The sequence below is a fragment of the Theobroma cacao genome, chromosome 10, assembly GCF_053813885.1.
Source record: "Theobroma cacao isolate CCN51 chromosome 10, ASM5381388v1, whole genome shotgun sequence".
NCBI classification, from domain to species: Eukaryota; Viridiplantae; Streptophyta; class Magnoliopsida; order Malvales; family Malvaceae; genus Theobroma; species Theobroma cacao.
In genome coordinates, this window is record NC_142648.1 from 27,507,236 (window position 1) to 27,573,982 (window position 66,747).

The 66,747-nt window shown below is 31.5% G+C and overlaps 9 protein-coding genes and 1 pseudogene across 12 annotated transcripts; 5 read left to right on the top strand and 5 right to left on the bottom strand.

The window, feature by feature from the left end:
- The first annotated feature begins 9,697 nt into the window (after positions 1–9,697).
- Positions 9,698–10,927, top strand: LOC108663667 (F-box protein CPR1-like). The gene has a single exon (XM_018128913.2). The coding sequence runs from the start codon at positions 9,698–9,700 to the stop codon at positions 10,925–10,927; it is 1,230 nt and encodes a 409-aa protein (XP_017984402.2).
- A 4,298-nt stretch (positions 10,928–15,225) lies between these two features.
- LOC148760564 (F-box/kelch-repeat protein At3g06240-like) lies at positions 15,226–16,041 on the top strand. Its single transcript, XM_088810536.1, has one exon. It carries the CDS (start codon positions 15,226–15,228, stop codon positions 16,039–16,041), a length of 816 nt encoding a protein of 271 aa, XP_088666662.1.
- A 3,702-nt stretch (positions 16,042–19,743) lies between these two features.
- LOC18587349 (ribonuclease 1-like) lies at positions 19,744–25,164 on the bottom strand. 3 transcript variants are annotated; one of them, XM_088810693.1, is made up of 7 exons: positions 24,434–25,164; positions 24,212–24,267; positions 23,462–23,543; positions 22,970–23,093; positions 20,813–22,366; positions 20,352–20,544; positions 19,744–20,253 (listed from the first exon to the last, which is right to left on the bottom strand). In XM_088810693.1, exons 5-7 carry the CDS (start codon positions 21,074–21,076, stop codon positions 19,928–19,930), a joined length of 783 nt encoding a protein of 260 aa, XP_088666819.1. In that variant the 5' UTR covers positions 21,077–22,366; positions 22,970–23,093; positions 23,462–23,543; positions 24,212–24,267; positions 24,434–25,164; the 3' UTR covers positions 19,744–19,927. The 3 variants fall into 3 exon arrangements, with proteins under 3 accessions (XP_088666819.1, XP_088666817.1, XP_088666820.1); XM_088810691.1 differs by having other exon boundaries at positions 24,212–24,276; XM_088810694.1 differs by lacking the exon at positions 24,212–24,267.
- Positions 25,165–26,094: 930 nt separating this feature from the next.
- On the bottom strand, positions 26,095–29,582 carry LOC148760565 (F-box/kelch-repeat protein At3g23880-like). Its single transcript, XM_088810690.1, has 3 exons — positions 29,228–29,582; positions 27,274–28,428; positions 26,095–26,445 (listed from the first exon to the last, which is right to left on the bottom strand). Exons 2-3 carry the CDS (start codon positions 28,407–28,409, stop codon positions 26,379–26,381), a joined length of 1,203 nt encoding a protein of 400 aa, XP_088666816.1. The 5' UTR covers positions 28,410–28,428; positions 29,228–29,582; the 3' UTR covers positions 26,095–26,378.
- A 1,031-nt stretch (positions 29,583–30,613) lies between these two features.
- LOC148760566 (annexin D4-like) lies at positions 30,614–33,215 on the bottom strand. The gene is made up of 6 exons (XM_088802566.1): positions 33,096–33,215; positions 32,487–32,659; positions 31,599–31,817; positions 31,276–31,500; positions 31,120–31,191; positions 30,614–30,989 (listed from the first exon to the last, which is right to left on the bottom strand). The coding sequence occupies exons 1-6, from the start codon at positions 33,139–33,141 to the stop codon at positions 30,789–30,791; spliced, it is 936 nt and encodes a 311-aa protein (XP_088658692.1). The 5' UTR covers positions 33,142–33,215; the 3' UTR covers positions 30,614–30,788.
- A 4,034-nt stretch (positions 33,216–37,249) lies between these two features.
- Positions 37,250–38,439, bottom strand: LOC148760567 (loganic acid O-methyltransferase pseudogene; annotated as a pseudogene). Its single transcript, XR_016028797.1, has 3 exons — positions 38,347–38,439; positions 37,559–38,212; positions 37,250–37,324 (listed from the first exon to the last, which is right to left on the bottom strand). The product of XR_016028797.1 is annotated as a loganic acid O-methyltransferase pseudogene (transcript).
- Positions 38,440–41,733: 3,294 nt separating this feature from the next.
- Positions 41,734–42,930, top strand: LOC18587341 (F-box/kelch-repeat protein At3g06240-like). Its single transcript, XM_018128909.2, has one exon. It carries the CDS (start codon positions 41,734–41,736, stop codon positions 42,928–42,930), a length of 1,197 nt encoding a protein of 398 aa, XP_017984398.2.
- Positions 42,931–46,043: 3,113 nt separating this feature from the next.
- Positions 46,044–46,984, bottom strand: LOC18587346 (receptor-like protein 34). The gene is made up of 2 exons (XM_088810537.1): positions 46,507–46,984; positions 46,044–46,417 (listed from the first exon to the last, which is right to left on the bottom strand). The coding sequence occupies exons 1-2, from the start codon at positions 46,982–46,984 to the stop codon at positions 46,044–46,046; spliced, it is 852 nt and encodes a 283-aa protein (XP_088666663.1).
- A 1,500-nt stretch (positions 46,985–48,484) lies between these two features.
- Positions 48,485–52,558, top strand: LOC148760568 (F-box/kelch-repeat protein At3g06240-like). The gene is made up of 4 exons (XM_088810538.1): positions 48,485–48,994; positions 49,612–49,719; positions 50,033–50,067; positions 52,246–52,558. Exons 1-4 carry the CDS (start codon positions 48,485–48,487, stop codon positions 52,556–52,558), a joined length of 966 nt encoding a protein of 321 aa, XP_088666664.1.
- Positions 52,559–54,199: 1,641 nt separating this feature from the next.
- On the top strand, positions 54,200–55,315 carry LOC108663666 (F-box/kelch-repeat protein At3g23880-like). The gene has a single exon (XM_018128912.2). It carries the CDS (start codon positions 54,200–54,202, stop codon positions 55,313–55,315), a length of 1,116 nt encoding a protein of 371 aa, XP_017984401.2.
- Positions 55,316–66,747: the final 11,432 nt, after the last annotated feature.

The following is a 66,747-nucleotide window of genomic DNA, read 5'->3' on the forward strand; positions in this document are numbered from 1 at the left end:
ACCAACCTTTCTAATACAAAATTAATTTCATAAAAAACCCAACAAAAATTCATCAAAATATTTCGATGAAAAATTATTGTATTTTTTTAATATATATAAAAATATAGACTGTTAGGTTATGAAATGCCCCATATTTTGATATGGTGATAAATAAAATTGGTCGAATGCGAATTAAGGCATAATAAGGAACTTTGAGAACCAAAGAGACAAGATAAAATTTTTAGAATAAAATAATATTTTATTAATAAAATAATATTGAAATATTAATATTTAGCCGGATGTCGAAATCAAACATGAAGAAGGATCATATGGTTGATCCAAGTAGGGGAAAAGATGTCAAGCCTGACTCTATAAAATACTTGTCATAACATACATGTGATGGATAGCATGTTTGCATGCTAGGAGAGTCCCGAAAAAAATTTACAAAAATCGGTATTGTACCTAGAGGTGCAACAAAGTTGATTTAAGCCTCGAACTAGATCAAATAGAGAATTTAAGATGAAATTAAGAATATTAAAGTCCCAGAATGGTTTAATATGGTGATTTAGAGTTCGAGGATCAATTTGGAGTCAAATCGAAATTTTCACTATCTAGGGGTAAAATGGTCATTTGCCACCTGAAGACAAAATGAGAATTTTTAGAAAAGATTTTTTGCCCCATTTGACTTATTGGAGTATGATTCGAGGATTAAGAAGTGAAAAAAATTTATTCTTGGTATTTTTCAGAGCATAAGGGCAAATTTGTAATTTTACAGCCCCATGGGCAAAACAGTAATTTTCCACCACCAGGACATTTGTCCAGCACATGGTCTTCCCTTATTCTCATTTTGACCATTGACTAATTGTGTGGTGGAGATAAAAAGGATTAAAATTTTTAAAGTTTTAAAAACGGACCAATGACATGATGCCACATGTCATGCCTTTATTAATTTATTATTTTCCTTTTTAAAAGGCACAAAAATCAGCCCATCTGTAAAGCCCGACCTTATAAAATACTTGTCATGACATACATATGATGATAGCATGATTGCATGCTGGGAGAGTCCCGAAAAATTTACAAAAGTAGGTATTGTACCTAGAGGTACAACAAAGCTGATTTAAGCCTTGAACTAGATCAAATAGAGAATTTGAGATGAAATTAAGGATATTAAAGTACCAGAATGGTTTAATATGGTGATTTGGAGTTTGAGGATCAATTTGGAGTCAAACCGGAATTTTCACTATCTAGGGGTAAAATGGTCATTTGCCACCTGGGGACAAAACGAAAATTTTTAGAAAAGATTTTTCGATCCCATTTGACTTATTAGAGTATGATTTGAGTATTGGAGTATGATTTGAGGTTAAGAAGTGAAAAAAAAATTGTAATTCCGGTATTTTTCAGAGCATAGGGGAAAAATGGTAATTTTACCACCCTAGTGGTAAAATTGTAATTTTACACCACCATGACATTTGTCAAGCTCCAGAATTCTACCTATTGTTATTTTATGCTATGGATAAATATTAGAGCATTTTTGGTGGTGAGAAAAGTCTTAAAAATTAAGTTAAAACAAGTGGACCAATAAAAAGGTGACATGTGTCAAAAATTTAATATTTTTATATTGCCATTTAAAAACCAGCCCACACTCTTCCACTCAGCATTTCAAGGCCGACCAGCACCTGTAGAAAAGAGAAGAAAAGAAAAGAAAAACCCTAGGGAGGAAAAACTAAGGAAAAATTGTTGAATTTTCAAGATATTGGTGACTAAAGGTAAGATTTTTAATATTAAGCTTGAAATTCATCTTGCCCATGCATTCTTTTCCATTTTCCATGAATTAAATTCAAGTTTTCATGAGGGGCAATATGCTGGCCAAATTTAGAGAGAGATAGTTGGTGATGAATTTAGTTGAATTTCAAAGTAATTTAGTGTTTTTAGATGTTTAGTTACAGTAGTATGAAAATTAAGCAAGAAATCCACATGCCCATTATAGAACCTACATTGGCTGAATTTTATGGGTGAGGATTGATGATGAATTTGGTTGTTTTTCATGCCATTTAGATGTATTTGGTGCTTAGGAATACCGAAAATCGAAAACGGGTACCGAAAAATTTTACTCGCGTTAGTTAGTAATTTGCACCATAATGAAGGATATTTTGGTAATTGCACTTAGAATAGATTTTTATTGAAGTGTGTGGAATTTTGGGGAGTACTGAAAGTGCAATAAATTAATTGGAATCGAATTGGACGTTTAGACCGATTAAATAGTGTATAGTGCGCGATAGGCCGAACACCTCCCATTTCATTGCATGCATTCATATAGAACATAGAATAGTTTTGTGACAATTTAGCATAAGTATATTTAATTTCCTGTTACACATTATGTATAGGTGGTGAGCCATCGGATAAGGGCAAAGGTATTGCACCCGAGGATCAAGAATAAGAGTGTTGTAAATTCCCGTCAAAGTGAGTAACCATTGTTCATCTTATCCATCTAAAGTATTTTTACAATCGTTTTTATGATTTTAAGAATATCGAACCTAAATGAATTTTATGTTCTATGACTAGTAATCGATTTAAGGAATAAGGTTTATGAATTATTTTACAATTCAATAATGTTTTTGAAAATGAGAGTATGTGGAGACCAACCTTTGATGTTGCCTATATATTTAAGTTTACGTACCAATGTTTGGAATTGATGATTTATGAACTGATACGTGATGACATATGTGGCTGGGTTTTTGAGTTGTGAAATATATAAACTGTTGTTTTCCTTTGACAGGTTGGGTAGTATTATGTTAGCCACGTTATGCTGTCAAAAATTTATTGATTGGTGGGTTATTTAATTGGCCACTGTAGTAGGCGGGTTTCCGTGGACCAGCCTATTAGAGGGGCACGGTAAACTCCGTTATATTTACCTTAGTATGAGAGGCACGGAGGATATCTCCTAAGGTATGATAGAGTTCACTTCACGTTGAACCACCACTTGAGGATGAACTCTGCCAACGCCAAGGGATGACTAAATTATGTTTTTATGAGTAATTGTTAACTTAATAACCTTGACGGACCCGGTTGAATGCCTCGGCCAAGGTATCACCGAGTATGATTTTTGGCACGAGCCAAGTTTTTGAGAAAATTATAAGTCGAGATGTGTATTATAATGAAATGTGTTGTTTTATATATATGATTTGAAACAAGTACAAAATGTTGTGGATTATGGTATGATGAAAAGTTAATTGTCTCCATTTACTCGGCTTTAGATATTAATGACGGACTTTGTTTACTCACTGAGTTTATGAAAACTCACCCTTTCCTTTTTTTAACCATTTTAAGTTCAGGATAATCTGTAGGCAGTCAATTTCATCAAGGATCTCTTTTGGACTTACTTCCTTGGAAATCGTAGGTCTACATTCTAGCACACTTTTGGTTATCTCGGGGTCCATATGCCACTATAGGATAATTTTGAATACCTGGTTTACTGTATTACTATGTGTATGAATTTATTTTGTTCTCACGCTATAAAATTATTTATGCATAGTTCTATAAAAATTATTTTATAAGAAAATGGAATATATTATCGTATATTTTTATTTAGACTAATTAGCCAACTTTTCACTCCAAATGGATGATTTAGATTACAAAAATTTATTTTTAATCGAAAATGGATATCTTTCTACCATACGTTGTATTTTTATCAGGTTTCGAAATTTTCAGGTAAAAATGACCAAAATATCCCTGTGTGGTCAAAATTTTATTTTGATTGTTTTCGATCTAAAATAATTTATATTCTCTCAAAACTTGATATTTAGTAACTATTGCTCACAAGGGAAGTGGAAAACTGATGCAAGAGCCTTGCGAGATTTCGGTTGACATACCGGGTAATGAATATTTATCGAGACTTCGCGGTGGTTGTCACGGGCTCGAAGGGAGTGCCGGATCGTGACACCATCTTCCACCCCATGGCCGGCCAAACCAGCAAGAAGAGAGGGAAAACAAAAAACAAAACCCTAGAGAGAGAAAATCAAAGAAAAAGTGTGAATTAAATTGAAATTAAGTGAAAAAGGTGAGATTTTTTCTATTAAGCTTGAGTTTTCTTATTTTCAAGCATTTCTCCTTATTTTCCATGATTAAATTGCATGTTTTCATGGTGATTTAATGGCTGGTCCTATGGGTCTAGAGAGAGAAAATTGTTGGATTGATTTGATTTTGATATATGTTAGTGTTTAGTGTTAGTTTAGCATGTTAGTAAACAAAATATGTAGAAAAACATTAATTTTTCCCATTACCTAGCCTTAGCTGAATTTTCAAGTCAATGGTGAGGAAGAATGTGATGTTATTTTAAGTTATTTGATTATGAAATCATGGTTTTTGATATGGAAATTAATGAATTATGGAAAGAAAATCAAGTAGGAAAAATTGTGACAATGATGCACCATTTTGGCGATATTTTCCCAAGAAGGAATATGAATGTGGCTTTGCTGATTTTTGGGTTATTTGGTTGGACATTGGTGATTTGAAGCATTAGAAAGAGAAATGGGATCAATTGGAGCTAAATTGGATGCGTATTTCAATTTATCGGGTAAACGATCGAAATAGGTCAATACGGTGTTTAGGTAAAATTTAGACCTTTTGCATTTCATACCATGCATTAGTGATCTAAATTAGTTATTTCAATTTAAGGGCAACGTAGTAAATTTCTTGATTTTATACTGTGTCAAGGTGGTGTGCCCTTCGACAAAGGCAAGGAAATTACGCCTAGGGATCATTAAGCTGAGTATACTCGAAATCTGAACTTTTGAAACCTGTGAGTAAACCTATTATCGTCTGAATTATCTAGAGTAGTTTTTATTCAATTTTGTGATTTGTGAAAATTATTTTAAATGAAGAATTTCTTGTTTTATGAGAAAAATATGAATTTATAAAATAAATGGAATTATAAAATAAATTGAAATATTTATAAATTGATTTGAAAACAGAATGTTGGATTTGAAAATTTGAGTAATTGGAGACCATGTGATTTATTGTAAATTATGATTTGAATTAAATGGCTTGTGATAAATTGGCATGATTGGTTGAATTTATACTTGTGTTAAAAAATATGAACTGTCTGTTTTGCCTTGATAAATTGGTTAGTAATGTAATTGCCATGCTATGCCATTGAAATTTGATCAATTGATGGATTAAAGATTAGCTACTACAGTGGCGGGGTTCCGTGGACCAACCTATTAGAGGGGCATGGTAAACTCCTTTATATTCTCACCTCGATCGTAGAGGCGCATAGGGTATCTCTTGAGGTGGGCTTTTTGAGTGCACTTCACGTTAACCACCACGTGAAGTGAGACTCAGTCAACGCCAAGGAACGACTATTTTTTTAAAATAAAAACAAGTTTTATGATTATATAAAATTTTTCACAGCCTTGGCGGACTCGGTTGGATACCCCTGGTCCAGGTGTCTCCGAGTACAGGATTTGGCATGAGCCAAGTTTTGAGAAATTCATAAGCCATATTGATTATTTGGTTGAAATGAATATTCGTGTTGTGAGAAATTTGCTGAAATGAATTATTTTTAATTATCTCCCTTTACTCGTCTTTAGATTATTTAGATGGTGTTTGTTTACTCACTAAGATTTTATAATCTCACCCTTTTTTTTTATCCCATCATTTCAGGCCGGGTTAGCCTGTAGATAGCAGACATCGTCGAGAACTATAGTTGGCCATACTACTTCAAAAACTGTAGGTTTATTGTCTTTACTACTTTTATTCATTTGTGGGCTCATGTTGCACTGTAAATTAAATTTCATACTTTGGTTTTCCGTATTATAGTTTGTATAAGTATATTTAACTTTTACGCTACTAAAAATCATTTTCAGAATACTTTATAAATATTAATTTGTAAGAAAATAGAATATTTAATCGAATATTTTTATTTTATGGTTATAATTCCATTTTAAATCACGTTTTAGACATTCAAATTTAATTTCAATTTCGAAATATGCATTTCTCGCTTAAGTACTACATTTTGGTCGAATTTGAAATTTTTGACGAAAAATGACCAAAATGCCCCTGTAAAGTGAAATTTATTTTTTCACTGTTTTAAATCGGAAAAAGACTTAAAAGCCTCTAAAATATGACATTTGGCAACGATTAACCATAAGGGAGATACGAAACTAATATGAAAGCCTTGCGAGGTCTCGATATGGTATTCGGGGGATGAGTACTTATCGAGATATCGCGGCGGTTGTCACGGACTCAAGGATGGTTCCGGGTCGTGATAGGTTAAACTTACATTGTCGGTGTAAAAATTGACAAATGAGAAAAGATTTATGCTGACCAATTATTCAAAGTCATATTGGAAGGAAACAAACACATTTTCTACTAGCTAGTTTGTTGCTTTCAATTATGGAATATAGTTTTGGATATGGACGTTCACTGACCTATAGACCTTAGTTTTTTTTGCTTTCTTTTGGGACTTTGGTATTGATGCTATTCCCATCTTTAAACATCTATAACTATGACGTTTTCAGCTGGACGGACAGATATTTCTTTCTATCAAACAAAACTTCTCTAGGGGGAAACTAGTTTTTATCCCATATAAGCTAATACTCTATTTCTATATTTTTTTTTTGGTGAGGGGGGTTGTGGTGGATGAGTTTATCCTGTTCTTCTTTCCCACTACAGTGAGTCAACAAAGTATACCTTTTCCCCACTATAAAACGTAGTACCAGGCATAGCTTTATCTGCCACAAATCATCTCTTAATTTCCCTCTCTTTTTAACATAAACATAGTATCCCTTTCGGTATTCTATTTTGTTTTCTTTTTTTTAATCTTTTTTTGTATAATTTGCTGATTTTAACTCTGATTAAAAAATGAATTAGTTAAAATTAATTAAAATTAGTATGACGTATGATTTCTTTTAAACCGAAATTTTTTTTGAAAGGTTAAGAAAATTTGGTTCGTATTGTTGACCATCAAATTGAATGAGATTTACTAATTAATGATAATATGTATATATGTATATATATATATATATATATATATTATATACACTAACAAGAGCTATAAGGGGGGATTGGGAATTCTAGTTTTGACACCAACCTTTCTAATACAAAATTAATTTCGTAAAAAACCCAACAAAAATTCATCAAAATATTTCAATGAAAAATTATTGTATTTTTTTAATATATATAAAAATATAGACTGTTAGGTCAAACTTACATTGTCGGTGTAAAAATTGACAAATGAGAAAAGATTTATGCTGACCAATTATTCAAAGTCATATTGGAAGGAAACAAACACATTTTCTACTGGCTAGTTTGTTGCTTTCAATTATGGAATATAGTTTTGGATATGGACGTTCACTAACCTATAGACCTTAGTTTTTTTGCTTTCTTTTGGGACTTTGGTATTGATGCCATTCCCATCTTTAAACATCATATAACTATGACGTTTTCAGCTGGACGGAGAGATATTTCTTTCTATCAAACAAAACTTCTCTAGGGGGAAACTAGTTTTTATCCCATATAAGCTAATACTCTATTTCTATATTTTTTTTTTGGTGAGGGAGGGTGTGGTGGATGAGTTTATCCTGTTCTTCTTTCCCACTACAGTGAGTCAACAAAGTATACCTTTTCCCCACTATAAAACGAGGTACCAGGCATAGCTTTATCTGCCACAAATCATCTCTTAATTTCCCTCTCTTTTTAACATAAACATAGTATCCCTTTCGGTATTCTATTTTGTTTTTTTCTTTCTTTTTTCTGCTTTTGTTTGCTAGAGGGGCTGTAGTAACCTATAATTATATGAAATCTGCGTAAGAGCGTTTAACTCAATGATAGGTGCATATATTACCTACCATTAAGTTAGCTGTTCAGATGCTTATCGATCAATTCTTAAAGATTAATTAACATAATAAGTGTGAAATGGAGTAGCCAATTCATGCTTTATTACAGGTTTATTACTAGAAAAAATTTCTGGTACAAAAACATCAGAAAGAAAAGCAACTGATTAGGTTACCTGAAATAGAATGTGAAGTTCAATTGATGGAGCCATGTAGAAGGCTGCTGGGAGCGAGTTATATAAAGACACCCCTAGATATCTTAGAGATTGAATGTCAAGTATGAATGAAAGATTTATAGTTAAAGTAGCATATTTCTCTTCTTATGAAATTTATTGAAATTAATAAACAAAATTGTTTTTCTATTTAGTACTAACTTTGTTTGACACAAACACTATGTATTGTTTTTTATTGTAATTTTCTTTAACACAAACACTATGTATCGTTTTTTATTGTAATTTTCTTTAACACAAACACTTATTATTATTTTTAGTATTAAATGGAATATTTAAGTATAAATACAATACCTTTCTTTTAATTGGCTTAATTTTACTATCATACCTTTAATTCGGAAGTGAATTTGGCCTAATTGTCGAAAATATTTCAAAATAAATATTCACAATTTTAAAAATATTTATTTTAAAAGATTTTTAAATTTTTATCTATACAGATTAATTGAGTGTTCTGTTAAAGCATATAAATAGTCTATGCTGACACTACATCAAATGTACACTTATTTATTCTATTGTTGGTTCAAATTTATCAATAATTTTTCCATTGACCTAATTTTGTTACTATAATTTTAATTTTGAAACAAGTTTGATTGAATTGTTGAGAAATAGTTAATAAAATATTTAGTTGAAAGTTGTTTTATAATTTCAAAAAATAATTGAAGATAACTCGATAGAAGAAAAAACTCCAATTCCACGAATCCTCTAGCAATAATATTCCCTTCAAAACCATTAAAAAAATCAATCATTTTCAAATTTTGTGTCAGCTTTTGCCTTTTCAATAAACCACGCCATTTTTTCCAATTAAAAGATTAATAATAAATTTGAACTACCGACATATACCTTATTTTCTAATACTATTTCCTTTATCTATAAATATATATATAATTTTAATTAGTTGCTTCCTCGAAGAAGTAACATTTTAAAGAAAATGAGATAGAATTTGAAGTTTCCTAGTGGTATAAATCTAATTTAAATAAAGTGATAACAAAAAATAGTTAACTTAATATATAATTTTGCACATTCAAACCACCAAAGCAGATTGCTATTCCCAAAAATGCCAGCAAATTAAATTTGACTAATAAGAGTATATTATTACATTTGATTTGAATATTTAATTTAATGATAAATATATATTTTTATATTTAAAAAGATATAATTTTAAAATTTTTTATTTTTGAAACTAAAGAGAAAAAAATTATAACCCATTGTGACGAATCGAGATTCGTCTCTAAGTTCACCTGAAATAATGTTTTCTTAAAATCCCATTCACAGATCATATATATATTTTATTTTTAAATTTATGAATTAAAATATCTCATTTACCACATTCTATTCAATTTTAGTTGTATACAATATTTATAAAGCTCTAACATATCCATGAAATTTATTTAAATTAATAAAACATTTATTTTTCTATTTATTTATTTATCAACCTAATGATTATGCAAAGTAATAGTAACTTTGTTTGACACAAACACTTATTAAATTGAGCATTTAAATGTAAATACAATTCTCTTAACTATTCCGTCAATAAAGTTTGCCTTGCGGCATCATCTTTGTTGCTTGTTGACGTATTCTTTGAGTTGTTGCAAACGCAGAGATCTTGCCTTTGAAGTCTTAATCCTTTGTTTCAGATAAAGAACGAAAAATTGTTCCATGTCGATGCCAATTACCGACAAGGAATTGCCAGAAACCTTAGTGATGGAAATCCTTTTGAGGCTTCCCGTTAAATCTCTAATGAGATTCAAGTGTGTTTGCAAATCTTGGTGCTCTTCTTTCCAAACCTCCTATTTTATCACCAACCATAAAAACGACAACCTCAATCTCCTCTTCAAGGGTTTTTTCGGGGGTTTTAAGGTCCCTCACCTCTCCCTACTTTCAACTGAAACAGAAAGTATGAAACATGGTGGACCTAATGTCGAGTTTAATTTGAAAATCAAAGAAAATATCCGTATGCCTGTCTCTATCTGCAGCGGCAGTAGGTCACGACTCACAGTGTCTGGTGTATGTAATGGCTTGCTTTGTTTGCATGATGGTTATAGGATTAACCTTTGGAATCCTTCCACGAGAGAAGTTAAGCTTCTTCCTGAATCAACTATCTCTCTTCCTCCTTCCGTAGGTAGTACTTATTTTTATTGCATGGGGCTCGGGTTTGATCGTAAGTCAGATGACTACAAGGTTTTAGTGAATGTTGTTAATCGTGTCCACGATGAAGAGAGAATTATCGCGTTCAAATATATAAGTCAAATTCATTTATACAGCCTAAGTACAGAATCTTGGAGAGAAATTCCTCATCCTAAGGTCTCTTTTGATCGTCTTAAGTATTTGTTTAACATTTACATAAATGGATTTTGCCATTACATAAATGGAATTTGCCATTGGCCAGCGTTTGATGATAGTGGTGATCTAATTCTTTCTTTTGACGTGGCTGAAGAAGTTTTCTCGACATCATGCCTGCCGAATTTCGGTATGTCTAAGGCTGAGTGTTTTTGGTATATAGCTTCCTTCAATGAAGCTCTTGCTACAATTGTTCATCCAATAAGAGGCATGGAAAAATGCTATGACATTTGGGTCTTGAATGGATATTTATGGACTAAACAACTTACAATTGGGCCTATTCTTGGAGTTGGGAGGCCGTTGGGATTTTGGAAGAATGGAGAATTGTTTCTGGAAAGTGAAAACCATGACCTAGTTATGTTTGATCCTTGCACTGGAGAGCTTCAGGATTTTGGAATCCACATGCCAATGTGCAGTACGCAGCTAGTTGTTTATGCTGAAAGCATTGTTCCAATCAAGGGAAGTTCAGAATATAAGGCAAATATAACTCGTGAAGTGAAGTTGCCAGTGAAGAAATTAGTTTCCACTGCTTCAATACTATTGTATTGAGAAGAAGAAACATGGAGGTGAGTAGTATTGAATGTGTTTATTGTATTTATTAAATACTACTGATTTTGGTAGTAAAATCAAAATATGATTCCTTTTGCACTAGAAAACATACTGACATCTTTGTTGATTTTGATTAGAAATTTAACCTTTATCTTGTCTTAGTTATATTAGATTTAGTTTTTAGCCAATTTTTTATTTAACAGATATAAATAAATTTTAAATTAGTAGATTTTCATAATGTCGGCTGTTTTGAGTTTTGTGTGATAAAGCAATAGATACAATTGTAAACTACAAAGGATTGCAGTTGCAGTAATCTTGAGATGCTCACTCCAAGTTTAAAGTTCATGTAATCTTGAGTGAATTTTTGGTGTAAATATGATGTAGCACTGGAAGATTGGCCACGCAATAGGGAAATGTGTCATTTATGTTGTTGCTTCTAAGATTTAGCACTGCCACAACTATTTTATTGTGGCAATGGCCCATCAAAATCATTACCATTAAGGTTGATACTCTTAAGTTATAGTTAGGTGTCTCACATTAATCCTGTAAAATATTCCGATGAACTTCCAGGGAATTTTTGCTTTAATCATGGCCATAGCATAAAAGGAAGTTTTATAGCAGACTAAGAGAAGAGATTTCAATTGATTAACATCAGTGCATGCCATTTATTTTTCCTGGTGTATCTTTTCAAAAACATGTTGATTATCATTTAAATTTTGACAATCCTATGCTACAAAGAGCAATGTAATTCAGAAAGAAATTTGCACATTTCAACAAAGAGAGCTATACATATACTAGCAATTCCGTGATGATTTCGTTCAGTTGTTATTGTGGTTGGATCAAATTTACCATTAATGATTCAATTGACTTAATTTTATTATCGTACTTTTAATTTTGAAACAAATTGTTGAGAAATGGTTAATAAAATATTCAGTTGGAACAATTGAGGATAACACGATAGAAGAAAAAACTCTAATTCCATGTGTCCTCAAGTGATAATATTCCCTTCAAAATCATTACGAAAAATCAAACATTTTCATTTTCCCCATCAACTTTTACCTTTTCATTATACCACATCATTTTTTCCAAATAAAAAATAAGGTAATGTAATTAAGCCACTTAAAAGATTAATGATAAATTGAAACTTCTGGCTTCCTCGTTGAGATGGAAGTCAAGGCACAGTTTTGAAGTATCCTAGTGGTATAATGCTAAATTAAATAAAGTGATAATAAAAATAGTTAATATATATTTTGATTTAAATATTTAATTTAATGATAAATATATATTTTTTATATTTAAAGTTTTTATTTTTCAAACTAAAGAGAAAAAAAATTATAACCCATTGTGAAGAACCAAGATTAGTCTCAAAGTTTGTCCAAAAAAATAAAATCCCATTCACTGATCATAAATCTATTTTATTTTTAAATTTACGCATTAACAAGATGATAATTTCTTATTTACCATTCTACTAAATTTTAATTGTATAAAATGATTATAAAGCTCTGATATATTCAATTTTCTCCTTTTATGAAATTTTTATTTAAATTAATAAAAAATATTTATTTATTTATTTATTTATTCACCAACATAATGATTAGGAAGAGTAGTAACTTTGTTTGACACAAACACTTATTAAGTTAAGGATTTAAGTGTAAATACAATTCTTTTTACTATTTTCTTTTATTTCTATTAAATTCATTAAATATATTAGCTTAATGGAAAGCCCAAACCTAGAGTTGAGGGTTTTAAAGTTTTCCAGCCGCATGATCTTTGTTGGTTGTTGATGTATTCTTTGAGTTGAAGTCTTCAAGTCTTAGTCCTTTGTTTCAGATAAACAATGAAGAACTGCTCCATGTTGATGCCAATTACCTACAAGGAATTACCGGAAACCCTGTTGATGGAAATTCTTTTGATGCTTCCCGTTAAATCCCTGATGAGATTTAAGTGTGTTTCCAAAACTTGGTGCTCTTCTTTTCGGACCTCCTATTTTATCACCAATCATAAAAACAACAACCTTAATCTACTCATCTGGTATGTTGACAAAGTCCCTCACTACTCTTTGTTTTCAATTGAAACAAAAATTAAGAAACATGGTGGACCTGGCGAATTTAATCTAAAAGTCAAAGAGAATATCCATATTCCTACAAGACAAACTGGGTTGGGTCTGTGTAATGGCTTGCTTTATTTGCATGATAGTTATAGGATTACCCTTTGGAATCCTTCCACGAGAGAAGTTAAGCTTCTTCCTAAATCCACCATTTCAAGTCCTCCTTCCACATCTCATACTTCTTTTTATTGCATCGGGTTCGGGGTTTGATCGCAAGTCAAATGACTACAAGATTTTAGTGAATGTTTTTCACTATGTCAAGTCGAAAATTATATTTCAAATTCATTTATACAGCCTAAATACGGATTCCTGGAGAGAAATTCGTCATCCAAATGTTTATATTTATGCTCCTGAATTGTTTAGAAAATAATAAAATAATAAAATGTTATTTATGAAAAGTGCTCATTGATGAAAAGTCATGACTATAGAGTTAGAAAAAAGTTCCCTTATTAAATATAGTTTTTGAGTAGTTATATTATGAAAGGAAACAACTATTTGAAAAGTTACATTATAAAAGACAACAGCTCTTTATCTTAAAAGACGTATATGTTGGCTTATTATATAAACAATGTTCTTACATTGCAATTTTTACAATTCTGATAAGTGTGTTGTATTCTGAAGATTTCTGAAGTTTTTTCTTTCTTATCAAATATTTCTAACAGCACCCACATTGTCTCCAAGGAAAACTGCATTTACAAGGTAACAACTCTTTCTTCCATTTGTTTGCATGATTTTCATATTTTTTTCATGATTCCATGTGTTTTAAAAGTTCTGTGTCTGGAAAGTCCTTACAATTTCACACCTTCACTTCTTGGAAGTTCCAATGAATCATTCTTTGCTTTGCAAACCAAGAATGATATTGCAAAGGTCTTTTTTCATTTTAATTTATCGATTCTTGAACTATTCTTGGTGTTCTTGTATTGCTTTCGATGCTCTCAGTTAACATGCAGTCATTTGCATGCCTTTACTTCTTGCATAAAGAAACATGCAGCCTCAAATCCTAAGGAACTATGCCAATTTGGTTTTCTTCACTCTTGATGTTATTGTTTTTCTTTTCTCTTTCCTTTTTTTGGTTGAATCATTTTTCTTTGATCATGAGGAAACTTGTTGTTTAATGTTCTTGAACTGTTACTGTTATCTCTTTTAGTTGAATTCCCTGGAAGGTTATTTCTACTGATACCATTGTTGTTAGTATAATAGGTAGTTGATTATGTTCTATATTGCTATATGTGAGACTGAAATATCAAAAACTAATCTTAAGGTGTGATATATTTGATGACAGACAGAAACCTTTGATCTCCTGATCTTATGATATTACATAAGATCAATTTTTTTTTTTTTTTACTTAACCAAATATAGTGTCATGTGTACATATCAAGCATTTTCTAGATCAAATTATCTTTCTATTGTAAACATAATTATTATAATTTTTTAATTTTTTAAGTTTGATTTACAGACTATTATCCTTCTTTGAGAATCTTTCACACGTAGGTTTATGATTTTCAATTTGCAAGAGCATGGGGTCTTTGTGCTTCTATGATAGTATTCTTCAAATCTTGTCTCCCAATACACTAAATAGTAGTAACATGACATTACAAGATAATGGGGTTTTCAAATCTTTAAAGTATTTGCTGATGAAGAAACTGGACAAATTCACCAGTTCTTTGAACATGGAACTGGACTTGGAGTTTAATTAGCTAGATATCCAAACTACAAATGAGTTTGCTTTCAATCATTTTTCTTTCAGATTGTATCAAGTGTTCCTTAAAATGAAAATCCATGGTTCTATGAAAAAGATAGATTAAACTTAGCCTAATTGGAAAAGGATTGCATTATAAGAAATAAAGAGTGTCACATCAAAAATATTATGCTCCTACGCTTTGATGGACCCCTGGCTTGACAAAAGTTTCTTGTCGGATATCTCTCAATTTCCCTAATTAATTTATTTTTAAGTGTTAATTTTTTATTATTGAATTGAATATTTAAGTGTAAATTCGTCTATTTCTCACATTGAATTTTTTCTCCAGTTACCTTATGAGCCTTATTGAAAAGTAGAGGGTTTCAAACCTTCTTATTTCCTGAATAAAGTTTGCATGGCGGCGTGATCTTTGTTGGTTGTTGATGTATCCTTTGAGTTGAAGTCTTCAAGTCTTAATCTTTTGTTTCAGAAAAAAAAACGAAGAACTGCTCCATGTCGATGCCAAGAACTGACAAGCAATTACCCGAAACCCTTGTGATGGAAATCCTTTTGAAGCTTCTCGTTAAATCTCTAGTGAGATTTAAGTGTGTTCGCAAATCCTGGTGCTCTTCTTTTCAAACCTCCTATTTTATCACCAACTATAAAAACAACAATCTCAATTTCCTCGTCAAGCATATTGAAAATGTCCCTTGCTTATCCCTGTTTTCAACTGAAACAGAAATTAAAAAACATGGTGGATCTGGTGTTGAGCTTAATCTAAAAGACAAAGAGAATATCCCTATGCCTGTCTCTATTAGTAGTAGTGCACCAATCACGATGTTTGGTCCATGCAATGGCTTACTTTGTTTGGATGATGGCTGTGGGATTACCCTTTGGAATCCTTCTACGAGAGAAGTTAAGGTTGTTCCTAAATCCAGTATCTCACGGCCTGCTTCTGCATATTGCACTTATTTTTCTTGCATTGGGTTTGGGTTTGATAGCAAGTCAGATGACTACAAGATTTTAGACAAGGTTACTCACCGTTTCCAGTCAGAATCCACACATCAAATTCATTTATACAGCCTCAATACGAATTCGTGGAGAGAAATTCCTCATCCTAACTTCCGAATTAATCCTGTAATGTTTAACACTTACATAAACGGCATTTACTATTGGCAAGTGGTTGGTGGTGATGATGGTAGTTATCTGATCGTTTCTTTCAACATGGCTGAAGAAGTTTTCTCGACAATACCCTTTCCGAATTTCGGCATGTCTAAGGCTGAATGTTGGTGGAAGGCATGGGAAATTGTTGTGACATATGGGTCTTGAATGGATATTTATGGACTAAACAACTTACAATTGGGCCTATTCTTGGAGATTGGAGGCCGTTAGCATTGTGGAAGAATGGAGAATTATTGTTGAAAAGTGAAAACAGTAAACTAGTTATGTTTGATCTCAGCACTGGTAAGCTTCAGGAATTTGAAATCCACATGCCTAAGTACACAACGCATCTAGTTGTTTATGCTGAAAGCATTGTTCCAATCAGGAGAAAATGAGAGTACGAGGAAAATGAAACTCGTAAAGTGCACTTGTAAGCAGGCTTCAAAAACATGAGTAGTGTTCAAAGATTCAGAGTAAACAACACTTTTTATGGCTATCCTGCCTCCTGTGATCTCCAACAAAGAGATTGACAGTTTGGTAAACCAAGAATAATAAAGAAAATCTCTGGGAAAGCTCCTCGAATCTCACTTTAAAGCCGCGAAGAAGCATGATGAACAACAATTAAAGGTGCAAACTTAATTTACTATTGAACAATGATAAATTTGATTGCAGATTATTTTCATGTGTCTCATCGCCTGATTTCATAAAATTTTTTGTTTGCATACATAGCCTTTAAGTAAATTGTTTATTAGTTTCACAAGCTATAATTACTGTGTCCAACAAGATACACAGGAAGCTATAATAGACCAGGATTTATTATTTCATAATAAATTTTCTTGTGTTGCAATTGCTGACAAGACTAATATATATATATGCTTTTCATTTTAGGTTAAATTATGCAATTAATTGAAAAATATTTAATAAAATATTCAGTTGGAAGTTGTTAAAACCCACTTCATGATCGATCATAAATATATTTTATTTTAAAATTTATAAATTAAAACCTCTCATTTATCACATTCTATTGAATTTTAGTTGTGTACAATATTTATAAAACTCTAGCATATCCATCTTTTTTTACTCATGAATTTTTTTTTTTTTTTGAAAAGTAAAAATTTTATTAATTCTGAAAGCTTGAATGTCAAAACAAATCTTAAATTTTGAAGATAAAAGATTTTTAGTGGCATAAGAAATTAGGTTATAGAGAGAAAAAGAGTGATACACTTACAAAGGACTTAACAACTCCAAACGACAAAAGCATTGTAAAGGGAAATCGAGCCCCTGATCAAACAGAGTCCTATCCAATTTATCAAAAACCACTAATCTTAATCCAAATGTACCTACTTATTCATCAAATTAACAACTAATTCTAAACCTGATGCCAAAACATACATCATCAATGGGAAATATATTTTGCCATTTCCTCATCAAACACAAATCCAAAATCAGAGCCCATGCCCATAGAATCATTCAGCTATCCCCTATTTTCCTTTACCTTTCAACTTTGCTCGGATTCCCGATCATGAAAACTCAAAAAACTTCAACAAAAGCAAATCCTACAATTGCCGAATGCTGGAACTAGCTTCTTTAAACAATCAATTTACCTTCCTAAGGGACATGGGATGCACCCATTGCAGAACCCCAACTGCACATCATTGCATTCAAGACAATTTAGTTTACCAAGTCTCTTTAGCTTTTTCCTGATATAGTCTGATGTCTCGCATTAATTAATGCTGTAAATATGATGTAGAACTAGAAGATTGCCCAGCCAATAGGGATTGTGGCAATGGCCCATTAAATTTGCTGTAAATATGATGAACTTCCTGGGAATTTTTACTTTAAAGTTGGTGAAATTGTCTCTTAAGTTCCTTGTTGTCTCTTTTAAAATAAGAAAAATATTTGTTGCGAACCATATAATTTAATTTATCTGATGAAACAAGGATGTATTGTTAGAGTTCATAAATATTAGCAGTATTAATTAAAGTAAAATTAACCCAATAGTATAATGAATTTGAGGAAGAAGAAATGAATGAGGAAGACCTAGAAGCAGCAAATCTAATCATGGCTATAACATAAAAGAAAGTTTTATAGTAGACCAAGAGAAGAGGGGAAGAGACTCGGTATTTATATGTAAGTTGAAGAAAGAGTGTTGGATTAGAAGTGTGTTAAATTGTAATTATATTCAAAATGATTTTTAAATGATTCTTTTGGATGTAGACAGTTGCACTGCGTCACCAAGTGTAAGTTCCTAATGTTTCTTTGTGGATAATTTGTACAATTTTGTTGATATTTTAACAACTACTTATTAGGAATTTATTAATTTTTCCTTTTTATATACTAATAAAAAAATAAATAAACATAAAAATATATTATAAGACTTATAATTGTTAGACGGTCAAGATTTTATATCTTTCAAAGAGTCAAATGTTATCATTTTGTTAATAAATAAATTTAATGTTAAAAATTTTAAAACATAGATATTTATAATTTGTAGTTGTTAGTATAGAATTTAGTTAGCAATGCTGTAATAATATTGTATTGAGAAGAAGAAAGATGGAAGCGAGGTTGGATTAGAAAATAAACAAGAAATGATTAGTATTCAATGTGTTTATTGTGTTTATTTAATGATATTGATTTCAATTGGAAGATCAATGCATTTTGATCAGTAATTTCACCTTTTATTATCCTAGTAATTTAAGGTTTTTTTCGAAAGATTCCTATTTTGTTTCCTTTTGAATTTTGGATTGATAAAACAATGTATAATATTGTCTATCAAGATAATCTTTTCACTCTCATGCATTTCAAACTGCTTAGTATGTGTTCCAGTGTAATCTACCAACTCTCTTGTGAGCAGCATTGGTGAATTGAAATGCTCACTCCCAGGTATAAGTTCATGTTCTTTGAACAGCTCTTTGTGTTACTTGTGAGAGCTGATAGGTATGATGGACCAAAGGTGAAAGAAAACACTGCAAAATCTGAGGCCAAAGCACATTTTAATGCAATCAAGAATGCTGATAATCTTTGGCAAGAGTGATATTTAACTCTTTGCCAATAAAAAAAACATTGACGAAAACACTAAAATCTAACTCTTCTATTACTCCGTTTAAGATCTTAAAACTAAGTTATTCTTGTAAGAGACAATAGAATGCTTATACAACCCTCAGACATATTTCAACAGGATAAGATTGTTAAGATTCTATTTCAATTGATAATTGTTTTCTGGTTTCGAAACAAGATTATTTGTTTTGATGCAGCACTCAAAGCATTGATTTGATTGGTTACATACCTAAGAAGCTGGAAAGTTGAAAGTAATCACAGCCAGACATGCCCACAAGATAGAAGAAAGTTTCTTTTTTTGAAAATTAGATATCAATTAATGGCAGAGGGAACAAACAGTTCACCATCTGAGTTGTTACAAAAGGATTTTGACTTGCTGTACACAGATTCAAGCACACCAACCCAACATCCCTAAGAACAAAATCAAATCTCATCAGTCACCCAGTAATAAAAAAACACCAACCTGTACATCACATGAACCATGACAAAGATTCCAACAAAAATCCAGTCCCAGCCAAGGCCTCAAAAGTGAAAAACACTGGACTCCGCTACAAAAATAAACCATAACCTGCCCTACACTCTGTACAGAACAAACCATCACTGCTCAAGCATGCAAAAGGAATATCCAGTCCATGAAACCACAACCAAAGTCTCTTCAAAGTGAACAAAATAAATTCATTAATCCAGGACAAGAGAATAAGACTTGTTTTGCTTTAAGACTCATCATAAATACAGGTAATCCAGCACTTGTTTTGCACCAGAGAAATTAATTAAGATATAATGCCAAACTTAATTTGGAAACTTAATTAAACATTGAGATCCAAAGCAACTTAATTAAAAATTAAAATCCAAAGGATTCTAATAACATACATGATAAGCAGCTTGCATTTCATTGAAAAACTTAAACTAAAAGAGAATTAATATTAATTTCTCTTAAACCTAATAAAAGTAGAACAGTCATCTACCATATAAAGAAAAGCTAACTAAAATCAAACACCTAAATAACTATTCCTAAACAAAAAGCCAATAAAAATATATTAATAGGCAGCCATGGTACTTGTGAATGTCCTGGTGATGGAGCAGGAGGCACCCTTATATGGTCAGATTCCTTGTTACAAGTACCAGAAAACTGGATGGGGCAATCTCTAGGTTCAGTAGGGGGCTTGGCTCTTTTAAAGCACATACGAACTTCTCGCAGTTGGATCATGCCACTTGGACGGTGTGTGTTGCATGTAATTTCAGGAGTTGCACCCAAAATTTGCTTGACTGCATCTACAATCTCTTTTGCTTGATATGGTTCTTCTCGAGGTTGAATTCTAGTACCTACGATAATATTAACATATAATGATCAGAAAATGTATTTTAAAGTTAAATGAATTTAAATACAATTAAATAATGAATTTGGATTTAAAATATATTACCTGCTAAGTCATTCTTTCTTCTGAGAGATAGGGCAGAGTTAAAATATGATAGAGGATCTGTTGGGTAATCAGAGCATTGGCCATGAAACTTCCATTCATGGATCCAATCTTTTAGATTTGTTTTATCCTTTGCATAATTTCGGAGACTTGGCCAAAATTGTGTGAGAGTGTTTTTAATGGAGGACAACTTAGCCTTTGTGCAACAGTAAAAAAAAATCAGAAATAAGTTAAGCTTCACAAGTTTAAATAACAAATTAAATGAGTAATTGTATAATTAGCCTGTGAATGAAGTTTTAGTTTCATCTCTAACTTAAAAAACTCATATTTTTAACATTTCATAAAATCATAAATAAAAAGATTAAAATTTTAAATGGATAATAAAAATGAAATTCTACGAGAAATTTAAGCACTAATGATTCAATTTAGTAGATATATAAATAATTCAAACATTACTTGCATACCTTAATTTGGTTTTCCTTTGTAGGATTATGAGCAGAAGAATTTTTGGTTTTATCATACTGGGGGACTGCTGTATTATTCTCATATGTAGGCCAAATACCATGAATAACCCAATAGTTAAGAACCGTCGGTGTGCACTTAAGTTGGCCAATGTTGCATTCAGAAGGAGGCCATCTAAGACTTAACTTGTACAGGTCAAAAGGTGCTTGACCTACAGTGAATGGAAGAAAAACCAGGGCAGCTAACAAAAGTAAACAATTATGCATGTTTTTGATAGAGTAAAAGCAAATTCAACAGAATTCTTGATGATGAATTTTCACTCTCGGTGGGAATTTATAGGCAAAAATTGTAAAAATTGAATTTTTAATAAACTAACATACACACATTATGGATGTCTAAGTATAAGCATGATATGAATGAATAAACTAAAACAAAACATGAAATATGAATGTCAGATACGGTCATAACTAAAACAACAGAGTGACAACAAATTTGTTGTGATGTTGCCAGGCTGTTGAAAGTGTCAGGAAAGAATATTGTGAAAAATATGTACTGGTGAGGCTGGGGTCTGTTTCTCGTGAATTGTGTCTGACTTTGGGTGGTTTATGGACAACTAATGTAAGAAAACCAAACCTCTTGGACAGAATTGGGCCAAGTATCAACTCTCGTGGACGCTATCTGATTTAAAATGGTTTATAGACAGCTAATGTAAGAAAACATTTTAGATAGAATTGGGCCAAGAATGGGGATTGGGGATAATGCCCATTATAAGTATCCAATGTTGTATTATGGGTTGAAGCTGTTTTATTTGAACTCTGTCAAAGTTTAACAGTCCTCTTGTCAGATCATCATATTCACTTTTCCAAAAAATAAAACATTATTTTCTTAAACAGTCACACTACAACATTCTTTACCTTTCTGCCAAAACAAATTGCAGCCATAGGTGAAAAGGTTGCACTTAGAAAATGTGCAACTTTAGCCAATATATGAAAAAGTTTAGCTGCATTTTTACTAGAATTTCATTGCAAAATTAATATGCAGCCATATACTATATGGCCGCAATCTTAAATCATATAGCAACATTTAAAATGTGCAGCTAAAACATATATAATAATAACATAAATAACCTTCAAATATGCAACAAAAAGGTGCAAATTTTACAGCAACCTATAGAGTATAAACCATGCAAATTTTACAAAAATTTATAGCAAATATATATTTTTTGAATGGCATTCTATTATTGAATAGAAAACAGAACCAAAGTAACTGACAAAGAAACAAAGATAGCAAAACCTAGAAACAAAAACAACATCCGAAGAGCACAAAGTTCAGCCCCAAGAGACACGAACATGGCACAAAGAAAACTATAAACAAATGGAGACACAAAACAGAACAACCATAAAAAGGAAGTAGAAATCAAATTCTGAACAAACACAAAGCAAGAAGCCGAAGGGGAACAGGAGAGGAGATTGGACAAACATCACCAATCAGAATTCCAAAATAGTTTGCTGCCATGTGGATAAGAATATATTGCAGAAGAGGCATTACTTGGTACTCTGCAAGATATTAATCATTGCTTCAGCTCTTTTAGTCTAGTTGGGTGTCTAAAGGAAAGTAAGTATATTGATCACAAGACATTTCAAAAATCCAATATCATAATTGACAAATATAAGTTAACAACTAAGAAGAGACTAGTGGCAGTCATCACTATCAAGCCAGCTTCTTTAATCACAAATGCAGTCCAACCTTTATTTTTCTATACATTTGAATCCCAAATGCAAAGTTATAAAGTGATGTTGAAATCTAAATTTATCTTTTGGATGCTAGCATTTGCATAGAAACCATGATTTGAAAAGGAGCATGAGGGTTTGGTGATAGTGTGATCCTAAAAATGGCTGTCCTTACTTAGAAAGCTAAATAAACAAACCACTTCTATCTCCTTCCAACCTAATTCTGTTTACATGTAACTACACCCCAGATAAGAAAATAAACCAAAAAACAGAAAAAAATGCCCATTTGTGCTCAATGTAAAGTGTGTATGTTATTATATAACACTATTTCACAACTATTACTATATAGATTCACACCGCTTATATTATAATAAATTAATAATATAGCTAACATTAGAATCTCATGTTGTAGAAAACAAGAGTAATTACCCCTAGAAGTTCTCCTAAAACAGCTTCCTTTGCAGCAACCTTAGCTCTTAGAAATCTTGATGGAGATGACAGATAGGACCCTAAGAAGGAAACTTGAATAAATTTCATGATACCGCCATATTCTCTGGCAATTTGGAAAAATCAAGAATGAAAAACTGACATGTGATCTACGAAAAACACTAGAAAATTCAGCTTAGTTAAACGTAGAACATGGTTGATAGCAAAAGATGATATGATAAGTGAACCATACGATGTTCCAAATGATGAGAACTTAATAAAGATGAATAATAGATAATTTTGTCATAAATATCACTGAAGACACTACCATCAAATCAATTCTCCACATCACAAGATAAAGATGTATCACAGATAATTTGGTCATAAACATCACTGAAGACACTACCATCAAATCAATTATCCACATCACAAGATTTTAATTCTTAAGCAATTAGCAAAAATAAAGATAATAACTTGTTGCACTTGAATTTATACCTTAATTGACAGATTTTTGAGGCTTTTCGAAGTTGTACCTTTATTCTTCAGAGAGAATTTAAGGAACATTGACTTCCACCATCTAAAAATAATAAAAATGGCATCACAGATCATAAATATTAAATCATATATAAATTACACTACAACATTTTTGATCTGTGGCTACAGAAAAAATTGCAGTCATAGATAAAAAATTAGCTGCCTTATGTTAAGGCTGCACTTAGAAAAAGTGTAACCTTAGCCAATGTATGGAAAAGTTTAAATGCACGTCTTTATAAATTTTGCAACATAATTAAGATGCAGCCATATAGTATATGGCTCAATCCTAAAACCTATGGCAGCATTTAAAATATGCAGCTAAAAGGTGTACATAACAGTACATACAACATTCTAATATGCAACAAAAAGATACAAGATAGCAACTTATAAAGTATAAATCATTCAAATTTTACAGCAAACTTTAATATATATTGATCATCAAACTTTGATTTTACAGCAAATTTTACAAAAGTATATAGTCCTTCAATCTCAAATTTTACACTAAATTTAATAAATTTTACACAAAGAATGCTTCATTATCCAAATCTGTTGCTCTAACAAAAAGGATGCTCAAACAAGTTTGCTAATCCTAAAACAAAAAAAGCAAGAGAACATGAGATTGTAAAATATAATATAAAATAATCTAAAGACACTAACAAAGCTAAAGAATCAACTCAAGGAAACATAGATAAAGTCTTTTGTTTAACATACATGGGATCAAGATCATCATCCTTCAGGTAACAAAGCTTTGTTCTTATACGATGAGGCTGAAAGTTCTAATACAACAAATCAGAATTTAACAAGACAAATAAGGTACACAGCCATGCCTTATTATCAATATAAATAAAACAAATAAACAAATAAAGTTTAAAAGATATCAGACTTTATCATAACTAGGAAAAAGGGGAAAGGACTTAGAGAAGTTTGTCTTACTTTCGCTCTCTATGCTTAGGGTAAGAGTGAGAGAACTTCAAATATCCATCTCATGGAAGTTTTTAAGACCTGCTCGAACAGATATTATGTCTTTGACTCTGCACAATGCATACCAACTAAATCAAGACATTGCTTTCTTCACAACAATACAAAGATCTGATTTAGTGTCTAATACAAAGATCTAAAAAGTATGGAAAAGTAACGAGAACGAACCAAGCCCATAACCCCCAAGCAGACAGAAGGCCTGGTATAAGTTAAAAGCAAATGCTAGAGTTAATCTATTCATAATATTTATGACCCATGACAATGATTTACCTGAACTTTCGACATCACTGCAATGGAGAGATGGTTCTGGAGTATCAGAACTTGTTATCAATAATTAATATCTTGAATGTGAAATTAGAAACTTTTATAAGGATTAGAAGTTTCTAAAACTTTTAGAGATAACTAGCCTAACAATAAAGAAACAACTGAAGTCAACTTAGCCTTAGTCATTATGACCTAATACATTTTAGAGATTGGGATTTCACGTGTATGTAAGCTTCCGCCACACTCATAATCCCTCACAGTTCCCTAAAAGAGAAAAAATATAGTTATGGGAAACCTCAGCAGAGCAATAAGAAAGCAATACTCAAGAAAACCAAATCCTAAAACCAGATAATGTCTTCTCAATTTAGACTACAGATAGATACTCAACCATAGTAATATGCATCCCCAACAAGCAATGCAGCATGTTCATTACCCTGCTCAGAAGCTTGCCATGACAAAGAATGAGCGCGTTGATGCCTTTCTGCATCAGTGCAAAGCCCAGATTCATCCATCCACATGTTGTGCTCACCATACTTGTCAAGGATCCACGCAGCATTACTTTGTGCTATCTCATAGCCTCGCTCAGCCATCCTAGAATACAAGAGGAATGCCTTGCCCACGTCACCTTTTTGGTATGATTCAAGTACATGGGATCTTATGTACATTAGAACCATTCATGATTCAAAAGACTCATGTCACAATTCACATATTAAATATAGCAAAGGTTAGTCATATTTATTGTGACTTCTTTTAACTGATTATAACTTACGAGTCAGATTTTTTTTCTTTTAACTGATTATAACTTATGAGTCAGATTTTTTTACAACTCCCAGAAATTTGTTTCCCCTTTCTGTTTTAAGCCTGTCAAAAAGAAAAGCATGGCTAGAAGTGAGGAAAGCAGTCCCATTTTCCATCAAGTTGTCAGGTCAAGAAATTAGATATTATCACAACCAGAATACCAGTCATGGACAGCAGTCAATCTAGCCGATGGCATGTAAAGTAACATTCAACTGTTCTAGGACAATCTCTAGCATTTAAATAATTTCTTTTGCTATGTATGGCACTTCTTGGCATAACAGGCAACCACATAGTTACCAGTTAAAACCAAGTTATTTTAAGAGAAAATTGAACAAAATTCCTCTTTTGGGTCCAAAATCAAGCAAATGCTAAGTACTCAAAAGACCTTGATAAATCAAACCTATCTTCTGCTTATAATAGAAAGATAAACGAGAATATTGACATATTGCTGTAAGCTGCATTTGTTAACCCTCAGCCCCAATAGAAATTAGGGCAAGGCAAAAAATTAGAACATGGATGAAAAAGATGTAACCAGCAACTTAACAAGGAGAAAATTATGACAAAAGGGAAAATTCTTCTAGTACCCAGCAAGAAACCTTTAAGGTTAAGTACAATGGGGTTTAAGAATGTCATTCTTAAAGATACAGAACTCATAAGAAGGTGAAAATTAGAAAACAGGAACTATAAGCATAAACCACAGTATTTACCATAGGAAGATTCTTTTTATACATCCTAGCCAACTGATAAAATGGCTTTGTTTGACCTGCATTAGCTGCCACAATAAAACATTTACAAGCAATCTTCACATCTTTCTTCACTCCAATCCCTCTAAGGTACATTACCCCCAAGTTATAGTACTGGCCAGCATCCTTATTATAAGTGGCCTTCTCAAAGTACTCTTTTGCCTGCAGAAAAAAAGAATCAGCTTCTGGCACAACTCTACAATTAACATACTAATGATAAACCACAAGTTATCAGTTTTTTTCTTTTTCTTAAGTTGTCTGGAGTCTGGAAAATTCTTTTCTTTCTTGTTTTTTCAAAAAAAAAAATCCATTAAACTCTCAGCTAGTATTATTGTTCCCAGATTCAAAACAACTAAACCCCATCTGCGAATTATTGTCTTTGATAAATGACCTTTTCTCTGTGGTAGGTTAATTCTTTCTGATCAAAATGTTTCAAAATGTTTTATGCATGCAAGTAACCAGATTGGTTTTGGCAGAAAAGTAGATTCATAGCAAGATAGCCCAGTTCACCACTCTAAAGGTCAATTATATGGCTAAACTAAGCTTTAAACTGTGTGATAGCACAATATTCCTCATAACAAACTCCAGCCCTCCCTTTCTCTGCCTCTATGAGAAAGCAAAGAATTAGGCAATTCTTAGGACACTATCTATTTGCCTCTAATTTCACAAGAGGGTGGAAGAGATTATCTTGACAATGGTCTCTATTCCGTTATCTACGCAAAACTTAAAAGCAGCCCACTACTAATGAAAAATCAAATCTAGACAAGGAGAAATTTCTGACCAAAATTAACAGAGATATCATTATGTTTTCTATAGTGCGAAAGGAACCATACTTTAATCTTACAACCGAAATCAGTATGAATTAATAAACTCAATAAAGACATTTAATACTAATCCTTTCTTGTTTATTTTCTAATCCAACCTCACCTCCATCTTTCTTCTTCTCAATACAATATTATTGAAGCATTGCTAACTAAATTCTACACTTACACCTGCACTTCACGAGTTATATTTGCCTCATACTCTAAACTTCCCCTGATTGAAACAATGCTTTCAGCATAAACAACTAGCTGCTGCGTTGAGTCCTGACTCATGTAGATTCCAAAATCTTGAAGCTGTCCCGTGCAGGGATCAAACATGACTAGTTTGTGGTTTTCACTTTCCAGAAACAATTCTCCATTCTTCCAGAATCCCAACGGCATCTCAACTCCAAGAATAGGTCCGATGGTAAGTTGTTTAGTCCACGAATATCCATTCAAGATCCATATATCATAGCATTTTTCCATGCCTATTCTTGGATGAACAATTGTAGCAAGAGCTTCATTAAAGGAAGCAATACACCATGAACACTCAGCTTTAGACATACCGAAATTCGGTAAGGATAATGTCGAGAAAACTTCTTCAACCATGTCAAAAGAAAGGATTAGATCATCATCATCACCCATCGCTTCCCAATAGTAAATTCCATTTATATAAGCGTTAAACAAATAAGGATCGTAAACAAAGACGTCAGGATGAGCAATTTCTCTCCAGGAATCCGTCCTGAGGCTGTATAAATCAATTTGATATATAAATTCCAACACAGCAAATCCATCTTCTTCAAGGACACAATTGTTAACACACCTTAAAACCTTGTAGTCATTTGAGTTGCGATCAAACCCGAACCCGACAAAGCCAAAATAAGTGTCATCTGTGGCAGGAGGTCGTGAGATAGTGGATTCAGGAAGAACCTTAACTTCTCTTGTGGAAGGATTCCAAAGGATAATGCTATAATTATCATGCACACAAAGCAAGCCATTACATGGACCAGAGACTGTGAGTTGATCAAAGTCAAGCATATGAATATTCTCTTTGACTTTCAGATTAAACTCGACCTCGGGTTCACCATATTCCTTAATTTTCGCTTCAGTTGAAAGCAAGGAGAAGTAAGGGACCTCATCATGAAGCATTAAAAGGAGATTGAGATTTTTGTTTTTATGGTTGGTGATAAATTCAGAAGTCTGAAAAGAAGAGCACCAGGATTTACAAACGCACCTAAATCTCATAAGGGATTTAACAGGAAGCCTCAAAAGGATATCGATCACCATGATTTCTGGCAGCTCGTGGTTGGTAATTGGCATCAACATGGAGCAGTTCGCTCTTGATCTGAAACAAATAATTAAGACTTAAAAGACATGCACTTTGCGTCTACAACAACTCCAAGACTACATCAACAAGCAACAATGATCATGCCGCAAACCTTATATATGAATGAGACGGTTTAAAACCCTAACTTCTCTATAAGGCCTTAAGATAAGTACAAATTTAGGCTTTAAGCTAAATACACAAATTAAGTTCAATCCAATATATTTAATATAAAGCCCATTTTCCTTTTAATTTATATCAATTTACCAGTTTATTTTTCTGGTTTTTTGGCTGTTTTTAAAAAAATATGTTTACTCCTTGATAAGATGGCAACTTCTCCTTAATTGACCTTGTTTGGTGCAAAACCTCTCTTGAAGATTATCTTGAAATTTCTATACGTATGAGTGCTGAAATGAATATAAAAGCAATAAAGAGTAAAAAGCAAACAGATGCTAACAAGAGGAATAAATGTTGATTTATTAAAGAATCATCAAAGCAACAATAAATACTCATACCATACTCTTATGCAGCCACATATGCCAACACGGCAATGAAGAACACATGATCCAATAATGAAAGGCTAGAATCTATCTAATCCCTTCAAAATCACCACCCAATAAAACTAAATCTAACACCTTTTAAAAGAATAAAAACACCCAGATCAAAAATAACACATTAAATACAAAATAAATCAATTTTAGATTCAATTTAGCAAAGATTCTTTATTTTTCAGATCACAAATTGCAGAAGAAAGAAACATGAACACATAAAGAATACAAACAAAACTGAAATTAAATGAGAATTATTGAATTAAAATCACCTGATTCAATGGATTATCAGAGAGAGACGAAGAAAAATATGTTTTTCTTTTGGGAGACAGAGAGGTGGGTGATACGGATAGGGTAGATTTCGAGGTATTTATACAGTTGTTAGAGGGAAGGAGACAACGGTGGCTAGTCTTTTTTAGAAAGAGAGGAAACTAGCGGCAGAAGGAAAGGGAAGAGAAGAAAAGAGGAAAGGGAAAGAAAAAGGGAGCCACTGCTGGAAAGGCCCAGGCCGGTGAGGCGACGGCGCCGGGAACCGAGTAAGAGAGAGAGGGTATAGAGAAAGGGGTTGGCCGCTGCTGCCAGGGGCAGTGGACAATTAGAAGGGAGCAAAAATAAAGAAGAGAAAGGGGTTGCCTACTTAGATAAGTTAAAACAACGTCGTTTATGATGGATTCAACAAAAAAAGAAGTGGTGGGTTGGATTCACCCAACCCCAACTCAGCTTTAGGATTAGCTGATTTTTTTTTATTTATATAATTTCTTTTTTTATGCATGCATTAAATTTATAAAATTATTTTTTAAAAAAAGATAAAAATAAAAGGTGAAACAATTTTTTTGATAATTAATTGAATAAAGTTAATAATGACTTACCAAAATTATTGGAGGATAATTATAAAGGCATAAGATAAAAAATAGTAATTAAAATTGAAGATAATTTACAAAATTTCATCATTAAAATTAATATTCATTTTATTTTGACTTACAAAAAAATATTCATTTTATTTTAATAATTTTATTATATAAATTATGTAGCTTATCAATAATTACTTTCAATATATTATACTTTCTCAATTTGAATTTTATTTGCTATTAGAATCATAGTAATTAACAAAATATGATTATATCAATATTAGCAAATATTAAGATATAAAAAGTCAAATGTTTTCAAAAAATAAAAATTATTTAAATAAAAAATTTTGCTTAGTAAGACATGAGAAAATATTTTTAAAATATCAATTTTTTAAAATAATTATCTTTAATTTATTGTTACTACTATTATTTATAATATTTTTAAATTTAATATTAATTTTTTATTTTTTATTTTTATTTATAATATTATGTAATTTAAAATTATTTTTAATAAAAAATTCTACTCCCACACGAAGCAAGGCACCACTCTAGTATATTTAATATAGAGGCCATTTTTCATTAAATTTATATCAATTTACTATTTTATTTTTCCAGTTTTTTGGCTTTTTTTAAATAAATATGTCTTTTTCTAAGATAAATAAATATGTTTACTCCTTAATGAGATGGCTACTTCTCCTTAATTGACCTTGTTTGGTGCAAAACCTCTCTTGGAGATTATCTTGAAATTTCTATATGCATGAGTGCTGAAACAAATATAAAAGCAAAAAAAGAGAAAAAAAGGCAAAAAGATGCTAACAAGAGGAATAAATGTTGATTTATTAAGGAACCATCAAATTGACAATAAATACTCATACAATACCCTTATACAACCACATATACCACACATATAGGCGATGACCAACAACAACCAAATTTTAAATAGAAAAGCATATGTAACTATAAAATTAGAGGAATTTAGTTGAATTTAAACTTGTCCATTCATTTCCCCTCTTGCTAATACCCCAAGCAACACATCCTTATAAGCTCCCTTGACCCTCTCTTCTATCTTGTGGGCAAATTTAGCACTGACTCCCTTAAAATTTCCAGCTTCTTGGGTTGTAATCAATCGAGTCAATGCTTTTTTGGCATCCTCATTCGCATCAACTCTGAGAGCTGTATCGAAAACCTGGAAAGAAAGACAATCAATTGAAAGATTTACTTGCTTGAACATTTAAATATATATTTATATTTTACTTTTCCAAATCAAAACAAATAAATAACATAAATATCGGTCAAACAGAACCCAATGATCTTACCTTGGTGAAATATGTATGAGGGGTGCATAGGCATTCTACTGTTTCTTTCAAGAACAACTCAGCTTCAAAATCCTGAACAAAGCAATAAAAGAGTTAAAAGCTAGTGTTTTAGGCCAATTGTTTATATTGCCAAAGGTTATGTATGCTATAGGTTACCTCAGTTATGCTCTTGCCAGAAATTTTTTTGTATTGTTCATAGACTTCCTTAAGATGAGGCTTGCTCCTTGTTGTAAGAATTCTGATGACTTCCTCGTCCTCGATTAGTCTCCTTTTATCAGCATTCTTGATTGCATTCAAAAGTGCTTTGGCCTCAGATTTTGCAGTGTCCTCCTTCACCTTTGGTCCTTCATACCTGTAAGCACTCACTAGTGCCACCAAGAGCTATTGAAACAACAAATAAACTAATCAGAAACCACCTCCCCCAAAGAGGCTTAGATAATCCAAAGTGAAAAGCTAAGGTAATTAAATATGCTGCAAACCTTGCGCTCACTGTCCTTAATGTGGGCAGCAAGATCTTCCTCGATTGAGCGTTCAAAGAGGGAATGGTAAGCCTTTCTTGCACCTAGCAGCTGCTCAGATGATCTGGTACATGCAATTTCTACTATAACACCATATTGCTGTGGCCCTTTCTTCAACGCCTTTTTCAACAAACGAGCATCCCTCTCCCATGGATGCATGAGGGAAAGCACCACAGCATCCTGAAATAAATAAAAAAAAAAAAAGAGAAAAGAAAAATTCAAATTATATGCAACGTCCATGATTAACCGTAGGCATTTCTAATTTCTTTTTCATACAAATAAGAGTATTACAACCAGAATCTAAAATTTTTATTTGAACTCTGATATTGGTTTTATTGTTAATCTACAAAGTCATTTTTTTAGATGTATTTATTTCGACAGAATCTTGTTAGATTATTACCTGTACGATCAGTTTTGGTCATACCTTTATTTTAGTCAAGGTTTTAAATTAATTTCTATGACAGTTAATAAAATAACCAAATTTGATAAAAAAAAAAAAAGAAAATATCATTTTGATAGACTTGGCATTCATCAGAACTTGTTAAATGAAGAACCATATAGTATGCTTAAAATATGATGAATGATATGATGCAAAAGTATCCTTTATTGGGTTAGTTGAGAAAAATAAAACAATTACGACTTGATTAAAGTTCAAGGCTTAAATCCTCGTTTCCCTTTAACTTTCATTGTACACAAAATAAATAAATAAATAAATAAAATTAATTTGACTCTAGTATTTTTTTATGAAATGTAAAAGCCTGAGAAAGAGAAGACAAAAATATAGTAATTAAGTTGAATGCACATAAATAAATCTAGCTAGCTAGAACTTTGAAGTGTGTATATATATACCTTAAAACGCTTGAATTCACCTTTGAGAGTCTTGATAGCATCATCATTCCACCTCTCAAATTGACGTTCGTCCTCAAAGAAGAACTGGGAACATCCTCTTCTGATGGATCTCTTGTGCTCATGGTGTGATTTTGTCAATATTGATACCAATGATTTCTCATCAACTCCAATTCCTAAAGGAATAAAGAAATTTTTTTAATTTTTTTCCAAAGTAAAAACCAACCGACCACCTCCAATGATATGATTAATTGGTAATTATTTGGTCAACAAATAATTAAGAAATCTTATAATTTTTACTCTTTTCAAAGCCATCATTGACATTTTGAAGCCCATAATGCCAAATGATAATAGCATTAACTTTGACATTATAATTAATCAAGCTGAATGGAAAAAGGAGACAAAAAGGATATTGAAGCTTTAAATTTGGTAAAAATGAGGGGAAAAAAAGAAATTAAAAATAAATTCATAAATTTCAATGACTATGTTTCACTATCATATGCCACCAAGAAAGAAATTTAATGATACCAAAGCCTCAAAAGGAAAACAGTACCTAAGTAGTCTAGCTATATGATGGTATAAAATTAGTTTGGAGGAAGGAAAAGGAAGAACCTGACAAGGCTTTGCTGAGGACTTCCACTTCAGCAGGATGGCCCATTTTCTTAGCTTTGAAGCTATTCAGTGTGAAGAGATAGACTAGGAGTAGTCAGTGTGAAGAGATAGACTAGGAGTAGTGCAATGAGCAGAAAGGGTGCCATGCTTAGGCTGAGATGCCATGCATTTATATCAACCTGAGAGGTTGTTTTCGACATTAATATGGTTGTCTAAGGGTATTTTGGGAAACGAAAACAAAGGAAAGAAAGAGCTTAGAAAGAGAGAAAAGAAAAAGAAACAGCAATAAAAAAATTGGTAATAATAAATAACCTTAGCTGCATGAATATTCGTCCTTGCTGTTCAAAATAAAAGCAAACATCTAAAAAAATAAAGCAGGAAAAAGCAAGAAGTCAATTTTCTTTTAATCAGATACGAAAATCTGAATATGACTCTTTGAACAGATAATTACATGGATCTATCGTTAAATTAGATGTTCCAATTCTTCTTATTATAAATTTAACCTATACATTGTAATGTATTTATTTAATAAATAGTATGTCTTATCAGTTTTGTTTTATAATATGAATTTTTAAATTTAATTGGCATCATTTTGATTAATTTTCCATTATTATCATAGTGGAAAATTATGAAAGTGAAACATCTAGATCACATTAATTGCTTCCTAACTACCAATATCTACCTACCATATTGAAAGTTTAATGGACCAACTATATGAGTACTGCTACAACATATTCACACTAGGATTATGGCTGATATGTTCACATTCATATGTTTACATTGACTTGATAAGTCAAGCTTGATCTAGCAATGTTCATGATGTATGTACAAGAAAAAGAATATAATTAATTGACCTTCGTAAAAGTTAGGTAGAATGGCCCTCATTGATTATTTCTTTTTTAACGAGTCACGTTTAGCATGCTTCCCAAGTATACAAAATTAATTGGTTTATTTATTCTTTTTTTCCTTGCAATAAAAATGCCATCCAACTTCCTTGGGTATGAATTGACTATTAGGTATTGAAATAGCGACCCACTTGAAGCTCAGGTGCCCAATTGATATGAGTTATTGATGATATAGACAGCTATCCATAATTTCGTATGATTTATTTCATAGATTCAAACAACTTACTCAAAGCGATTTTTTACAAAACAATATGGGTTATTATGGTTGTTGATCTCAAAAATCTTATTTGTTTTTATCCATAATCATGGAATAAGGATTTAAAATATAAAAAATAAATTCTACTTATATTTTTGTGATTTCAACTTTTCTTGTAAGACACTTTGTGATTTTTTTTCTTCAATTAATACCCTGTGAATAGTTTTATTCCCGTAAAAATTACACCGTTAATGTAAACAACTATGAATATTTTTGTTATGAATTATTTCATATATATTCAAAAATCTTATTAAAGGCTATTTCTTACAAAACAATTTGAGTTAGTATGACTGTTGACATCAAAAGTGTTGCTTTTATTATCCACTAGCATTGAGTAAGGATATAAATAATAATAATAATAATAAATTTCACCTACATCTTTTTTGATTTCAACTTTTTCCATATGACATTCTATGATTTTATTTTTTTTCCAACTAACATTCTATGAATAAGTTCTGTTTTCATAGGAATTACACCTTAATTTTACTCAATAAAATTATAAATTAAATTATCATCAAGTGTGAACAAATAAACTAACTTTTAAACCATATTGTTCTCATTTTCTGAAATAATAAATATCCTACATTAATTTGTGGTAATGTGATCCATGTGACACATGGCATGTCATGATATCTTTAAATTCTTGGTGATAAATTTGCTGCTTAGTATTTCTTCTTCTTTTTTTTAACTTTGAAAAATATGTGTGTGCAATTATATATATATATATATATATATATATATAAAGAAAAAAAAAGAAAAGTAGTTGCATGTGCATGCCTCTACTTTGCTTTTGTTCTTAAACTGTAATAAATAGTTCTCTCTCTTCATTTTTAAAATGAAGGAAACTCAGCTAGTGCAGAAGATATGAAGAATCTTTAAATCATATCTATCAAACCTAGTCCATAATAATCATTAATTAGTTGTTGAATGATGATTAACATGCAAGTTAATGTTGATAAAGGTATTTTTAGTTGACTTTATTTGTTTATCATAATAAAAAATAATATATATATGTACCACATCATTGCATGCATGTGAATGTGATGCCTTTTATTTATTATATCAAAGAATTATTTAATAAGTTGTAATTTCTTTGCACATCTGTTCTTCTATCATCCCTTGTTTAATTATATGATAAGATAAAAAATTCTTTACTTTTTCAAGAATTTAATCAATAATAATTGATTAATCTATACGCATGTATGTTTATTAACTATGTATACTTCGTGATGAAGAATCATATATATTGGAACAAAAAAGAAGAATAAAGGATTTGTTCTTTATTTTAGTGGTCGAAGATGGACTCCAACAAAAAAAAAAAAAGATCCATGGACAACTAAAGCATCCACATTTACCATTACTGTCATTACTATTTGTGAACTTTCCTATTCTATTTTGATGCTGGTTCAAAGCCTTTTCTTCATGCATCATGGCATTTTCCCTTCCAATTATCAGTAATTCTTATTTACCCTTCATAAAACCAATAGTAAGAAGTACTACCACTCGAAAGAAATGTAAACAAAATTAGTAAGACAGCTTAGGTGGATAATATCAATTACATACATACATATATACATGCATATGCATGTGTTACGAAATCATAACCATTTCTTCAAAAAACCAACTTGTTAAAGTAATCAGGATCACTCTTAATCATCTGATATAGGATTAAAGTACCTTACCTACTTCTTTTCAAATGTTTTGGGTGACATATAGATAATACATACATACATACACATATATATATATAATTCATGCTTTATTCAAAGTTTTGGTAGTAGTGTTAACAAAGGCAAGTTTGTAAACGTCTCCATAGTAATAAAGTGACTATAAATTTAATGCAATAATAAAAAAGTGCCGAACGTAAATTGTTCCATTAATTAAAAAAAATGGAATTCAGTTTATCTTGCACAAATAATTCAAGCTTAAAAATGCACAATTATTTTCGCCTTTTACTTTCAATGGAAAAGAGTATGGTTAAGCTTTGATTATGACCTTATCCACACGATAAAAAATTAATTAGCCCCATCAATAAGTAGCTGATTTATATTCATTTCGCAATAATTAAGTAGCTGAAATAACACTCACACACATGTCATCGTCCCAGCATCAAAATTACTAAGTTACTCTTCTTTTTTTCAAATCTTCCTTCCATGCTATAAACATGTTCTCTCTCTGTCTCTCTCTTCTTTTTTGTTTCTATTGCAATAAATTCTTTGTTCCTGTTGAATGTGATAAAAATATGATTGTATAAAGATGACAATCGAAAGCATCAAATTATAATTTATATAGCACTAGAGCATTTAATTTATTGATTGGTATGTAATTCCCTATTTAAAACGTAAAGTTCGAATCATTTTTCTCAATTAAAAAAAATTAAAATCAATACAAAATCAAAGATAATTGAATAAAAACAAAGTTCGGATACAAGGCAATTCAAATTCAAAATAATTCGAATTCAAAAGTGACTCGTATCTAAATTGAACTTAACCCCAAGTTTGAACCAACCGAAGCAACCAAAACTCATCCATTTTGCCACCTCTAGTAGCTCTAATCACAGTCATTTTCTTTCCATATCAACCAATTAGGACTGCATGGTAAAAGGGCTCGGTGGTTCATGTTATTAATAACAATGAAACTGCTAATAATTGAATAGTAACTTTCTTCTCTTATTGAAAAAGGAAAAACTTTCTTCAATCTTTATTGAGAAATGAGATAAGCATTCCTTATTAATTTAGCTTGAGGAGGACGAAGAGTGCAGTTGTTTCCTGGTATTCCGGGTTCAAGATAATGGGTGACTCCGACAGTTTCCTTAAGTATATCTCGAAGAGTTGATCAATGATTTCATTTCCGAAGTGTTTCTCAATGAGTGCTTCCAAGAGAGCTCTCAGGTACAGCGTTCGCTGTCTTGGTTCAGGCATGACTATGTGCTGCTTTGGGATGTTCAGTATCTCCATCCTCTTAATGCTGAAACATCCGTTTCCCTCTATAATTTACCGCAATTCTTTTGGGTATGTGAAGTAAATAGGCAAGTTGAAAGTATCAACCTTCGCCTCACTTACTATTCCCTGCATCACAACCGTTTCCCTACATGAGCAAGCTAAATTCATTCCACAAGTTATTCTTGTTAGACTTGAGCTAAGCGAAGAAACTGATAAACGGTATTGCTTTGGTTCCCAATTAAATATTTATCTTACTATTTTAATACTTTATTTATAAAATTTTATGTCATTTGGATTGGGAATACTCAATTTGAAATGGACAGAGTAACTGTAATTATTAAAAAAAAAGAAAGGTGTTACCATTTTTGCCATGTCCACAAGGCAAGAACCCAAAAGTTCAGGTTCTGATCCTGTTGTAATCTGAGGGTGGGAGATCACATCAGGAATAGCGGGTATAAGAAGAGCCATTAACGCGCCAGGTGCAAGTTCTTTCCCTTTTGCCTGTAAAAATGAGTCTATGTCCTTCGCAAACTGATCCGAATAAGCTTCAAACACTTCCTTTGGTGCACCAATGTAATGAATCCTACCCTGATTCCAGGCAGGATCAGTTTTGTCTACCACCCCTTTTGGCACCTTAGAGAGCCAATGGAGTGCACATGATGAGTAAACAAAATGCAGGGAAGCCGTGGGAAATAGGCGGCCATGGAAAGAACCTGGAACACTAGCTGCATAGTATTGCCTCCCAAGTACAGGAAGTGATGCAAACAGTGAATTGAAGTCATTGCTAACTTGGTCATTGAAAAAGACATGAAATTCAGGAGTTGGATGGGTTCGGAACTTGCGCTTTAGAGCCTCTATGATATTTTGGATTGCCAGAATTGTATTGGCTCCACAAGAGCAACCTAAGTCTGCAATCCTTATTGGCTCTGAAGCTGCTAATGAAAGTTTTTGAATGTCAAGTTTCATGGCGATTTCCTCATTGATCATACCTTTGGCAGCCTCCATAATTCCTCTCTGCAAAATGACAGGGCATCCATGCTTAAATTTATTAGGCTAAATGCTCCTTAAGGATTACCTTGTACGTTATTAAAGCATCTACCCATTTGCATGGGGTTTCATTGTAGTATTAATGAAGTTACAGGTGGTACCTGATACAAGGAGTTCTGGGCATCGCTGTAAGGTCCATCTCCTCCGTTGATAGCATATGACTCGGGCACCAAGCTTTGGCTTTTAGCTTCCATCAAAATGTCAGCAAACCTCCTCTATGCACACTCGCAACTGTATAATTTCGTTGTCTTCACAACCATATAACACTGTTTTCCTTTTCTGCTCGAAAGCTTTATATATATATAAAATGTGAAGGCTTGGTATATATGCATGATATGACATGCAACTTATCCGACTGCAGCTTAAATGCGGTGCTGACCTAATTCGGCCTATTACCCGATTAAATTACTAACGCGTCCAATTTAATCTCAAATTAATTTTTTTCAGTTTCTATACCTCAATTGCACCCAAATTGACTTAATGTTCCTCAGTGTGGTGCAAATTATCAGTCTCGATAGCAAATTATGAAAATACCCCTAATGGGTAAAAATTTTTATTTTTGCTCCGAAAATTCGCATTATTTTTCTAGACTCATAATTCATCATTATTCATCATAATTCCTCAAATAAAAATCAAGATCAGCAGCCAATATTCCCCTAGAAAATTCAGCCAATAATGGTAATGGAGGAAAATAAATTCTTCTCTTGTTGTTTTGTTCCTAAATATGCTAAACTAACTTAAAACACTAACATAACTTAGAATCAAATTAATCTAACAAGTTTCTCTCTCCTAACCTATTTTTTCAGAATTGAATTCATTCTCAAATCATATGATTCAACCATGGAAAATGATGGGAAATGCATGAAAATGATAAATCTTAAGCTAAGGTTGAAAAATCATACCTTTTTCACTTAATTTCCTTGAAAATTCATACTTTTTCTTTGATTTTCTCTCTCTAGGGTTTTGTTTTTGTTTTCTCTCTCTTCTTGCCGGTTTGGCCGGCCATGGGGTGGAAGATGAGCTGATTTTTGTGCCTTTTAAAAAGGAAAATAATAAATTAATAAAGGCATGACACGTGGCATCATGTCATTGGCCCGTTTTTAAAACTTTAAAATTTTAATCCTTTTTATCTCCACCACACAATTAGTCAATAGTCAAAATGAGGATAAGAGATGACCATGTGCTGAAAAAATGTCCTGGTGGTGGAAAATTATTGTTTTGCCCCTAGGGTGATAAAATTACCATTTTACCCCTATATTTTAAATTATACCGAAATTAAAATTTTTCACTTCTAAACCTCAAATCTTACTCCAATAAGTCAAATTATACTCTAATAAGTCAAATGGGGCTAAAAGAATCTTTTCTAAAATTCCCATTTTGTCCCAAGTGGTAAACGACCATTTTGCCCATAGATAGCGAAAATTTCGGTTTGTCTCCAAATTGATCTTCGAACTCCGAATTACCATATTAAACCATTCTGAGACTTTAAAATTCTTAATTTCATCGTAAATTCTTTATTTGATCTAGTTCGAGGCTTAAATCAACTTTGTTGTACCTCTAGGTACAATACCGACTTTTATAAATTCTTCGAGACTCTCCTAGCATACAAACATGCTATCTATCACATGTATGTCATGACAAATATTTTTATAGAGTCGGGCTTGTCATCTTCTCCCCCACTTGGATCAACCATATGATCCTTCTTGATGACTGATTTCGACATCTGGCTAAATATTAATATTTTAATATTATTTCATTAATAAAATATTATTTTATTCTAAAAATTTTATCTTGTCTCCTTGATACCCAAAATACCTTATTATGCCTCACTTGACTTCCGAATCGCCTTTTATCTCGCAAATTCTCCTTCGATAAAATTATTATTATTTTATTGTTATTTTCTCACTTTCGAAATATTTTATCCTAAACTACTCCTTTCGTCTTTTATCACTTTTAAACATTTTAATTGACCTCAATTTGCATTCGATCAACTTTATTTATCACCATATCAAAGTATGGGGTATTTCACAAACATTATGTATTGTTTTTTATTGTAATTTTCTTTAACACAAACACTTATTATTATTTTTAATATTAAATGGAATATTTAAGTATAAATACAATACCTTTCTTTTAATTGGCTTAATTTTACTATCATACCTTTAATTCGGAAGTGAATTTGGCCTAATTGTCGAAAATATTTCAAAATAAATATTCACAATTTTAAAAATATTTATTTTAAAAGATTTTTAAATTTTTATCTATGCAGATTAATTGAGTGTTCTGTTAAAGCATATAAATAGTCTATGCTGATATTACATCAAATGTACACTTATTTATTCTATTGTTGGTTCAAATTTATCAATAATTTTTCCATTGACCTAATTTTGTTACTATAATTTTAATTTTGAAACAAGTTTGATCGAATTGTTGAGAAATAGTTAATAAAATATTTAGTTGAAAGTTGTTTTATAATTTCAAAAAATAATTGAAGATAACTCGATAGAAGAAAAAACTCCAATTCCACGAATCCTCTAGCAATAATATTCCCTTCAAAACCATTAAAAAAATCAATCATTTTCAAATTTTGTGTCAGCTTTTGCCTTTTCAATAAACCACGCCATTTTTTCCAATTAAAAGATTAATAATAAATTTGAACTACAGATATAGACCTTATTTTCTAATACTATTTCCATTATCTATAAATATATATATAATTTTAATTAGTTTCTTCCTCGAAGAAGTAACATTTTAAAGAAAATGAGATGGAATTTGAAGTTTCCTAGTGGTTTAAATCTAATTTAAATAAAGTGATAACAAAAAATAGTTAACTTAGTATATAATTTTGCACCTTCAAACCATCAGAGCAGATTGCTATTCCCAAAAATGCCAGCAAATTAAATTTGACTAATAAGAGTATATTATTACATTTGATTTGAATATTTAATTTAATGATAAATATATATTTTTATATTTAAAAAGATATAATTTTAAAATTTTTTATTTTTGAAACTAAAGAGAAAAAAATTATAACCCATTGTGAAGAATTGAGATTCGTCTCTAAGTTCACTTGAAATAATGTTTTCTTAAAATCCCATTCACCGATCATAAATATATTTTATTTTTAAATTTATGAATTAAAATATCTCATTTACCACATTCTATTCAATTTTAGTTGTATACAATATTTATAAAGCTCTAACATATCCATGAAATTTATTTAAATTAATAAAACATTTATTTTTCTATTTATTTATTTATCAACCTAATGATTATGCAAAGTAATAGTAACTTTGTTTGACACAAGCACTTATTAAATTGAGCATTTAAATGTAAATACAATTCTCTTTACTATTCCATCAATAAAGTTTGCCTTGCCGCATCATCTTTGTTGGTTGTTGACGTATTCTTTGAGTTGTTGCAAACGCAGAGATCTTGCCTTTGAAGTCTTAATCCTTTGTTTCGGATAAAGAACGAAAAATTGTTCCATGTCGATGCCAATTACCGACAAGGAATTGCCAGAAACCTTAGTGATGGAAATCCTTTTGAGGCTTCCCGTTAAATCTCTAATGAGATTCAAGTGTGTCTGCAAATCTTGGTGCTCTTCTTTCCAAACCTCATATTTTATCACCAACCATAAAAACGACAACCTCAATCTCCTCTTCAAGGGTTTTTTCGGGGGTTTTAAGGTCCCTCACTTCTCCCTACTTTCAACTGAAACAGAAAGTAAGAAACATGGTGGACCTAATGTCGAGTTTAATTTCCAAATCAAAGAAAATATCCGTATGCCTGTCTCTATCTGCAGCGGCAATAGGTCACGACTCACAGTGTCTGGTGTATGTAATGGCTTGCTTTGTTTGCATGATGGTTATAGGATTACCCTTTGGAATCCTTCCACGAGAGAAGTTAAGCTTCTTCCTGAATCAACTATCTCTCTTCCTCCTTTCGTAGATTGTACTTATTTTTATTGCATGGGGCTCGGGTTTGATCGTAAGTCAGATGACTACAAGGTTTTAGTGAATGTTATTAATCATGTCCACGATGAAGAGAGAATTATCCCGTTGAAATATATAAGTCAAATTCATTTATACAGCCTAGGTACAGAATCCTGGAGAGAAATTCCTCATCCTAAGGTCTCTTTTGATCGTCTTAAGCATTTGTTTAACATTTACATAAATGGATTTTGCCATTACATAAATGGAATTTGCCATTGGCCAGCGTTTGATGATAGTGGTGATCTAATTCTTTTTTTTGACGTGGCTGAAGAAGTTTTCTCAACATCACGACTGCCAAATTTTGGCATGTCTAGGGCTGAGTGCTTTTGGTATATAGCTTCCTTCAATGAAGCTCTTGCTACAATTGTTCATCCAAAAAGCGGCATGGAAAAATGCTATGATATATGGGTCTTGAATGGATATTTATGGACTAAACAACTTACAATTGGGCCTATTCTTGGAGTTGGGAGGCCGTTGGGATTTTGGAAGAATGGAGAATTGTTTTTGGAAAGTGAAAACCATGACCTAGTTATGTTTGATCCTTGCACCGGAAAGCTTCAGGATTTTGGAATCCACATGCCAAAGTGCGGTACGCAGCTAGTTGTTTATGCTGAAAGCATTGTTCCAATCAAGGGAAGTTCAGAATATAAGGCAAATATAACTCGTGGAGTGAAGTTTCCAGTGAAGTAATTAGTTTGCACTGCTTCAATACTATTGTATTGAGAAGAAGAAACATGGAGGTGAGTAGTATTGAATGTGTTTATTGTATTTATTAAATACTACTGATTTCGGTAGTAAAATCAAAATATGATTCCTTTTGCACTAGAAAACATACTGATATCTTTGTTGATTTTGATTAGAAATTTAACCTTTATCTTGTCTTAGTTATATTAGATTTAGAAATTAAACCTTTATCTTGTCTTAGTTATATTGGATTTAGTTTTTAGCCAATTTTTATTTAACAGATATAAATAAATTTTTTATTAGTAGATTTTCATAATGTCAGCTGTTTTGAGTTTTGTGTGATAAAGCAATAGATACAATTGTAAACTACAAACAATTGCAGTTGCAGTAATCTTGAGATGCTCACTCCAAGTTTAAAGTTCAAGTAATCTTAGGTGAATTTTTGGTGTAAATATGATGTAGCACTGGAATTTGGCCAGGCAATAGGCAAATGTGTCATTTATCTTGTTGCTTTTAAGATTTAGCACTGCACTGCCACAACTATTTTATTGTGGCAATGGCCCATCAAAATCATTAACATTAAGGTTAACATTAAGGTTATAGCTAGGTGTCTCACATTAATTCTGTAAATTATTCCGATGAACTTGCACGGAATTTTTGCTTTAATCATGGCCATAGCATAAAAGGAAGTTTTATAGCAGACAAGAGAAGAGATTTCGGCTGATTAACATCAGTGCATGCCATTTATTTTTCCTGGTATATCTTTTCAAAAACATGTTTATTATCATTTAAATTTTGACAATACTATGCCACAAAGAGCAATGTAATTCAGAAAGAAATTTGTACATTTCAACAAAGAGAGCTATACATAGACTAGCAATTCCGTGATGATTTCGTTCAGTTGTTGTGGTTGGATCAAATTTACCATTAATGATTCAATTGACTTAATTTTATTATGGTACTTTTAATTTTGAAACGAGTTGTTGAGAAATGGTTAATAAAATATTCAGTTGGAACAGCTGAGGATAACTGATAGAAGAAAAAACTCTAATTCCATGTGTCCTCAAGTGATAATATTCCCTTCAAAATCATTACGAAAAATCAAACATTTTCAATTTCCCCGTCAACTTTTACCTTTTCATTATACCACATCATTTTTCCAAATAAAAAATAAGGTAGTGTAATTGAGCCACTTAAAAGATTAATGATAAATTGAAACTTCTGGCTTCCTTGTTGAGATGGAAGTCAAGGCACAGTTTTGAAGTATCCTACTGGTATAATGCTAAATTAAATAAAGTGATAGTTAAAAATAGTTCATATATATTTTGATTTAAATATTTAATTTAATGATAAATATATATTTTTTATATTTCAAAAGATGAATATTTAAAGTTTTTATTTTTCAAACTAAAGAGAAAAAAATTATAACCCATTGTCAATAACCAAGATTAGTGTCTAAGTTTGTCCTTAAAAAATAAAACCCCATTCACTGATCATAAATCTATTTTATATTTAAATTTATGCATTAACGAGATGATAATTATAAAGCTCTGATATATTCAATTTTCTTTTTTTACACAATTTTTATTTAAATTAATAAAAATCTTTATTTATTCACCAACATAATGATTATGAAGAGTAGTAACTTTGTTTGACACACACACTTATTAAGTTAAGGATTTAAGTGTAAATACAACTCTTTTTACTATTTTCCTTTATTTCTATTAAATTCATTAAATATATTAGCTTAATGGAAAGCCCAAACCTAGAGTTGAGGGTTTTAAAGTTTTCCAGCCGCATGATCTCTGCTCATGTTGAAGTCTTGAAGTCTTAGTCCTTTGTTTCAGATAAAGTACGAAGAGCTGCTCCATGTTGATGCCAATTACCAATAACTAATTACCGGAAACCCTGGTGATGGAAATTCTTTTGATGCTTCCCGTTAAATCCCTGATGAGATTTAAGTGTTTGCAAAACATGGTGCTCTTCTTTTTGGACCTCCTATTTTATCACCTATCATAAAAACAACAACCTCAATCTCCTCATCTGGTATGTTGACAAAGTCCCTCGCTACTCTTTGTTTTCAACTGAAACAAAAATTAAGAAACATGGTGGACCTGACGAATTTAATCTAAAAGTCAAAGAGAATGTCCATATACCTGTACGACAAACTGGGATGGGTCTATGTAATGGCTTGCTTTGTTTGCATGATAGTTATAGGATTACCCTTTGGAATCCTTCCATGAGAGAAGTTAAGTTTCTTCCTAAATCCACCATTTCAAGTCCTCCTTCCACATCTCACACTTCTTTTTATTGCATTGGGTTCGGGTTTGATCGCAAGTTAGATGACTACAAGATTTTAGTGTATGTTTTTCACTATGTCGAGTCGAAAATTATATTTCAAATTCATTTATACAGCCTAAATACTGATTTCTGTAGAGAAATTCCTCATCCAAATGTTTATATTTATGCTCCTGAATTGTTTAGCACTTACCAAGTCTCTTTAGCTATTCCCTGATATAGTTAGGTGTCTCACATTAATTAATGCTGTAAATATGATGTAGCATTTACCAAGACTCTTTAGCTTTTTCCTGATATTGTTAGGTGTCTCACATTAATGCTGTAAATATGATGTAGCACTAGAAGATTGCCCAGGCAATAGGGGAATGTGACTGTAGTATTGTGGTAATGGCCCACTAAAATCATTGCCTTCAAGGTTAATACTCTTGAGTTATAGTTAGGTGTCTCACATTAATACTGTAAACTATTCCGATGAACTTCTAGAGAATTTTGGCTTTAATGTTGGTGAAATTGTGTCTCTATGTTTTTATTTTTTCTCTTTTAACACAAGAAACATTATTTGTTGCGAACCATATAATCTAATTTATCTGATGAAACAGGGTTGTTAGAGTTCATAAATATTAGCAGTATTAATGAGAGTAGAATTAACCCTATAGTATAATGAATTTGAGGAAGAAGAAATGAATGAGGAAAGACCTTGGAGCAGCAAATCTAATCATGGCTATAGCATAAAAGGTAGTTTGATAGCAGACCAAGAGAAGAGATTTCTACTGACTAACATCAGTGCATGGCATTTATTTTTCCTGGTATATACTAGCAATTTATGAGTTTCTTGTTTCCCTGTGTCTCTGATTGGTCTTTCTCATCTTTCTTTGATGATTTCGTTTAATTATCCGAACAAGAGAACGAGGTTTTCCGGTTAAGAACACTATATATCCAACAGCATTGCCAACCACCACTCCACTTCCATACCCTATCACCACAGCCTTCCAACCAAGTCCATCTAAGAATAAGTCACCATTCCCTTCAGACTCTGAAGATGGTGTTTCTGGGGCCACATCACTGCTACATTTCTTTGACAATGGCCAACCACACAAACCCAAGCTTCCTATATATGAATCATTTTCAAAGGTATCGAACTGATTACCTCGAGGAATGGATCCAACAAGCTGGTTTTGTGGTAAGTTTAGCCTTGCTAGAAATGTCAAACTGGTTAACTTCCCAGGAATCTCTCCAGTTAGATTGTTGGAGGATAGGTCTAATGATTCAAGTACTGTCAATTACCCAGAGATGTTGGTATTCGTCCTGTAAGGCTGTTGAGGGAAAAGTTTAGCACTTTCAATGGACGATGCTCTCCGATTACTTCTAGAATCTCTCCATGAAAGCTGTTTATCGACAAGTCAATGGTAGTGAAAATAGTTAGGATCCTCACCAGTTCAACCTCTATCCCTTTTAGTGTTACCCTCACAGAATCCTGATAGTATTTTTGTCCCAAATACTTCAATTCTCTTTCACCCTCACCAATACTCTTCATGGCCATCACACTTTCAAAATACCTCGTTGGCAAAGGACCACTAAAATCGTTGTCAGAGAGATAAAGAATTCGCAACTTAATTTGGAAAAGAAATGTTCCTCCCTGAACCTGGCAGAAGAGCATGGGATTTATTGGAATGGAGAACAAGTACCTGAAGCTCCGGAAGAGCTCCCAACCAACTGGGAATATGTCATTTATGTTGTTTCCAATATCTAGAACTTGTAGCATCCTGCAGTTGGTCAAGGAATTGGACCTGCTAAGTTATTCCCCAACAGAGAGATTGAGAGTTTGGTATATGGTGTCCAATTAAACTATAAAAGAAAATCTCTGCTAAACCAAGAATTATAAACAATTTTTGGGAAAGCTTTAACACAATACCTTTCTTTAACACAAACAATTATTATTTGTTAATTATTAAATTGAATATTTAAGTGTAAATACAATGCCTTTCTTTTAATTGGCTTAATTTTACTATCATACTTTTAATTCGGAAGCAAGTTTGGTCCGATTGTTGAAAATATTTCAAAATAAATATTCACAATTTTAAAAATATTTATTTTGCAAAATTTTTAAATTTTTATCTATACAAATTAATTTAGTGTTGTTCTGTTGAAGCGTATAAATATTCTATGTTGACAGTTCATCAAATGTATTCTTATTTGTTGTGTGGTTGGTTCAAATTTACCATTAATTTTTTAATTGACTTATTTTTATTATTATAATTTTAATTTTGAAACAAGTATGATAGTATTGTTGAGAAATAGTTAATAAAATATTCAGTTGGGAGTTGTTTTGTAATTTAAAAAAAATTGAAGGAAAAACTCCAATCCCACGTGTCCTGAAGCAATAATCTTCCCCTCAATTTTAATTAGTTGAGCCAATTAAAAGATTAATAATAAATTTGAACTACTGACATATTAAAATAATAAATTTGGACCTTATTTTCTAATATTATTTCCAATATATATAAATAATTTTAATTTAATTGCTTCCTCGAGGAAGTAACATTTTGAACTAAATGAGTTGGAATTTGAAGTTTCCTAGTGGTGTAAAGCTAAATTAAATAAAGTGATAATAAAAAATAGTTAACTTAATACATAATTTCGCACATTCAAGCCACAAAAGCAGATTGCTATTCACAAATGTGCCAGCAAATTAAATTTGATTAATAAGGGCATATTATTCACATTTGATTTGAATATTTAATTTAATGATAAATATATATTTTTTATATTTAAAAGATATAATATTAAAATTTTTATTTTGAAACTAAAGAGAAAAAAAATTATAACCCATTGTGAAGAATCAAGATTTGTCTCTAAGTTCATCTGAAACAATGTTTTCTAAAAATCTCATTCATGGATCATAAATATATTTTATTTTTAAATTTAAGAATTAAAACCTCTCCTTTACCACATTCTATTCAATTTTAGTTGTATACAGTATTTATAATGCTCTAACATATTCATGAAATTTATTTAAATTAATAAAAAATACTTTTCTATTTATTTATTTATGAACCTAATGATTATGTAAAGTAATAGTATCTTTGTTTGACACAAACACTTATTAAATTGAGTGTTTAAATGTAAATACAATTCCGTGAATAAAGTTTGCCTTGCGGCATATCTTTGCTGGTTGACGTATTCTTTGAGTTGCTGCACACTTAGAGATCTTGCCTTTGAAGTCTTAATCCTTTGTTTTAGATAAAGAAGGAAGAATTGCTCCATGTCAATGCCAATTATCGACAAGGAATTGCCAGAAATCCTAGTGATGGAAATCCTTTTGAGGCTTCCTGTTAAATCTCTGATAAGATTTAAGTGCGTTTGCAAATCCTGGTGCTTTTCTTTTCAAACCCCCTATTTTATCACCAACCATAAAAACGACAACCTCAATCTCCTCTTCAAGGATTTTAAGATCTCTCGCTTCTCCCTGCTTTCAGCTGAAACAAAAATTAAGAGACATGGTGGACCTGATGTTGAGTTTAATCTGAAAGTCAAAGAAAATATCCATATGCCTGTCTCCATCTGTAATAGTAGTAGGTCACGACTCACAGTGTCTGGAGTATGTAATGGCTTGCTTTGTTTGCAGGATGGTTATAGGATTACCCTTTGGAATCCTTCCACGAGAGAAGTTAAGCTTCTTCCTAAATCAACTATCTCACTTCCTCCTTCCGTAGAGAGTACTTATTTTCATTGCATGGGGTTTGAGTTTGATCCTAAGTCAGATGACTACAAGGTTTTAGTGAATGTTATTAATCGTGTCCACGATGAAGAGAGAATTATCTCGTTCAAATATATAAATCAAATTCATTTATACAGCCTAAGTACAGATTCTTGGAAAGAAATTCCTCATCCGAAGGTCCTTTTTTATGGTCTTCATCATTTGTTTATCACTTACATAAACGGAATTTGCCATTACATAAATGGAATTTGCCATTGGCCAGCGTTTGGTGATAGTGGTGATCTGATCCTTTCTTTTGACATGGCTGAAGAAGTTTTCTCAACATCATGACTGCCAAATTTTGGTATGTCTAGGGCTGAGTGCTTTTGGTATATAGCTTCCTTCAATGAAGCTCTTGCTATAATTGTTTATCCAAGAAGAGGCATGGAAAAATGCTATGACATATGGGTCTTGAATGGATATTTATGAACTAAACAACTTACAATTGGGCCTATTCTTGGAGTTGGGAGGCCGTTGGGATTTTGGAAGAATGGAGAATTGTTTCTGGAAAGTGAAAACCATAAACTAGTAATGTTTGATCCCTGCACTAGAGAGCTTCAAGATTTTGGGATCCACATGCCTAAGTACAGAACGCAGCTAATTGTTTATGCTGAAAGCATTGTTCCAATTAGGGGAAGTTCAGAATATATGACAAATATAATTCGCAAAGTGCAGTTGCAAGTGTAGAATTTAGTTCGGAATTCTTCAATAATATTGTATTGAGAAGAAGAAACGTGGAGGTGAGTAGTATTCAATATGTTTATTGTAGTCATTAAATGCTACTGATTTCGGTAGTAAAATCAAAATATGATTCCTTTTGCAATAGAATTTTTGAATTTTTGAATCCATTGCATCATTGTGCTCTGCCATGTATTATGAACTAAAATTTAATAACGTCATATACATGTATAGTTTACTGGCAAAATCCATAGAAGGAGAGAAATTCAACTTTAAATACCAAAACTTATAACCTCACAAATTCAGCTTCACATTGCAGAACCCCAACTTCACATCATTGCATTAATACTGTAAATTATTCCGATGAACTTTCAGGGAATTTTTGCTTTAAAGTTGGTGAAATTGAGTCTGTATGTTTCTTTTTTTCTCCTTTAACACAAGAAACATTATTTATTGCGAACCAAATAATCTAATTTATCTGATGAAACAGGGTTGTTAGAGTTCATAAATATTAGCAGTATTAATGAAAGTAGAATTAACCCAATAGTATAATGAATTTGAGGAAGAAGAAATGAATGAGGAAACACCTTGGAGCAGCAAATCTAACCATGGCTATAACATAAAAGGCAGTTTTATAGCAGACCAAGAGAAGAGATTTCTACCGGTGGACATCAGTGCATGCCGTTTATTTTTCCTGGTATAAAACAAGTTTTCTTCTCAAAAAAATGTTTATTACCTTTTAAATTTTGACAATACTATGCCACAGCTTCGTCATTTGGTGATCATTGCAAAGAGCAATGTAATTCAGAAAGAAATTTGCACATTTCAACAAAGAGAGCCATACATATACTAGCAATTTACGAGTTTCTTGTTGCCCTGTGTCTATGATTGGTATATATATATTAATTTATACCTTATTTTTTAATACTATTTCCGATATATATATATATATATATATATATATATATTAATTTAGGTGCTCCCTCATTGAGATGGAAGTCAAGGAACAGTTTTGAAGTTTCCTAGTGGTATAATGCTAAATTAAATAAAGTGATAATAAATATTAGTTAACTTAATATATAATTTGTCACATTCAAACCACCAAAGCATATTGCTGTTCCCTAAAGTGCCAGAAAATTAAATTCGATTAATAAGAGTATACTATTCATCTTTGATTTAAATATTTAATTTAACGATAAATATATATTTTTAATTTATATTTAAAAAGATATAATATTTAAATTTTTTATTTTTGAAAGTAAAGAAAAAAGAGATTATAACCCATTGTGAAGAATCAAGATTCATCTCTATGTTCATCCGAAACAATGTTTTCTTAAAACCCCATTCACTTATCATAAATATATTTTATTTTTAATTTATGAGTTAACGAGATGATAACTTCTCATTTACCATTCTACTAAATCTTAGTTCTGTACAATAATTATAAAGCTCTAATATATTTATTTTTCTCTTCTTATGGAATTTTTATTTAAATAAATAAAAAATATTTTTCTATTTATTTATTCACCAACATAATGATTATGCAGAATACATACATTGTTTGACATGAACACTTATTAAATTGAGTATTTTAGTGCCAATACAATTCCTTTCACTATTTAATTCTTTTCTATTAAATTCAATAAATATATTAACTTAATCAAAAGCCCAAACCTAGTTGTACTATTTTAAAATTTTCCGGGCGGTATGATCTTTGTTGGTTGTTGATGCTTCCTTTTAGTTGAAGTCTTGAAGTCTTAATCCTTTGTTTCAGATAAAGAACAAAGAACTACTCCATGTGGATGCCAATTACTGACAAGGAATTGTCAGAAATCCTGGTGATAAAAATCCTTTTGAGGCTTCCTATTAAATCCTTAATGAGATTCAAGTGCATTTGTAAATCCTAGTGCTCTTCTTTTAAGACCTCCTATTTTATCACCAACTATAAAAACAACAATCTCAATATTCTCTTTAAGGGTTTTGACAAGCTCCCTTACTTCTCCTTCCTTTCAATTGAAACGGAACTCACTCGCTTTTCCTTTCTTTCAATTGAAACGAAAATTAAGAAAATGATGAACAAGAAGTCAGGTTTAATGTGAAAGTCATCCATATGCCTGTCTCTATTCGTAGACTTACAGTGTTTGGTCAATGTAAGGGCTTGCTCTTTGTTTGCACGATGGTTATAGGATTACCCTTTGAAATCCTTTCACAAGAGAAGTTAAGCTTCTTCTTGAATCCACTATCTCACGTCCTCTTTCTGCACATAGCACTAATTCTTTTTGCATCAGATTTGGGTTTGATTGCAATTTAGATGACAAGATTTTTGTGAAGGTTAGTCACTATACCCAGTTGGAATCTATATATCAAATTCATTTATACAGTCTAAATATGAGTTCCTAGAAAGAAATTCCTCATCCTAACGTCGTTATTACTCCTGTATTGTTTAACACTTACATGAATGGAATTTATCATTGGGAAGTGATGGGTGATGATGGTGGTTATCCTTTCTTTCGACATGGCTAAAGAAGTTTTCTCAACATTACCCTTATGTCTAATGTTGAGTGTTCGTGGTGTATTGCTTCTTTTAGTGACGCTCTTGCTACAATTGTTCATTCAAGAAGAGGCATGGAAAAATGCTATGACATATGGGTCTTGAATGAATATTCATGGCCTAAACAACTGACGATTGGGCCTATTCTTGGAGTCAGGAGGCCGTTGGCATTTTGGAATATTGGAAAATTGCTTCTGGAAAGTGAAAATCATAAACTAGTCATGTTTGATCCCTGCACTGGAGAGCTTCAAGATTTTGGAATCCACACACCTAAGTACACAATGCAGCTAGTTGTTATCTGGGGAAGTTCAGAGCATGAGGCAAAAATAACACGTCAAGTGCAGTTGTAAGTGTAGAATTTAGTTGGCAACGTTGCAATAATATTGTAGTGAGAATATTATTGAGAATTTAGTTGGTCAATAATCTTAATGACCAAAAACAAAACTAAAAGAGATAAGAATAAATTTCTTATGGTATATTTCATTTGTTGGACAGATTGGAAAAGCATAGGCATATACAGCCATTGTCAATGAGGCTACATCAAGCTACTTAAATTATACCATGACTTTGTTGTATCTACATGGATGCTTTGCTGCTTTCACCATTAGCTTTCTTTGAATCATTTTCCTTTTTCTGTGCTTTGTAGGTGGATTAATAGTTTATCATTATTTGTCAACCAATAAACATGTAATTAATTAAGGAATGGTCATTAACTTTGCAGATTCCAAGGTATCTCTAATCGGAGTCCAAGTATGTATGCTCTTTGCCCCATCATTGTGCTTCCACTAATTAACATTATTAGTGTGCTATTGATTAAATCAATTCAAAACCTCCCCCCTTTTCAAAGGCAAAAGATTTCGAATGGCCCATTGCCTAATTAAAAGCTGCAGAAATAAGATTCCTAACCCTTGTACTAATAACAAGTCTAACATGAGTAGATAAGGGCACCTTTCTTAATCATTTCTATCTCTTTCAACAGATAGCTATATCTGCATTAATTTGGCGAAGGCGTACTCGACATGGCATGATACTTGTTCGTCAGTCATAGTTAATTTTTTTCTTTCTATAAAATACTTTTCATCAGTTTCAAAAATCCAAAAGTCATCAATATAGTAATTGAAAAAATATTAAATAATGTATCAATCTAAATTTATTAATTTCTATAATACCGCACTGAATCTGTAGTTAGATGGCAGCAGATTCAAGCCAATTGTGAAACTGTATATATGTATATATACATATATATATATATATGTATGTATGTAAATATGTAAATATGAATGTATGCATTCATTTTGAAAGATAAGAATTCATTTTGAAACCAGGGGAGTGCCTTAGTAAAAAGAGGCGCCTCCCATGATCATAACAAAAAAACTGGTGCTGAAACAAAAACCTGGCAGCAGTAGAACAATAATTACAAGCTGCAACCCATCGCACCAAGCACCCAGCGCTAGATCCAACACAGCATTGCGAGGGACCATGGTTCATCTTTAAATTTATCCGAAACAATATTTTCTTAAAACCCTATTCATGATCTATCATAAATATATTTTATTTTTAAATTTATGAATTAAAACCTCTCATTTACCACATTCGATTGAATCTTAGTTGTATACAATATTTATAAAGCTCTAACATATCCATCTTTCTTTTCTCATTAAATTTATTTAAATTAATAAAAAAAATATTTTTCTATTTATTTATTCATCAACATAATGATCATGCAGAGTACTAACTTAATTTGACACAAACACTTATTAAATTGAGTATTTTAGTGTGAATGCAATTCCTTTCATTATTTTATTTTTTTATTAAATTTAATAAATATATTAGCCCAAACCTAGTTGTACCAATCTTAAGGCTTTATAGAAAAGCTGAGGGTTTTAAAGTTTACTTGGCGGCATGATCTTTGTTGGTTGTTGATGTATCCTTTGAGTTGAAGTCATCAAGTCTTAATCCTTTGTCTTAGATAAAAAAGGAAGAATTGCTCCATGTCGATGCCAATTACCGACAATGAATTATCAGAAATTTTGGTGATGGAAATTCTTTTGAGGCTTCCTGTTAAATCCCTGATGAGATTCAAGTGCGTTTGCAAATCTTGGTACTCTTCTTTTCAAACCTCTTATTTTATCACCAACCATAGAAACAACCTCAATCTCTTCTTCAAGGGTTTTGACAAGGTCCCTTACTTGTCTCTGCTTTCAACTGAAACGGAAATTAAGAAACATGATGAACAAGACGTCAGGTTTAATCTAAAAGTCAAAGAGAAAATCCATATGCCTGTTTCTATCTGTAATAGTTGGCGACTCACAGTGTCTGGTCCATGTAATGGCTTGCTTTGTTTGCATGATGGTTATACAATTACCCTTTGGAATCCTTCCACAAGAGAAGTTAAGCTTCTTCCTGAATCCCCTACTCCTTCCACTGATTACACTTATTTTTTTTGCATTGGGTTCGGGTTTGATCGCAAGTTTGATGATTACAAGATTTTAGTGAAGGTTATTCATTGTGTTTGGTCGAAATCTACATCTCAGATTTATTTATACAGCCTAAATACAAATTCCTGGAGAGAACTTCCTCATCCCAACGTCTTTATTGATCCTTTCTTGTTTAACACTTACATAAACGGCATTTATTATTGGAAAGTGACTAGTGATGACGATAGTTATTTGATCCTTTCTTTCGACATGGCTGAAGAAGTTTTCTCGACATTACCCTTGTTGAATTTTGGTATGTCTAGTTCTAGGTGTTTGTGGTGTATTGCTCCCTTTAATGAAGCTCTTGCTACAATTGTTCATCCAACGGAAGGCATGGAAAAATGCTATGACATATGGGTCTTGAATGGATATTCATGGACTAAACAACTTACAATTGGTCCTATTCTTGGAGTCGAGAGGCCGTTGGCACTATGGAAGAATGGAGAATTGTTTTTGCTAAGTGAAAACAATACATTAGTCATGTTTGATCCCTGTACTGGAGAGCTTCAGGATTTTGGAATCCACATGTCTAAGTACACAATGCGGCTAGTCGTTTATGCTGAAAGCATTATTCCAATCAAGGGAATTTCAGAGTATGATGCAAAACTAACTCGTCAAGTGCTGCTGTAAGTGTAGAATTTAGTTGGCAATGCTTCAATAATTTTGTTTCAAAGGAAGAGAGTAGTATTCAATGCATTTATTGTGTTTATTAAAAACTATTGATTTCGGTAGTAAAATCAAAATATGATTCGTTTTGCATTAAACAACATTCTGATACATCATAGATCTCATAATTGTCCAATCTTGTTATTTAGCATTACTGGCTTTAATATTAGTAGCATCAATATTGGTAGATTTTTGTAATGTGGGCTGCTTTTGGGTTTTGTGCGATAAAGCAATAGATACGATTCTACTAAACTGCATAGTGTTACATAGTATGTGTTGCAGTTGCAGGAATCATGAGATGCTCACTCCAAGTATAGTGTGAAGGGACTGTCCAAGGCTGCTGAGACAAGCTTTTATCGTCCTCCCTAAGAAAGTCAAAAGAATAACAACTTGAGAAAAGAATTTAAAGAAACAAAAAATGGGAGAGAGATCAGCAACGTTGATTTATTAAATACTAGTGTTTATCGTACACGAGCATGCTGGCAAAATCTATAGAAGGAGAGAAATTCATCTTTAAATTCCAAAACTTATGACTTCAACAACATGCTTGTGTAGTCATTGTACAAAAGAGAGTTAACTTTGCAACCTCAAAACTTTCAATAAAAGTTCTTATGTGGAATGATCTTCAATATATATATATATTGCTCAGTCAATACAGATTCACTTCATTAATTGATAAAAATATATACAAGTTTGGCAAGGCCAAGATAGAACATGCCAATGGCCATAACACTCATGTCCGTACAAACAACGCCCATACTATTTCTGCAGAAAAATTGAGATGACCAAAAAAAATTTCTTAATATTAATATTTTCGATCTTGACCAACAAAAAAAAGTTGAGTGTTGATAAAATGTATGTACATATTTTGATTTGTACACAGTAGGTAGAGGACATGGCATGCAGTCTCCATTGACAGTAGGGCTATCAGACTGGAGCAATTGCCCTGAGTTGGGACTTCTCGGGAAAACATTAGGAGCAGCGGATTTCTTACCGTCAGGCTCAGTTCTGGTCATGCAACAATCCTCTCCTCTCCCTAGTGCACCGAAGAAGATCGTGAGCTCTGCTCGGAAGAAAGGGTTGTTTAAGACTAGTGGGCAACCGTCGGCTGTACCATTTGTTAATCATAGAAAAGCAGATGATTATTATTGATCATATTATTCGAAATGATAACAATTAAGCTTTCATTTTGGTATTTAGCTATGTCGCAGGAGCCAGTACTAACTTTATAATTCCTTTTGTTCCAAAGAAAAAAAAATGAAATGATGTCAAAGGATAACCTGTATACTAGAATGATAATTAAAAATGAAGATTACATATCTCAATATTCGATATTTAAAAAAAAAAATTCCATATATAATATGTATCTCAATTAAATTAAATGCAATTAAAGCATGAACTAATCAATAATACTATTTGCAAGTTATAAAGATCACGTGTTAATTCGAGTAAATTTTTTAATGAAATGTAACATCGATTCGCTTTGCATTAAAGAAACAAAAGGAACAAAACATTTAGCCCTCAGGTTAATACATGGAGATTTTGTTTTGTTATACCTTAGTCCTATTATAACATTCCAAAATCAAGATCTTGATTATTATTATTATTATTATTTGTATTAATGTGTCAAAATAATAAATAGCACCTAACAATTTAACTTGATGACAAGGCATCAAATCCAATTTTAGCCAATTCTTATCAATATTTAGCTAGATTTTGTATTTATTTTTATCTTTTTTTGTATAATTTGCTGATTTTAACTCTAATTAAAAAATGAATTAGTTAAAATTAATTAAAATTAGTATGACGTATGATTTCTTTTAAACCGAAAATTTTTTTGAAAGGTTAAGAAAATTTGGTTCGTATTGTTGACCATCAAATTGAATGAGATTTACTAATTAATGATAATATGTATATATATATATATATATTATACACTATCAAGAGCTATAAGGGGGGATTGGGAATTCTAGTTTTGACACCAACCTTTCTAATACAAAATTAATTTCGTAAAAAACTCAACAAAAATTCATCAAAATATTTCGATGAAAAATTATTGTATTTTTTTAACATATATAAAAATATAGACTGTTAGGTTATGAAATGCCTCATACTTTGATATGGTGCTAAATAAAGTTGGTCAAATGCGAATTAAGGCATAATAAGGAACTTTAGGAACCAAAGAGACAAGATAAAATTTTTAAAATAAAATAATATTTTATTAATAAAATAATATTAAAATATTAATATTTAGTCGGATGTCGAAATCAGACATGAAGAAGGATCATATGGTTGATCCAAGTAGGGGAAAAGATGTCAAGCCTGACTCTATAAAATACTTGTCATGACATACATGTGATGGATAGCATGTTTGCATGCTAGGAGAGTCCCGAAAAAAATTTACAAAAGTCGGTATTGTACCTAAAGGTACAACAAAGTTGATTTAAGCCTTGAACTAGATCAAATAGAGAATTTAAGATGAAATTAAGAATATTAAAGTCCCAGAATGGTTTAATATGGTGATTTGAAGTTCAAAGATCAATTTGGAGTTAAACTGAAATTTTCACTATCTAGGGGTAAAATGGTCATTTGCCACCTGAGGACAAAATGAAAATTTTTAAAAGATTTTTTACCCCATTTGACTTATTGGAGTATGATTTGAGGATTAAGAAGTGAAAAAATTTATTCTTGGTATTTTTCAGAGCATAGGGGCAAAATGGTAATTTTGCCACCCTATGGGCAAAACAATAATTTTTCACCACCAGGACATTTGTCCAGCACATGGTCTTCCCTTATTCTCATTTTGACCATTGACTAATTGTGTGATGGAGATAAAAAGGATTAAAATTTTTTAAGTTTTAAAAACGGGCCAATGACATGATGCCACGTGTCATGCCTTTATTAATTTATTATTTTCCTTTTTAAAAGGCACAAAAATCAGCCCATCTGTAAAGCTCGACTTTATAAAATACTTGTCATGACATATATGTGATGATAGCATGATTGCATGCTAGGAGAGTCTCGAAAAATTTACAAAAGTAGGTATTGTACCTAGAGGTACAACAAAGTTGATTTAAGCCTCGAACTAGATCAAATAGAGAATTTGAGATGAAATTAAGGATATTAAAGTACCAGAATGGTTTAATGTGGTGATTTAGAGTTCGAGGATCAATTTGGAGTCAAACCGAAATTTTCACTATCCAATGGCAAAATGGTCATTTGCCACCTGGGGACAAAATGAAAATTTTTAGAAAAGAATTTTTGACCCTATTTGACTTATTAGAGTATGATTTGAGTATTGGAGTATGATTTGAGGTTAAGAAGTGAAAAAAAATTGTAATTCCGGTATTTTTTAGAGCATAGGGGTAAAATGATAATTTTACCACCCTAGTGGCAAAATTGTAATTTTACACCACTATGACATTTTTCAAGCTCCAGAATTCTACCTATTATTATTTTATGCTATGGATAAATATTAGAGCATTTGTGGTGGTGAGAAAAGGCTTAAAAATTAAGTTAAAATAAGTGGACCAATAAAAAGGTGACATGTGTCAAAAATTTAATATTTTTATATTACCATTTAAAAACCAGCCCACACTCTTCCGCTCAGCATTTCAAGGCCGACCAGCACCTGCAGAAAAGAGAAGAAAAGAAAGAAAAGAAAAACCCTTGGGTGGAAAAGCTAAGGAAGAATTGTTGAATTTTCAAGAAATTGGTTACTAAAGGTAAGATTTTTAATATTAAGCTTGAAATTCATCTTGCCCATGCATTCTTTTCCATTTTCCATTTTCCATGAATTAAATTCAAGTTTTCATGAGGGGCAATATGCTGGCCAAATTTAGAGAGAGAAAGTTGGTGACGAATTTAGTTGAATTTCAAAGTAATTTAGTGTTTTTAGGTGTTTAGTTACATTTAGTATGAAAATTAAGCAAGAAATCCACATGCCCATTATAAAACCTACCTTGGCTGAATTTTATGGGTGAGGATTGATGATGAATTTGGTTGTTTTTCATGCCATTTAGATGTATTTGGTGCTTGGGAATACCGAAAATCGAAAACAGGTACCGAAAAATTTTACTCACGTTAGTTAGCAATTTGCACCATAATGAAGGATATTTTGGTAATTGCACTTAGAATAGATTTTTATTGAAGTGTGTAGAATTTTGGGGAGTACTGGAAGTGTAATAAATTAATTGGAATCGAATTGGACGTTTAGACCGATTAAATAGTGTATAGTGCGCGATAGGCCGAACACCTCCCATTTCATTGCATGCATTCATATAGAACATAGAATAGTTTTATGACAATTAGCATAAGTATATTTAATTTCTTGTTACACATTATGTATAGGTGGTGAGCCTTCGGATAAGGGCAAAGGTATTGCACCCGAGGATCAAGAATAAGAGTGTTGTAAATTCCCGTCAAAGTGAGTAACCACTGTTCATCTTATCCATCTAAAGTATTTTTACAATCGTTTTTATGATTTTAAGAATATTGAACCCAAATGAATTTTTTGTTCTATGACTAGTAATCGATTTAAGGAATAAGGTTTATGAATTATTTTACAATTCAATAATGTTTTTGAAAATGAGAGTATGTGGAGACCAACCTTTGATGTTGCCTATATATTTAAGTTTACGTACCAATGTTTGGAATTGATGATTTATGAACTGATACGTGATGACATATGTGGCTGGGTTTTTGAGTTGTGAAATATATAAACTGTTGTTTTCCTTTGACAGGTTGGGTAGTATTATGTTAGCCACGTTATGCTGTCAAAATTTTATTGATTGGTGGGTTATTTAATTAGCCACTACAGTAGGCGGGTTTCCGTGGACAAGCCTATTAGAGGGGCACGGTAAACCCCGTTATATTTACCTTAGAATGAGAGGCACGGAGGATATCTCCTAAGGTACGATAGAGTTCACTTCACGTTGAACCACCACTTGAGGATGAACTCTGGCAACGCCAAGGGATGGCTAAATTATGTTTTTATGAGTAATTGTTAACTCAATAACCTTGATGGATCCGGTTGAATGCCTCGGCCAAGGTATCACCGAGTATGATTTTTGGCACGAGCCAAGTTTTTGAGAAAATTATAAGTCGAGATGTGTATTATAATGAAATGTGTTGTTTTATGTATATGATTTGAAACAAGTACAAAATGTTGTGGATTATGGTATGATGAAAAGTTAACTGTCTCTATTTATTCGGTTTTAGATATTAATGACGGACTTTGTTTACTCACTGAGTTTATGAAAACTCACCCTTTCTTTTTTTTAACCATTTTAGGTTCAGGATAATCTGTACGCAGTCGATTTCATCAAGGATCTCTTTTGGACTTACTTCCTTGGAAATCGTAGGTCTACATTCTAGCACACTTTTGGTTATCTCGGAGTCCATATGCCACTATAGGATAATTTTGAATACCTGGTTTACTGTATCACTATGTGTATGAATTTATTTTGTTCTCACACTATAAAATTATTTATGCATAGTTCTATAAAAATTATTTTATAAGAAAATGGAATATATTATAGAATATTTTTATTTAGTCTAATTAGCCAACTTTTCACTCCAAATGGATGATTTAGATTATAAAAATTTATTTTTAATCGGAAATGGATATCTTTCTACCATACGTTGTATTTTTATCAGGTTTCGAAATTTTTAGGTAAAAATGACCAAAATACCCCTGTGTGGTCAAAATTTTATTTTGATTGTTTTCGATCTAAAATAGTTTATATTATCTCAAAACTCGATATTTAGTAACTATTGCTCACAGGGGAAGTGAAAAACTGATGCAAGAGCCTTGCGAGATTTCAGTTGACATACCGGGTAATGAATATTTATCGAGACTTCGCGGTGGTTGTCATGGGCTCGAAGGGAGTGCCGGGTTGTGACACTATCTTCCACCCCATGGCCGGCCAAACCAGCAAGAAGAGAGGGAAAACAAAAAATAAAACCCTAGAGAGAGAAAATCAAAGAAAAAGTGTGAATTAAATTGAAATTAAGTGAAAAAGGTGAGATTTTTTCTATTAAGCTTGAGTTTTCTTATTTCCAAGCGTTTCTCCTTATTTTCCATGATTAAATTGCATGTTTTCATGGTGATTTAATGGCTGGTCCTATGGGTCTAAAGAGAGAAAATTGTTGGATTGATTTGATTTTGATATATGTTAGTGTTTAGTGTTAGTTTAGCATGTTAGTAAACAAAATATGTAGAAAAACATTCATTTTTCCCATTACCTAGCCTTAGCTGAATTTTCAAGTCAATGGTGAGGAAGAATGTGATGTTATTTTAAGTTATTTGATTATGAAATCATGGTTTTTGATATGGAAATTAATGAATTATGGAAAGAAAATCAAGTAGGAAAAATTGTGACAATGATGCACCATTTTGGCCGAATTTTTCCAAGAAGGAAAATGAATGTGGCTTTGCTGATTTTTGGGTTATTTGGCTGGACATTGGTGATTTGAAGCATTAGAAAGAGAAATGGGATCAATTGGAGCTAAATTGGATGCGTATTTCAATTTATCGGGTAAAAGATCGAAATAGGTCAATACGGTGTTTAGGCAAAATTTAGACCTTTTGCATTTCATACCATGCATTAGTGATCTAAATTAGTTATTTCAATTTAAGGGCAACGTAGTAAATTTCTTGATTTTATATTGTGTCAAGGTGGTGTGCCCTTCGACAAAGGCAAGGAAATTACGCCTAAGAATCACTAAGCTGAGTACACCCGAAATCTGAACTTTTGAAACCTGTGAGTAAACCTATTATCGTCTAAATATCTAGAGTAGTTTTTATTCAATTTTGTGATTTGTGAAAATTATTTTAAATGATGAATTTCTTGTTTTATGAGAAAAATATGAATTTATAAAATAAATGGAATTGTAAAATAAATTGAAATTTTTATAAATTGATTTGAAAATAGAATGTTGGATTTGAAAATTTGAGTAATTGGAGACCATGTGATTTATTGTAAATTATGATTTGAATTAAATGGCTTGTGATAAATTGGCATGATTGGTTGAATTTATACTTGTGCTGAAAAATATGAACTGTCTGTTTTGCCTTGATAAATTGGTTAGTAATGTAATTGCCATGCTATGCCATTGAAATTTGATCAATTGGTGGATTAAAGATTAGCTACTACAGTGGCGGGGTTCCGTGGACCAATCTATTAGAGGGGCATGGTAAACTCTTTTATATTCTCACCTCGGTCGTAGAGGGGCGTAGGGTATCTCTTGAGGTGGGCTTTTTGAGTGCACTTCACGTTAACTACCACATGAAGTGAGACTCAGTCAACGCCAATGAACGACTATTTTTTTTAAATAAAAATAAGTTTTATGATTATATAAAATTTTTCACAGCCTTGGCGGACTCGGTTGGATACTCCTGGTCCAGGTGTCCCCGAGTATAGGATTTGGCATCAGCTAAGTTTTGAGAAATTCACAAGCCACATTGATTATTTGGTTGAAATGAATATTCGTGTTGTGAGAAATTTGCTGAAATAAATTATTTTTAATTATCTCCCTTTACTCGCCTTTAGATTATTTAGATGGTGTTTGTTTACTCACTGAGATTTTATAATCTCACCCTTTTTTTTTATCCCATCATTTCAGGCCGAGTTAGCCTGTAGATAGCAGACATCGTCGAGAACTATAGTTGGCCTTACTACTTCAAAAACTGTAGGTTTATTGTCTTTACTACTTTTATTCATTTGTGGGCCCACGTTGCATTGTAAATTAAATTTCATACTTTGGTTTTCCGTATTATAGTTTGTATAAATATATTTAACTTTTACGCTACTAAAAATCATTTTCAAAATACTCTATAAATATTAATTTGTAAGAAAATAGAATATTTTGTCGAATATTTTTATTTTATGGTTATAATTCCATTTTAAATCACGTTTTAGACATTCAAATTTAATTTCGATTTCAAAATATGCATTTCTCGCTTAAGTACTACATTTTGGTCGAATTTGAAATTTTTTACGAAAAATGACCAAAATGCCCCTGTGAAGTGAAATTTATTTTTCCACTGTTTTAAATCGAAAAAAGGCTTAAAAGCCTCTAAAATACGACATTTGGCAACGATTAACCACAGGGGAGATAAGAAACTAATATGAAAGCCTTGCGAGGTCTCGATATGGTATTCGGGGGATGAGTACCTATCGAGACATCGCGGCGGTTGTCACGGACTCAAGGATGGTTCTGGGTCGTGACAGGTTAAACTTACATTGTCGGTGTAAAAATTGACAAATGAGAAAAGATTTATGCTGACCAATTATTCAAAGTCATATTGGAAGGAAACAAACACATTTTCTACTAGCTAGTTTGTTGCTTTCAATTATGGAATATAGTTTTGGATATGGACGTTCACTAACCTATAGACCTTAGTTTTTTTTGCTTTCTTTTGGGACTTTGGTATTGATGCTATTCCCATCTTTAAACATCATATAACTATGACGTTTTCAGCTGGACGGAGAGATATTTCTTTCTATCAAACAAAACTTCTCTAGGGGGAAACTAGTTTTTATGCCATATAAGCTAATAGTCTATTTCTATAATTTTTTTTTGGTGAGGGGGGGTGTGGTGGATGAGTTTATCCTGTTCTTCTTTCCCACTACAGTGAGTCAACAAAGTATACCTTTTCCCCACTATAAAACGAGGTACCAGGCATAGCTTTATCTGCCACAAATCATCTCTTAATTTCCCTCTCTTTTTAACATAAACATAGTATCCCTTTCGGTATTCAATTTTGTTTTTTTTTTCTTTTTTCTGCTTTGGTTTGCTAGAGGGGCTGTAGTAACCTATAATTATATGAAATCTGCGTAAGAGCGTTTAACTCAATGATAGGTGCATATATTACCTACCATTAAGTTAGCTGTTCAGATGCTTATCGATCAATTCGTAAAGATTAATTAACATAATAAGTGTGAAATGGAGTAGCCAATTCATGCTTTATTACAGGTTTATTACTAGAAAAAATTTCTGGTACAAAAACATCAGAAAGAAAAGCAACTGATTAGGTTACCTGAAATAGAATGTGAAGTTCAATTGATGGAGCCATGTAGAAGGCTGCTGGAAGCGAGTTATATAAAGACACCCCTAGATATCTTAGAGATTGAATGTCAAGTATGAATGAAAGATTTATAGTTAAAGTAGCATATTTCTCTTTTTAAGAAATTTATTGAAATTAATAAACAAAATTGTTTTTCTATTTAGTACTAACTTTGTTTGACACACACTATGTATTGTTTTTTATTGTAATTTTCTTTAACACAAACACTTCTTATTATTTTTAATATTAAATGGAATATTTAAGTATAAATACAATACCTTTCTTTTAACTGGCTTAATTTTACTATCATACCTTTAATTCGGAAGCGAATTTGGCCTAATTGTCAACAATATTTCAAAATAAATATTCACAATTTTAAAAATATTTATTTTGAAAGATTTTTAAATTTTTATCTATACAGATTAATTGAGTGTTCTGTTAAAGAATATAAATAGTCTATGCTGACATTACATCAAATGTACACTTATTTATTGTTAAGCATAGAAAAACAGATGATTATTATTGATCATATTATTCGAAATGATAACAATTAAGCTTTCATTTTGGTATTTAGCTATGTCGCAGGAGCCAGTACTAACTTTATAATTCCTTTTGTTCCAAAGAAAAAAAAATGAAATGATGTTAAAGGATAACCTGTATACTAGAATGATAATTAAAAATGAAGATTACATATCTCAATATTTAATATTTAAAAAAAAATTCCATATATAATATGTATCTCAATTAAATTAAATGCAATTAAAGAATGAACTAATTAATAATACTATTTGCAAGTTATAAAGATCACGTGTTAATTCGAGTAAATTTTTTAATGAAATGTAACATCGATTCACTTTGCATTAAAGAAACAAAAGGAACAAAACATTTAGCCCTCAGGCTAATACATGGAGATTTTGTTTTGTTATACCTTAGTCCTATTATAACATTCCAAAATCAAGATCTTAATTATTATTATTATTATTATTATTTGTATTAATGTGTCAAAATAATAAATAGCACCTAACAATTTAACTTGATGACAAGGCAAGAAATCCAATTTTAGCCAATTCTTATCAATATTTAGCTAGATTTTATATTTTTTTTTATCTTTTTTTGTATAATTTGCTGATTTTAACTCTGATTAAAAATTGAATTAGTTAAAATTAATTAAAATTAATATGATGTATGATTTCTTTTAAACTGAAAAAAATTTTGAAAGGTTAAGAAAATTTGGTTCGTATTGTTGACCATCAAATTGAATGAGATTTACTAATTAATGATAATATGTATATATATATATATATATATATATATATATATATATTATACACTATCAAGAGCTATAAGGGGGGATTGGGAATTCTAGTTTTGACACCAACCTTTCTAATACAAAATTAATTTCTGGTACAAAAACGTCAGAAAGAAAAGCAACTGATTAGGTTACCTGAAATAGAATGTGAAGTTCAATCGATGGAGCCATGTAGAAGGCTGCTGGGAGCAAGTTATATAAAGACACCCCTAGATATCTTAGAGATTGAATGTCAAGTATGAATGAAAGATTTATAGTTAAAGTAGCATATTTCTCTTCTTATGAAATTTATTGAAATTAATAAACAAAATTGTTTTTCTATTTAGTACTAACTTTGTTTGACACAAACACTATGTATTGTTTTTTATTGTAATTTTCTTTAACACAAACACTATGTATTGTTTTTTATTGTAATTTTCTTTAACACAAACACTTATTATTATTTTTAATATTAAATGGAATATTTAAGTATAAATACAATACCTTTCTTTTAATTGGCTTAATTTTACTATCATACCTTTAATTCGGAAGTGAATTTGGCCTAATTGTCGAAAATATTTCAAAATAAATATTCACAATTTTAAAAATATTTATTGTAAAAGATTTTTAAATTTTTATCTATACAGATTAATTGAGTGTTCTATTAAAGCATATAAATAGTCTATGCTGACATTACATCAAATGTACACTTATTTATTCTATTGTTGGTTCAAATTTATCAATAATTTTTCCATTGACCTAATTTTGTTACTATAATTTTAATTTTGAAACAAGTTTGATCGAATTGTTGAGAATAAAATATTTAGTTGAAAGTTGTTTTATAATTTCAAAAAATAATTGAAAATAACTCGATAGAAGAAAAAACTCCAATTCCACGAATCCTCTAGCAATAATATTCCCTTCAAAACCATTAAAAAAATCAATCATTTTCAAATTTTGTGTCAGCTTTTGCCTTTTCAATAAACCACGCCATTTTTTCCAATTAAAAGATTAATAATAAATTTGAACTACAGACAT

What these genes read in the sequence shown, in the direction of transcription:
- LOC108663666 (XM_018128912.2), top strand. Translation starts at nt 54,200, where the DNA reads ATGTCGATGCCAATTACCGACAATGAATTATCAGAAATTTTGGTGATG.
- LOC18587341 (XM_018128909.2), top strand. Translation starts at nt 41,734, where the DNA reads ATGTCGATGCCAATTACCGACAAGGAATTGCCAGAAACCTTAGTGATG.
- LOC148760566 (XM_088802566.1), bottom strand. Translation starts at nt 33,141, where the DNA reads ATGGGCCATCCTGCTGAAGTGGAAGTCCTCAGCAAAGCCTTGTCAG. An exon ending in GTGAATTCAAGCGTTTTAAG is followed by an intron (nt 31,818 to 32,486) that starts GTATATATATAC and finishes TATTTATTTCAG; the next exon opens with GATGCTGTGGTGCTTTCCCT. An exon ending in CTGGCAAGAGCATAACTGAG is followed by an intron (nt 31,192 to 31,275) that starts GTAACCTATAGC and finishes TGCTTTGTTCAG; the next exon opens with GATTTTGAAGCTGAGTTGTT.
- LOC18587349 (XM_088810694.1), bottom strand. Translation starts at nt 21,076, where the DNA reads ATGCATAATTGTTTACTTTTGTTAGCTGCCCTGGTTTTTCTTCCATTC. An exon ending in CAAAGGAAAACCAAATTAAG is followed by an intron (nt 20,545 to 20,812) that starts GTATGCAAGTAA and finishes TGTTGCACAAAG; the next exon opens with GCTAAGTTGTCCTCCATTAA. An exon ending in AAGAAAGAATGACTTAGCAG is followed by an intron (nt 20,254 to 20,351) that starts GTAATATATTTT and finishes ATATTATCGTAG; the next exon opens with GTACTAGAATTCAACCTCGA.
- LOC108663667 (XM_018128913.2), top strand. Translation starts at nt 9,698, where the DNA reads ATGTCGATGCCAATTACCGACAAGGAATTGCCAGAAACCTTAGTGATG.
- LOC18587346 (XM_088810537.1), bottom strand. Translation starts at nt 46,984, where the DNA reads ATGCTACAAGTTCTAGATATTGGAAACAACATAAATGACATATTCCCA. An exon ending in ACGAATACCAACATCTCTGG is followed by an intron (nt 46,418 to 46,506) that starts GTAATTGACAGT and finishes TGACATTTCTAG; the next exon opens with CAAGGCTAAACTTACCACAA.
- LOC148760564 (XM_088810536.1), top strand. Translation starts at nt 15,226, where the DNA reads ATGTCGATGCCAAGAACTGACAAGCAATTACCCGAAACCCTTGTGATG.
- LOC148760568 (XM_088810538.1), top strand. Translation starts at nt 48,485, where the DNA reads ATGTCAATGCCAATTATCGACAAGGAATTGCCAGAAATCCTAGTGATG. An exon ending in CTAAGTCAGATGACTACAAG is followed by an intron (nt 48,995 to 49,611) that starts GTTTTAGTGAAT and finishes TGTTCCAATTAG; the next exon opens with GGGAAGTTCAGAATATATGA. An exon ending in AAGTTGGTGAAATTGAGTCT is followed by an intron (nt 50,068 to 52,245) that starts GTATGTTTCTTT and finishes TGCTTCTTTTAG; the next exon opens with TGACGCTCTTGCTACAATTG.
- LOC148760565 (XM_088810690.1), bottom strand. Translation starts at nt 28,409, where the DNA reads ATGTTGATGCCAATTACCAACCACGAGCTGCCAGAAATCATGGTGATC. An exon ending in ATAACTCGTGAAGTGCAGGT is followed by an intron (nt 26,446 to 27,273) that starts GTAAGTGTAGAA and finishes TTTTTTCTGCAG; the next exon opens with GCAAAAGAGTACTTTGAGAA.